The sequence below is a fragment of the Ascaphus truei genome, chromosome 8 (genome assembly GCF_040206685.1).
Source record: "Ascaphus truei isolate aAscTru1 chromosome 8, aAscTru1.hap1, whole genome shotgun sequence".
Taxonomy (NCBI): domain Eukaryota; kingdom Metazoa; phylum Chordata; class Amphibia; order Anura; family Ascaphidae; genus Ascaphus; species Ascaphus truei.
Genome location: NC_134490.1, coordinates 822,075 through 885,568, shown reverse-complemented (window position 1 = coordinate 885,568; position 63,494 = coordinate 822,075). Strand labels below are relative to the sequence as shown.

Here is a 63,494-nt window from a genome sequence, read left to right as displayed (position 1 = left end):
CATATGGTGTCAGAAATTTGGGATGAGAGGAAGACATCTCTTACGGGGAACCCGAACCGAGTCACACCCACAAAACACCCCAAGAATGGTGGGGGTGCCTGAACTCGGCACGAACCGAAAAGACCGCTCTCTATGATGACGAATATGGTCGACAAGAGAAAGAGCGGGAGCAGCAGATCACCCAATATTTCTGTCAGCTAAAGCAACTGCAAGAAAAGCCTGGCGTATATAATGAAGCTGCTAAAGCATCAAATAAAGAAGGAGACCCCAGTATTACGGATGGGACGGAGTCATCCAAAACAAAAAAGCGGAAAAAGAAAAGCGGTTCTTCACTTACCGTGGAAGGAACAGACACGTCCGCAGAAAAAAGGGCGACCGAATTGCCCTGCAGCCTAGAGAAATGGAGAATTCGTCCCGCGGTTAACCGAATATCCAGGGGCCCAAGGCAGAAGTCGTGTACCCCAAAGAAGTGTCTGTCCGGTGCCAACAGTGAGGAACCCTCAACCAACCATCCCAGGGAAGTGGAGCCGGAACCAGTGAGTGACGATCCCTTGACCAGCCCTGAAGATGCCCTGAAAAATGCCAGGCATGACTGTGATATGCTCCGTGAACAATTGAAACAAAAGGAAGATGGTTACACAGAGCTACAGAAAAATAAACTGAGGCTACAAAAAGATGTGCTCACAATTTACTCTTTAGCCAGGACAGAATTGGACGATCTCAAGACTGAGCTAGATACTGCAAATGCTACTATTTCCGCCATGGATGAAAAGCAGAGCCAATCTGATAAAATGGTGGCTACGCTAAAGCGGAAGTATGAGGAGGCACTGAAGCAGATGACAGTCTTCCAGCAAGCGGTTCACACCCTTCGCATAGAACTGAATGCCTCACAACAGGAGGTCAACAATGTCCGGATAGAGATGGACGTATCTCAGAAAGAGGTTCAGACACTCCGCAGAGAACTGGATGCCTCACATCATGAGACCAACAGCTGCCGCACAGACCTGGAAGTTTCCAGAAAGGAACTACACAGTCTCACTGAGGAGCTGGACATATCTAAAGAAATTATTGTCAATCTTGATACAGATCTCAAAGTCTCTCAGAAGGAGCTTCAGACCCTCAACCTAGAGAAGGAAGTCTCACGCCAGGAGATTGTCATTCCTAAAGCAGATATGCGTAAATGGAAGGAGGACTGCAAAGAAGCCCTGAAGAATACAGAGACTGAAAAAGGAGAAAATTCAAGATTAAAAAGAGAAAACTTAAAACTGAAAGAAGAAAATTTTCAGTTGACAGACGAAGTCAAGGAAAAGTTTGTCGCAGAGCACCGACTGCAGAACCAACTGCAAGGTCTGCGTACACACCTCCAGTATGCTGAGGAGAAACAGCAAACGCTGCAGGAAGAAAATCTGCAGGCTGCTAAAGAGGTACAAGCACTGCAGGAACGTCTGAATACCCAGTACGTCCCCACAGAGCAGTATGAGGAGCTAAAGGCCATGCTGCATGACACCAGAGCATCATTGGAGGCGGAGCTTCGATACCAGGTGACTCTGTATGAGAGGCAGCGTGAGAAGGCTCAGAAACTGGAGCAAGAGCTGTAGAGACAGAGAGACTGTTCCATTCCCTTGAGTCAGTACAGCAAGGAGAAAACAGACGCAGCGGCAACCTTAGCAACAAAAATTACAGAGCTCCAGAATATGAAGGAGACTCTGATACAGACTCAGAGAAAGCAAAGTGCGCAGATAAATTCCCTGAGAAGAGACTTGCAAGACGCATTCAAACAGGTTGAGACTCTGCAGACCAGTAACTTACAGATTCCTCCAATACGGAAAAAGGTATTGGCTCTGCCCAAGCACCAGTATGCCACAGTAACTAATGCCCGTGAGGACAAGGGTACAGTGAGAGTTGGGGACTCCACGCAACTTCAAAACAAGATTACGAAGTTTGAGCCACCTAAGAAAGCACTAGCCAAACCTACAGCTGCCCAACAGGCAACAAACAGAGGTAGGAGTGCAGAATAAAAGCCAGAAGAATCCTTAGCTGAGGAAGCTGAAAAGATAGGACGTTCTCTGGAAAGGGAGGTGGAGGTGCAACTCAGTCCCAAAGAATCTGAACTGGCGACTCCGTTGTGTGGAGGAGGTGCAGAAAGACCGCTTCAAAAGCGGAAAACTCAAAGGGCTAGTCCTAACTGCTCTACAACTGTTGCCATACAGTTTGTCTGCAAAAAGAGGAGTGCCCGACGCAACAGAAATCTCATGACCGCGCACTCTGTAAAAAGACTGTACTTGGAAAAAGTCCTCCTCGAGCGACTGCTGATCCCAAGCACCTTCGGGAGGAGACAAAAATAAACTGGAGAAAGGGCTCCAATCCCAGCGGGACAGAGGGTTCTCTTCCTCCATCCACTCTCATTCAAGTCACAGAAAGATCTCGAATGAGAGTGGAAGGATGGGCTTTGGCCGTGGTAAGCCCGAGCTTCCCACAAACAGGGGAGGTATGTAACAGGGGACTTATCCCTGTTAACAAATGTGCCTCTAATCCAGCAGTGTGGTGGTTAACTGCTGGTAGGCAATTAACTAACACCACCTGCCTGATTTAGATGGCTTAGAAAAGCCTGTCTTGTGGGACAGGAAGTGAGACTCCTTTGCTCACACCTGAGCTGAACTTTGGAGACAGAGCAGAGGTTCTTGAGTCTCCCAGGAGAGACTGACCAAGAGAACACAGATCTCTGGAGCTGACAAATAAGACTTCTAAACCTGGATGCTGATAATCCGGAGAAAAGGCAGCAACCCTGCAAACAGATAAGACTTTATTTTCCATTGACTGTTGTCGATATATATATATATATCTATATGACTTGGGCTGATGAATAGCCTGGGTAGCCACCCAGTTAAAAGGGGCTGGAATAGAAGGATACATATATGTCAAAGTGGAGCAGGTTTTATTGGGCTCACTATTTCTCTGATGTGGATTGATTTGCTGTGTTTTAAGCGACAGGCACAATAAAGCCTTGTTAGGATTTCACCTTACAACAGTGTCCATTGTGTACCTCTGCACATGTCCTCCTACAACAACGTATTTTGGATTCATGGAGACAAAGAAGGTGGACATCATACCAACCTATATCTATTAATGAAAGGACGGACCTCCTTTTATTTCTCACTCACAGAACACTTGGCCGCCCGGGCGAGCTGAGGAACCAGAGATTTCAAGCAGTTGAGCAAAACCGAAAGGTTTTTTCCTGCCTTGTTTCCCCCCCGTATCGTATCATGCGCGCTGTTGAATATGGAAGTATAATATCGTCTCATTATTTTCTATACTGTATGTAACGATAACCAGACTTTTGTTTTTCCTTAACTAGAAAGAAATGTCATGCTTTGTGTTACAGTGCATTATGGGTAGCAGTGAAACGGTGTGTACTGTACACGAAGGAAGTATTTTTCTTCTTTGAACTTTCCTTCACCTTATTCATTTTGCTGAATCGGTTATTTCTTGGTTAGGTAGAACTCTCGCTCTCTTGCCTGTTAACCCCATTTGAGGCGTCAAGCGCGCGAGGGTTGCAGCGGTGGGATTTTTTGGGGAGGATGGGTGGGAGATGAGTGCGCTATGCACCATATCTTCGCTTTTCCTGCTTAGCTTGCTAAAATATATAGCAAAATGTATAACCGTAACCACGTGGGAACTAGATAAAGAAGCAGAATGCCCAATGAAGTCACAAGGACTGATATTGTGAAATATGCATGCCGCCCCTTTTTCGGGTATAAAATAGATTGTTTAGAGCTTATACTTCAGCGCCTTTCTGTTCAATCAGGCAGCAATGTTTTGATTTGTATGTAAATGCTCCCTGCCACAGCTCTTGCAATAAGTCTCTAGACTAATTGCTTTACTTAAAGAGAATAAGGCTGCGCTTATAGTAATGGCGTCGCATCAAAACAAATGCATTGCTCCCGTCGCATGTGCTTATAGTAAGCGGGATGCGATGCCTTGGTCGCGACCGCTGGAAGTCATCTCAATTTGATATTTCCAGCAGCTGTAGCCTGACGTCGCCGGCACTATAAGCGTAGCCTAAGTGTGGAACTCTGTTTTTCCACAACATCAGCAATGACACGGCAAACACTCTGGGACAATTAACTATGGAAATTACTGCTCCTTACTTACTCTTGCTCCAGCTGGATTAATAAAAAGTCTCAGACAGAGTGATTCTCCTACACTGAGGGTGGACGTCGTTTCTTCCACAGTAGAGAGTAATTTACATTTTCAGACACATTTTGCTACAACAGATTTGTGTGTTAAGTGCATAATTTTTTATTAAACAGGGACCAAAGACTCTGCAAATTATATTTTTGATAACTCTTTGGTGGTGACAGCGAAGATAAAGATATATTGTAACGGATTTAGGGGAGATATTCATTTGAGGGACCTTACGCTAATAAAGATTGGATCAGCTGAAAATGTGGGGAAATTCATAAAAATATTAATCTACACAGAAAATCAGTGAGATGCTGGAACTTGGGCTGGTGTCCAGAGGGTTGAGTTACAGTACTCAGTATCAGGAAGCCGCAGGCGCAGTAAGGTAAGGAGACGCGGTGTCAGTGAGATGCTGGAACTTGGGCTGGTGTCCGGGGGGTTGAGTTACAGTACTCAGTATCAGGAAGCCGCAGGCGCAGTAAGGTAAGGAGACGCGGTGTCAGTGAGATGCTGGAACTTGGGCTGGTGTCCGGAGGGTTGAGTTACAGTACTCAGTATCAGGAAGCAGCAGGCGCAGTAAGGTAAGGAGACGCGGTGTCAGTGAGATGCTGGAACTTGGGCTGGTGTCCGGAGGGTTGAGTTACAGTACTCAGTATCAGGAAGCAGCAGGCGCAGTAAGGTAAGGAGACGCGGTGTCAGTGAGATGCTGGAACTTGGGCTGGTGTCCGGAGGGTTGAGTTACAGTACTCAGTATCAGGAAGCAGCAGGCGCAGTAAGGTAAGGAGACGCGGTGTCAGTGAGATGCTGGAACTTGGGCTGGTGTCCGGAGGGTTGAGTTACAGTACTCAGTATCAGGAAGCAGCAGGCGCAGTAAGGTAAGGAGACGCGGTGTCAGTGAGATGCTGGAACTTGGGCTGGTGTCCGGAGGGTTGAGTTACAGTACTCAGTATCAGGAAGCAGCAGGCGCAGTAAGGTAAGGAGTCGCGGTGTCAGTGAGATGCTGGAACTTGGGCTGGTGTCCGGAGGGTTGAGTTACAGTACTCAGTATCAGGAAGCAGCAGGCGCAGTAAGGTAAGGAGACGCGGTGTCAGTGAGATGCTGGAACTTGGGCTGGTGTCCGGAGGGTTGAGTTACAGTACTCAGTATCAGGAAGCAGCAGCGCAGTAAGGTAAGGAGACGCGGTGTCAGTGAGATGCTGGAACTTGGGCTGGTGTCCGGAGGGTTGAGTTACAGTACTCAGTATCAGGAAGCAGCAGGCGCAGTAAGGTAAGGAGACGCGGTGTCAGTGAGATGCTGGAACTTGGGCTGGTGTCCGGAGGGTTGAGTTACAGTACTCAGTATCAGGAAGCAGCAGGCGCAGTAAGGTAAGGAGACGCGGTGTCAGTGACATGCTGGAACTTGGGCTGGTGTCCGGAGGGTTGAGTTACAGTACTCAGTATCAGGAAGCCGCAGGCGCAGTAAGGTAAGGAGACGCGGTGTCAGTGTGATGCTGGAACTTGGGCTGGTGTCCGGAGGGTTGAGTTACAGTACTCAGTATCAGGAAGCAGCAGGCGCAGTAAGGTAAGGAGACGCGGTGTCAGTGAGATGCTGGAACTTGGGCTGGTGTCCGGAGGGTTGAGTTACAGTACTCAGTATCAGGAAGCCGCAGGCGCAGTAAGGTAAGGAGACGCGGTGTCAGTGAGATGCTGGAACTTGGGCTGGTGTCCGGAGGGTTGAGTTACAGTACTCAGTATCAGGAAGCAGCAGGCGCAGTAAGGTAAGGAGACGCGGTGTCAGTGAGATGCTGGAACTTGGGCTGGTGTCCGGAGGGTTGAGTTACAGTACTCAGTATCAGGAAGCAGCAGGCGCAGTAAGGTAAGGAGACGCGGTGTCAGTGAGATGCTGGAACTTGGGCTGGTGTCCGGAGGGTTGAGTTACAGTACTCAGTATCAGGAAGCAGCAGGCGCAGTAAGGTAAGGAGACGCGGTGTCAGTGAGATGCTGGAACTTGGGCTGGTGTCCGGAGGGTTGAGTTACAGTACTCAGTATCAGGAAGCAGCAGGCGCAGTAAGGTAAGGAGACGCGGTGTCAGTGAGATGCTGGAACTTGGGCTGGTGTCCGGAGGGTTGAGTTACAGTACTCAGTATCAGGAAGCAGCAGGCGCAGTAAGGTAAGGAGACGCGGTGTCAGTGAGATGCTGGAACTTGGGCTGGTGTCCGGGGGTTGAGTTACAGTACTCAGTATCAGGAAGCCGCAGGCGCAGTAAGGTAAGGAGACGCGGTGTCAGTGAGATGCTGGAACTTGGGCTGGTGTCCGGAGGGTTGAGTTACAGTACTCAGTATCAGGAAGCCGCAGGCGCAGTAAGGTAAGGAGACGCGGTGTCAGTGAGATGCTGGAACTTGGGCTGGTGTCCGGAGGGTTGAGTTACAGTACTCAGTATCAGGAAGCCGCAGGCGCAGTAAGGTAAGGAGACGCGGTGTCAGTGAGATGCTGGAACTTGGGCTGGTGTCCGGAGGGTTGAGTTACAGTACTCAGTATCAGGAAGCCGCAGGCGCAGTAAGGTAAGGAGACGCGGTGTCAGTGTGAGCTGAGGGAGGAGCAGATCTGGGCTATGCAGGTGTTAGCTTTGGGGTCACATAGACAGCGTTAGGGTCTTCATAAAGTGGCGGGGGATCAGATTGGACAGGTGGGGTCCAGTGATCGTTCTGCATCACAAACACCTGCAGGGGAGATAATGACACAACGTGACACAATGCAACATCATGGAGCTCAGTGTGACACAATGTAACACTATGTGACACCGTGTAACACAATGCAACACCATGGAGCTCTGTATGACACAATGTAACACTATGTGACACCATGTAACAGTGTAACACAATGTAACCCCATGGAGCGCTGTATGACACAATGTAACACAATATAACAGTGTAACAGCAGGTGGGTGTGTATTTTGGGTAGTACCTTCTGGATAAAATGAATACCATAAACCGCCCATGTTCCTACACACCCGGGCGCCTCCTTATACCGAAATATACGGACATTATTAGTGGTTTATTTTTCTGTTTGCTAATTAGTATGTGTTGTATTATTACGTGAATTAGACATGTCCCTGCACTCCCAGGTAATGGGGTCATTTTAGGGCGATATTGTGACAAATGTTCCAGCCCGAAAGAGCTGCACCCAGCGAGCGGACCCGTAACCCTTTCTGATTACTTATATCATGCTGCAAAAAAATACTATATTTAATCTAATTTGGGGATTTTGTTCCATATTTTGGCCACAGGATGATAAGCTGCCCAGTGGCCACCAAGCCACGGTAACCCCAGCCCAGGAAAGTCCTAACTTCTAATGTAATGTTACTGAGATTCTCCTGCTTCTCTCTGTCATGTTCATGCAGGAGAAGCTGGGACTTGTGAATGCCCTTTATATCTGACCCTTCGCTGACCTGCCTGACCCGGGGTCACCTTGGCATGGTGGGCACTTATCATACTTTGGCCAAAATATATAAAAGATACCACAAGAGCGAGGGAGAAGATCCCTACTGATGCTCACACCTCCACAAATACTCCCAATAATTACATTTTATTGATATATACTGAAAACATAAACTACTTAAAACCTCTAAATGTAGCGCTTAGATGTTTAAAACGTAATGCGTGTCAGATGGTATATAAAGTATACATGTCCTCTTCCATTATATCATTCTTATAATATTATCTATAATGGGTGTTGTACATGGGGACACGTAGACGATAGTAAGGGTGTACTAACCCCAAACGAAAAAACCCTAAAATATTTAAGGGCTCCATCTGATCTCAGAGTGTTGCAGCAATGTATACTCCTAGAGATATTTATACTCTTAGGGTATCTTGTTGGAGTGGTGGCACATACGTGTGTGTCTCCAATTTTCTGAGATAAATGCACATTCGGAAATTCAAGCAGATTAAGTTATTTCTCTGGCTTGGGACCATGCAAAGGCTTTTAGATGACCGGATGGATTTAGAGTTTTCTTATGGTAACTCCTAAGTACCGGCCGAGGCACTCTGCCCTCCCTATGGTTTGCTTTGCTAGTGACGACAGCAATTGTAGCCTCTTTTGACTGCTTGTGGTAATATTAAATGCACTTTACACACAAATGGCTCACGGTGGTAAGCTGTAATAACCTATATTTTCTCGAGACTCTTGTGACATGCTTTGATGCACCCGATAGTATCAATTAGCTGAATATATCTCGATGAAAAGGCTTACTTGTATCTCACGTTAGTGGGAAGCACACGTCATTAGTGCACATGAATATTACCACAAGCAGTCAAAAGAGGCTACAATTGCGGACACTACAAAACAATGATAGTGTCCTACCTAGCAAAGCAAACCATAGGGAGGGCAGAGTGCCTCGGCCAGTACTTAGGAGTTACCATAAGAAAACTCTAAACCCATCCGGTCATCTAAAAGGCTTTGCATGGTCCCAAGCCAGAGAAATAACTGCATCTGCTTGAATTTCCGAATGTGCATTTATCTCAGAAAATTGGAGACACACACGTATGTGCCACCACTCCAACAAGATACCCTAAGAGTATAAATATCTCTAGGAGTATACATTACTGCAACACTCTGAGATCAGATGGAGCCCTTCAATATTTTAGGTTTTTTTTAGTTTGGGGTTACTACACCCTTACTATCTTCTACGTGTCCCCATGTACAACACCCATTATAGATAATATTATAAGAATGATATAATGGAAGAGGACATGTATACTTTATATACCATCTGACACGCATTACGTTTTAAACATCTAAGCGCTACATTTAGAGGTTTTAACTAGTTTATGTTTTCAGTATATATCAATAAAATGTCATTATTGGGAGTATTTGTGGAGGTGTGAGCATCAGTAGGGATCTTCTCCCCCGCTCTTGTGGTATCTGATACAATTATCCTAGATAGCACCACTCCAGTAAGTTAGAAGCTGAGCCAGGCATCCTCCCTCCCCCTTCCCTTTATATATCAGCAAATTATGTAAAACCACAACTTAAATAAAATATTTTTTACAAAGTGGCGCCGGCGTTCATGCAGCATGATGTCATAAGAAAGGGTTAATAATGATGAACCGTGGTTTTAGTCATTGTGAGGTAACCTTCCTCCTGCAGTGCCCACCCACCTCTTACCTGGGGAAGGGTGACAGATTTGTGACTCAGAGAGCGGCGTCCGAAGGTACAGAGAGAAACGGACACGCAGAACTGCAGGACGGAGGCAATTATCAGGAAGATGATCGCGGTCACATGGACACTCTGGGAACATAACACAACCACAACGTCACAACTACAGCACAACACAGTATCCATCTATCTGTAACGAAGTGTATTGTGTGTATTCACTTGTAGGGGTTTATACAAATTTATCTGTGTGTAAGCGGATACTGCGTGCGTTAGTGTGTGCGAATATGCGGACACTGTGCGTTAGTGTGTGTGTATGCGGACATTGTGTGCGTTAGTGTGTGTATCGCTAAGTCCTGTGGTGTAATCAGCGGCCAACATTGAATCCATGGAGTCTCTAACTAAGGACGTTCCCATCCGGTGACTCTAACGGGCTTATTCAATGAGTGTCGTGGGACGTGTCGCCAGAAGGTAGGGGGGAGTATCGCCAATCGGTAGGGGGGACGTGTCACGATTAGATAGGGGTGAGTGTCGCCTATAGGTAGGGGGGACGTGTCGCGCATTAGGTGGGGGGGACGTGTCACGATTAGATAGGGGTGAGTGTCGCCTATAGGTAGGGGGGACGTGTCGCGCATTAGGTGGGGGGGAGGTGTCGCCAGTAGGGGGGAGTGTCGCGCATTAGGTAGGGGGGACGTGTCGCCAGTAGGGGGGAGTGTCGCGCATTAGGTAGGGGGGACGTGTCGCGCATTAGGTGGGGGGACGTGTCACCAGTAGGTAGGGGGGTGTGACGCGCATTAGGTAGGGGGGACGTGTCGCGCATTAGGTAGGAGGGACGTGTCAGCAGTAGGTAGGGGGGTGTGACGCGCATTAGGTTGGGGGGACGTGTCGCGCATTAGGTAGGGGGGACGTGTCACACATTAGGTAGGGGGGACATGTCGCGCATTAGGTAAGGGGGACGTGTCGCGCATTAGGTAGGGGGGAGTGTCGCGCATTAGGTAGGGGGGACGTGTCGCGCATTAGGTAGGGGGGAGTGTCGCCCATTTGGTAGGGGGGAGTGTCGCGCATTAGGTAGGGGGGAGTGTCGCGCATTAGGTAGGGGGGAGTGTCGCGCATTAGGTAGGGGGGACGTGTCACGAATTATGTGGGGGGGGACATGTCGCGCATTAGGTAAGGGGGACGTATCGCTAGTACAGTAGATAGGGGGGACATGTCGCACATTAGGTAGGGGGGACGTGTCGCGCATTAGGTAGGAGGGGACGTGTCACACATTAGGTAGGGGGGACGTGTCACACATTAGGTAGGGGGGGACGTGTCACACATTAGGTAGGGGGGACGTGTCACACATTAGGTAGGGGGGGACGTGTCGCGAATTAGATAGGGGGGACGTGTCACACATTAGGTAGGAGGGGACGTGTCACACATTAGGTAGGGGGGGACGTGTCGCGAATTAGATAGGGGGGACGTGTCACACATTAGGTAGGGGGGACGTGTCACACATTAGGTAAGGAGGGACGTGTCACACATTAGGTAGGGGGGACGTGTCACACATTAGGTAGGGGGGGACGTGTCACACATTAGGTAGGGGGGACGTGTCACACATTAGGTAGGGGGGACATGTCGCACATTAGGTAGGGAGGACGTGTCACACATTAGGTAGGAGGGACATGTCACACATTAGGTGGGGGGACGTGCCACACATTAGGTAGGGGGGGACATGTCACACTTTAGGTAGGGGGGATGTGTCACACATTAGGTAGGGGGGACATGTCACACATTAGGTAGGGGGGACGTGTCACACATTAGGTAGGGGGGACATGTCGCACATTAGGTAGGGGGGACGTGTCACACATTAGGTAGGGGGGGACATGTCACACATTAGGTAGGGGGGACGTGTCACACATTAGGTAGGGGGGACGTGTCACACATTAGGTAGGGGGGACGTGTCACACATTAGGTAGGGGGGACGTGTCACACATTAGGTAGGGGGGGGACGTGTCACACATTAGGTAGGGGGGACGTGTCACACATTAGGTAGGGGGGACGTGTCACACATTAGGTAGGGGGGACGTGTCACACATTAGGTAGGAGGGACGTGTCACACATTAGGTAGGAGGGACGTGTCACACATTAGGTAGGGGGGACGTGTCACACATTAGGTAGGAGGGACGTGTCACACATTAGGTAGGGGGGGACGTGTCACACATTAGGTAGGGGGGGACGTGTCACACATTAGGTAGGAGGGACGTGTCACACATTAGGTGGGGGGACGTGTCACACATTAGGTGGGGGGACGTGTCACACATTAGGTAGGGGGGACGTGTCACACATTAGGTAGGGGGGGACGTGTCACACATTAGGTGGGGGGATGTGTCACACATTAAGTAGGGGGGGACATGTCACACATTAGGTAGGGGGGACGTGTCACACATTAGGTAGGGGGGACGTGTCACACATTAGGTAGGGGGGGACGTGTCACACATTAGGTAGGGGGGGACGTGTCACACATTAGGTAGGAGGGACGTGTCACACATTAGGTAGGGGGGGACGTGTCACACATTAGGTGGGGGGATGTGTCACACATTAAGTAGGGGGGGACATGTCACACATTAGGTAGGGGGGACGTGTCACACATTAGGTAGGGGGGACGTGTCACACATTAGGTAGGGGGGGACGTGTCACACATTAGGTAGGAGGGACGTGTCACACATTAGGTAGGAGGGACGTGTCACACATTAGGTAGGGGGGACGTGTCACACATTAGGTAGGGGGGACGTGTCACACATTAGGTAGGGGGGGACATGTCACACATTAGGTAGGAGGGACGTGTCACACATTAGGTAGGAGGGACGTGTCACACATTAGGTTGGAGGGACGTGTCACACATTAGGTAGGAGGGACGTGTCACACATTAGGTAGGGGGGGACATGTCACGCATTAGGTAGGAGGGACGTGTCACACATTAGGTAGGGGGGGACGTGTCACACATTAGGTAGGAGGGACGTGTCACACATTAGGTAGGGGGGGACGTGTCACACATTAGGTAGGAGGGACGTGTCACACATTAGGTAGGGGGGACGTGTCACACATTAGGTAGGGGGGACGTGTCACACATTAGGTAGGAGGGACGTGTCACACATTAGGTAGGGGGGGACGTGTCACACATTAGGTAGGGGGGGACGTGTCACACATTAGGTAGGGGGGATGTGTCACACATTAGGTTGGGGGGACGTGTCACACATTAGGTAGGGGGGGGACGTGTCACACATTACGTAGGAGGGACGTGTCACACATTAGGTAGGGGGGACGTGTCGCACATTAGGTAGGGGTGGGACGTGTCACACATTAGGTGGGGGGACGTGTCACACATTAGGTAGGAGGGACGTGTCACACATTAGGTAGGGGGGGGACGTGTCACACATTAGGTAGGAGGGACGTGTCACACATTAGGTAGGGGGGGGACGTGTCACACATTAGGTAGGGGGGGACGTGTCACACATTAGGTAGGAGGGACGTGTCACACATTAGGTAGGAGGGACGTGTCACACATTAGGTAGGGGGGGGACGTGTCACACATTAGGTAGGGGGGGACGTGTCACACATTAGGTAGGGGGGACGTGTCACACATTAGGTAGGGGGGGGACGTGTCACACATTACGTAGGAGGGACGTGTCACACATTAGGTAGGGGGGACGTGTCACACATTAGGTAGGGGGGGACGTGTCACACATTAGGTAGGGGGGGACGTGTCACACATTAGGTAGGGGGAGACGTGTCACACATTAGGTAGGGGGGGACGTGTCACACATTAGGTAAGGGGGACAGTCTCTAGAAGTGATACTTACCTGTAACATGTAGCACGAATATGAGCTGTTATAGTAATAGTTATAGTTATAGTTAGAGTTAGAGTTGTAGTTAGAGTTAGAGTTAGGGTTATAGTTAGAGTTATAGTTAGAGTTAGAGTTAGGGTTATAGTTAGAGTTAGAGGGATTGGAATTGGAGTAGTAAGGGGAATAGCAGGAAGAATTATACGAAGCTGGAATATCGATGCAGAAGAGAATAATCGCAACTGCAGATACGATGGAGCTGATAATATTCATGGCCAGGCTGCCTCCAACCTGCACAGAGAGGACAGAAGCGGGGAAAGATCAGCGGAGAAACGCTCTGCAGGACGTCTATAAGGAAGGGGTTAATAGAGCAATGCTTTGTAGGACTTCTATAAAGTAAGATTTAGCAGAGCGATGCTCTGCATCACTATATAGTAGAGGTTAGAGCGATGCTCTGCAGTAAGGATAAATAGAGTTTTTCTCTCCAGAACTATATAGTACAAGGTAATAGAGCGATGCTCTGCGGGATTATAGAGAAGGGTTTAATAGTGATGCTCTGCAGAACAATATAGTAGGTTAGTAGAGCGATGCTCTGTAGGACTATATAGTACGGGGTTAATAGAGTGATGATCTGCAGAACTATATGATAGGGGTTAATAGAGTGATGCTCTGCAGAACTGTATACCAGGGGTTAATAGAGCGATGCTCTGCGGGTCCCTATGACACACAGAGCCCTGCAGGTTGAAGATTGTAACACAGAACTTTCAGGATCAGAGCTTTGCCAGAGAACTCACCAGGCAGCGGGACTGCTTATTCTCAGCAGCGACCGACAGCGATCCTGAGATAATGTACTGCAGGGAGCAGAACACACGCATTACATACGTGTTACTCACACACTACACACGTGACATACACACATGCATATTACAAACGCTATACACACTTTGTGTACACACACACACACATTGTGTACACACACACAGGTATTATAAAAAATAACACATTCATTACACACAGAATACACGTTATCTTAAAAATACCTTAGAGACGGAGCATCCAGGAAAACATCTTGTTTTCCAACTTACAGCATGCGGGTGGGAGGACAAACTTCCCACGCTGTATATTCCCGACGCGTTTCGCAATGTCGCTTTATCAGAGTAGATGCGACTAACACTGCCCCTTACTGGGCTGAATATACAAAGCGTGCAACCAAAATACCCCAAATTACTGATTATATATATATATATATAAGACACACAAAAGATGCCGCAGTCAAATCACCCCTATATGACTAAGTACTCAGTTAACCAAAGGTCAGGGTAAAAAATGACCCTCTGGTGGTGCTACCGACTGAAAGGAAATATATAACATAAAAAAGAAAAAAGTAGGGTCAAAAAGGTGCACTCAAACACTGTATAATGAAAAATAGAAAAAAATGGACTTTATTAGCAAAAAGTATTCTTTTTGCTAATAAAGTTAATTTTTTTCTATTTTTCATTATACAGTGTTTGAGTGCACCTTTTTGACCCTACTTTTTTCTTTTTTATGTTATATATATATATATATATATATATATATATATATATATATATATATATATATATATATACATATATATATATATATACATATATCATATGTTACAAGCGAAGGCAAGAGCACTCAGCAGGTATCAGAAGATGATTTTTAGTATAAAAGATACTTTGTCGCGGTTTGTCGACTTTCATCTACAGCCTATTGTGCTGGGGATGTCTTCCTACATTGGAGACACTACGGATTTTATCAACAGGTTGTCAGAACTTACCATTGATGTAACGGATACTCTCCTGGTAACGCTAGATGTGTCTAGTCTATATACAAGTATTCCCCATCTAGAAGGTATGGAGGCCATCAGGAGTCATCTCAGCTGCCGAGGTCAGCACGTGGGCCCTCCATCAGAATTCATCATGACCCTTGTTGATTTAATACTACATAAGAATTACTTCAAGTTTGAAAGATCTTACTATCTACACTTGATGGGAACGGCCATGGGGTCTAACAAACCCCCTGGCGCAGCTCGATCGAGGGTACTGAAAAACCCGACGGCTGCTTCCAAGGGTGGGGGCTGGAGCAGGGAGCAGCGCGGCTTCTCCTGCCTGCGGCCGGTTGCCGGGGACGCGATCGGGCCGTTGCTAAGGCCGCGATCGCATCTCTAAGGTCCCGGCGGCCGCAGAGCAGGGCGCCGCCATTGCGGAGAGACTCGCGCATGCGCAGTGATCGCGCGAGGGCAGGAAGAGCCCCAGAGACAGGGCAGAGTCGCGCGAGAGTAGAGAAGGAGCAGGAAACAGTGAGGCGGCCATTAGTAGTTTGCGCAGGCGCAGGGAAGGCGCGCACGCGGCCCCAATGTATTTGCAGCCTCCACGGGACTACAACTCCCATGAGGCTTAGGGGCAAGCACATCAGGTGCCTCCGTGTGGCCAATAAGGGCCAAGGATCTCCAGAGGGAGCAATAAGATACATTTCGCGCGCTGAGAACGGCAGTTGGAGCTGGGGAGCTGTGAGGGAAGGAAGGGTGCAGAGAGCATGTGCAGCTCCTGCATCGAGTAAGGTCCCCACATCCCAAGTAAGGCCCCAACTCCCCACCAGGTTAGTGGGTAAGTGTTGAGGGACGGCCCAGACAGGGACGCTGCCCTTAGTGCGTGTGTGAGTGCTGTCTTGTCAGGATCACGGCTGGCAGGGCTGTGAGGCCTGACAAGAAGGCATAGTGCTAGTGTGCAGCAAGTTGCTGTACGCGCGCTGAAGTTTGCAGTGCGTAGCTGCTAGTGTTAGTGTTAGTGTTAGGGTTCAGTGAGTGTCAGGACTGGGATGAGTTAGGGGAGTGGGGCAGGTTATTACCCCGCAGGCCCTAGGAGTTTTCCCCAAGCCACCCCAGGTTGCGGTTCATCAGGGACAGGCCCTAGGCTAGGGTTCCTGTCGCTTTAGGGTTAGTTAGGGATAGACAGGGATAGCGGCGGTTGCTGTTCCCGTGATGCGGTTGGTGTTGCCGTGATTCGGTTGTGTTCCCGTGAAGCGGTGGGACCCTCGTTGGGGTTCCTGGAGAAGTACCTGGATAGGATCAGACGGATGCATCGCACGTCTGACCCTTTTAGAAGAGTGTTGCAGGCCCGAGCATCGGAGTGCTCGGAAGGTATTCAATATATATGTGCACCAACAGGCCTAACACATTACTTAGTGACTGCGCAGTCACCCACGTTCTCTATTAGAGTGCAGGACATTGGGTGGGGAACTTGGGACACTGGGTGGGATCACCTAGTGTTGGGAAGCGTCCTGCGCGACGCAGTAAGTGTCTCCTCTAGAGAGGGACACAGGTTATGATGTTGATATTGCTGTGATCTGTTTCTTGCATGTTGAGTAAAGTCCCTAGTTAATATATATATCTGTGTGAGTATCGATTATTGTGATTGTCCTGCGAGGAACCACTCCCCCTATGGTGGGAGCCATCGCAGGTGGAGGCGCTGCATCGTTGGAAGTAAGTACCCCTAGTATAAATGCCCCAGGTTCCCGTGGCGGAAGCTCAGCCCTCCTGTGAGCCAACAGGTATAGCACCACACTGATAAGTAGTCAGATACACCTACCCACCTCAATCTCACTTAGGGGGGGGGAAAGAGGGCTACATAAACATAATAATACACTGTGCACCAGGATACATACCAAGGGAACGGACAAGAATACGCTCCTTGATGTCAATAGTCATCCTAATCCCCCCCCCCCCCATTAAAGAGGGGGCTCCCCTTTTCCCAGACGCTGCGAGTGAGGCGTATCACTAGTGATCCGGCGGCTGTTGGCGTTGCGCTTCCAGGAAAGGGGCTACAATCGGGCAGAGATGGAAGAGGCGCTGGTGAAAGCACGGTTGCCAGAACGGGAGGGTTTACTAAAACCAACTATGAAGGCCACGGACACTAATCGCTTCAGCGTTACGTCCACGTATAGTTCTGCCTCTGGTCATATCCAGCGTAGTGTCAGGAGAAACTGGCACATTCTGGCCAACGATAAGCGCATTGGGAGCACTTTGCACCCCCACCCCTTTTTGTTACAGGAGGGGTCGAGGCATAGGTGATTCTCTTAACAAATCCGATCCAGTAGAGAAATATGCCACGGCCCCCCCGTGGCTCACTAAAGCTCCTGGGGTTCACACATGTAAACGCTGTGGCAATTGCCAGTAGCTCATGCCGGGTAATTCCTGCAGCCCCCCCCCCCCCCGCCCCCCACCCCCCACAGCGGTAAACCGATCAAGATAGTGGATCTTCTCAGTTGTGAATCCAAATTTGTCGTATACATCATGACATGCCCATGCGGACTACTGTATGCTGGGAAAACATCTAGGATGCTGAAGGAGAGGATAGCGATGCACCCATCTGCCACCCGGAAGGCCCTCTCTTTTATGCCTTTAAGAATAAACCTGCTAACAGGTCTGTAACAGAGGAGTTATCCCTGTTCAGGTAATGTGCCTCTAATCCAGCAGTGTGGTGGTTAACTGCTGGTAGTCAATTAACAAACACCACCTGCCTGATTAGATTGCTTAGAAAAGCCTGTCTTTTGAGACAGGAAGAGAGACTCCTTAGCTCACACCTGAGCTGAACTTGGAGACAGAGCAGAGATTCCTTAGTCCACAACTGGGCTGAACCAAGGAAGGACAGATGTCTTGAGCGACAAGCTGACCACAAGACAAAGGGGACAAGATTCTAACCTGGAGCCTGACATTTTCTGTGCACACAAGGGTGCGGTTCCAAGAGAGCAGAGAAGCTTCCCCTACAGCAGCCCAGCTAACAGATAAGACTTTCATTTATAAGACTTTTTATATCTGTTCATTACATAATATATGTTTGGGGCTGGGAGACATGCTTATCTAAAGGGAGTGTGGACTGCATAGTATTTCCCTAGAAATACTCCCAAGTGAATAGAAGATTTGTTTGAAGCTCCTTGTTTGGATGGTTTCCTGATGTTAAGGAAACAGGCGCAATAAAAGCCGTATTTAATTTCACCATAACCAGTCTCCCTTGCATACCTCTGTGAGCGTCCGCCTACAAGGTCCTTATACTTCCTGCCTTTAATGTGAGAGCAAAGATCCTGCAAAAGATTTCCTGCGGTTACCTGGTGATGGTGCTACCTGTATGGACTTTATGGCATATTAAACCTCCTTTTGAGTAAGACCGTGTGCCTGCTTCTTCTTCTTTGCTACCTGTATGGCTCACAGGAGGTTCTGAGCATCCGCCAATGTTGTTTGGGGATAATCAGGACAGGTGTTTTAGGCATCTTGTCGGCTTCTTGCTCGGTGTTGCAGCTCCTCCATTCCCACAGGGCCTATAGGGATAGGTGCAGTCCTCCGTGGAAAACACTCACTCCGTCCCTGAAGAAACTGCAGCCTCAGGCAGGAGTAAAAAAACAGGACTGGTTCTTTATTGCAGCAAGTACAGCAGTACACAGCATACATATCAGCATACTCTTTCCTTTGGTCCTTGGACTCAACCCGCCAGGGCTTGAGGCCCCAAAGGCCTGTCCTACACTCCCATACTCCCTGGTGGAATATGGGGTACTCACCACAAACAGGACGGGACCGCGAGACTGAGGTGGGGATGTTAGAATACACCGACATACAACCGCGTAACCGCGACCGGAGTGCAGAGTGGTAGTCGTGTAGCCGGGTCAGGGTAGGAGAGGGTAGAATGGTCGTGATGCTCGCCGTGGTCTGGGGTTGGAGAAGTCGGATGTTCGTTGTGCGTAGCTGGGGTCCAGGAGTACAGAAGGGGGGAGTCCAAATACAAGCCGAGGTCAAGGGTCAGATAAGGCAGAGGTCCAGGTACAAGCAAAGGTCAGCAACAACGATAAGGCAGCAGGCAGGAATCACAAGACAAGGTAACGCAGGATGCGTGAGGCAAGCAGAGGTCACACAAACACAGGTTATGCTCAGCCAGCTTGGAACAGGAACGGCTGAGCATATAAAGGAGCAGCAGCCAATGGCAGGGCTGCCCCAGGCTGTGAGCACTGAGTGATTACACCCACTCAGTGTATTGAAAGGCAGGGGCGGAGTGTGCCGCAGGTGTGGGGTAATAGGATAGTGATAACCCCGTGTGTGCCCCATGTCACGCGACGCCAGAGCGTAGGTGCGCGGAGGAGCTTCTCCATGGAATCACGGAGCGTGTCGTGGGGCGGGGCCTAAGCCCGATCCTGGTAGGGGTAGCGCGGCGCTTGCGTGTTGCTTGCAAGTGGGGTATGTCAGCCGCGGTGTCACGGGACGTGCCACGAGGATGGAGCCTAAGCCCGATCCGTGTGGTGTCTTCACGCCTGGCCGCACAGTGCCTGTGCGCAACCTCGGTGTGAGGCACGTCACCCGTCTCGTCATGGGACGCATCACGGGGCGGGACCGAAGGCCAGTCCTTACAGTAGCTAATCCCACCCCCCTGAGGGAGGGGAAGGAAGGTGAACCAGAGCCCCGGCTCCACACTTCCAACATAAACTAAACTTAGGCTCTGCAACTCTTTTGTACCCAGGGGAGGGTCCTAGGTCTGAGCCCCTGATAGGGCAGTACCCAGGCCTTAGTCCCACCCCCTGTCACTCAAGGGAGTTGTTTACTGCAGGAGCGAGGGCATATTTAACCCTAACACTGCCTGCACTGGTACCAGGACTGGTTAGGCAGAGGATTAGAAGCCCAGGGGATACCTGGCTACATAAGCAACAACCGTAATGCCTCCTCAAGGAGAGGAAAGAGGAGGGGAGGAGACATAGAGAGACAGCAAGGAGAAGAGTACACAGATGGGTGACGAGGAGGGAATAGAAAGCAGTGTGCACATGGGAGGGCAAAGAGAGGAGAGGAGAGACTGCAAGGTGAGCAGGGGGGAGGAAAGAGACACAGCAAGGAGAGGACGAGACATATGCATTGACTAGAAGAGGAGGGAGTGTAGTGGGCATAGAGAGGAGCAGACATAGTAAGGCAGGGAGTGCAAAGAGAGGGGAGGAGAGAGTACAAAGAGGAGCAGGGCATGATGGTGGAGAGAGTAAGGTGTGGAAGAAGGGACAAGAGACAGCACGGTATATGGGGAGAGTGAAAACAGAGAGTAATGATTCATTAATAACCTTAAAGATCTGCTAACGTTACACTGGATACAGCGAGTATGTATGTCATTACTTCCAATCATACACAAACTATAAAAGTGCAAAATACAAATGATATATTGTGATACCATCACTATCTCTAGGTGCTGGAATAGTGCAGCTACAGTAGTATAGATTTCCAGCATACAAGCAGTTAATCTCCCCTGGAGAAGCTAGCCACAGGTGCTGCTAATCAGCCTGGTCTCCTCAGTGAGCAGGAGTGTAAAAGTCAGGAAGTGGCCTGCACACAGAGAGAGATTGCTTTCCCCAGAGAGGGAGAGAGAGACTTCTCCCCAGCAAGGTGAAGCTGGAAAGCCCAGTCCCCTAGGCTCGCTGGACGGTGGTCGCGGAGCCTATTGGGACTGCCTGGGTTGTAAATCCCAGAAAGAAGGTACAGTAGGACAGGAGACTGTGCTGAAGCAGGTTTGTCCTGTCCAGGTTTATATATAAGGTGTTTCAAGGTTATGCGTACATCAAGGTAGATTAATCAAGCATAGAGCCACAGAGTGGCAGTTACCAGCGTCTGCAACAAGGAACCACCAGAGCTTCACTCTCCTTTCCACCTACAGGTAGGTGAAATGCCAGATAATTGATGACTCTGCCACAGTCTCAATGTCCTGTAAATAGCGTCAATACGCTTAGTGGATCCTGGGGAGTGGTTGTCCTTTGCTCGCAAGTAGTACACAGGTTCCTCTGCAGACCTCACTGTGTTTCCCGATCAGTCAGGCAGCGTGACGGCGTGGTCCCGCGGGCCCTTCTGTTACGTCAGAGCGCCCGCTCTGCTTTGAGTAACAGCGTCTGCCAGTAATGATTCAGACCTCACTTGGCAACCACAGAGGCAGGCAACAGCGCGGCACATGCGCAGAAGAGGAAATCAACTCGGTGTTCAGCAAACCATTTGACAACAATAAAATACACCTTGGAACATGAATAATAAAAATATATAGGTTGAATGGTATCTCTCCTACGCGGCGTTTCGTAGCTCAACAGGCCACTTCTTCAGGGAATAAAACACATGATATCTGTATCAGAGTTTATACCATTCAAAACCATATGTCCAATGCTTATATATTCTCTTGAAATAGGGTCATTTACTTATATAAGTTTTTTACTGTGTATTTCTGTCATGTTGGATGTAGCATTGAGCTTCTCTGTCGTTTGGTGTATACATATGCCACGCTCAATAGCACTCCATTTTGACACATATACATATATATATTTTGTGGGGGCTCAGGGGTTCCCAAAAAGAGCTTGCTGGGGTTTTGTGTTCTGTTAACCTATTCTCAGCTGTTCCAGCTGGTGGAGGTTAGTGGCTCCTCCTTCCCAGGTTTTAAGCCCCTCCCCATTTCCTTAGTTTGCAAGTGCCTCATTCTGCTGGATATAGACCCACTGTGGTCTTTCTCCCTCCTAATAGAGGTAAATGAGAATTTTAATCCTAATAGAGGTATATTAGTGTAGCCCCATGTAAACAGCACAGGCTATACCTATCTTCCTTCTGCTGTGGTAAGTCCTGTTAAGATCAGGCACCAGTAATAATCATGGGTTTTCCCCCTTCATAGCCCTGCCCAGAGTGGTAGATGCAGGCCTGGACTCTGCTGCAGGCGTGAGCAAGAGGGGAGGTTCCGCTGACACCAGGAGGGGAGGGGCTAGCTCTATATCTAGCAGCCAACTCCGGTGAGTAGAGTTAGAGTTAATAGTGATTTCGAGAGTCTGGAGTTGCCAGTTAGTTATGCCGGGAGTATGCAGTTCAGTTAATATGCCGTGAGTCAAAGAATCCTGCGGATCGGTCCGAGGATTTGGAGGAGACCGCGGTCTCCCCTGCGCAGAGTGCAGAAGAGAGAAAAGTGGAAAGATTCAGCTTCCTATAGTAGAGCTGATAGAAATATAGACTTGGTGGACCAATGCCCTCACCCCACTGCCAGGGGTGATGGGGAGAATCCAAGACCCACCGCGAGGCTAACCTCGGGGGTGGGCCACGGGGTATTGAAGCCCTAGCCCAGACCATCCTGCCAGAGGAGCGACTTGGAGGGAAGGAGAGGAGGAATTATCTGGGTGGAAGGCGAGTGGTGTAATAACCCGTCCTGGCTATTGTTGTTGCGGCTGCTGGAAGCCCCTATCGTTGGGAGATTGCTGCTCTGTCAATAAAAGAGACTATTCGTTATTATCAAAGACTGTGTGTGACTTGGAAAGTACTACCCTGGGACCCAAGGGGTTCTTCTATACCGGTCCTGTCCCATATTCCAGGGAGTATAGAAGATGGAGGCGCTGCACCACTAAGAGATCATGGAGGCTACCACCCCAGAAGCCCGGTCCTGGCTCCCCCACAACATCGCGGAAGCTCAGGCCCTCCTGTTTCTCACAGGTACGCACCACACCGCATGTAATCTGCCCTCATGCACCCTAGACACCACCGTAGAGTCTGGGGGAAGGGGGGAAGCAGGGTTACATTAGTATTTTACCTGGTAGTGTTAGGACTTGCGAACGGGTGTCTGCCTTGTCGTGGCTCGCAAGCTTACAACGCTTTGGCCAAAGGGTTAAACTAAATGACCCTATTTCAAGAGAATATATAAGTATTTTACTGTGTGTTTCTGTCATGTTGGATGTAGCATCGGGCTTCTCTGTCGTCTGTTGTATACATTGTAGCAATGCCTGGATACGGTACACGTTTTGGAGGACGATTTCCTGGAGACCTCGTATCTTTACGTTCACTTACTACGGAACGGGAAGACGTTAGGGGCAAGATCTTCTGTCTGAGGTAATAATATATTTCTACCTAACTATGCACGTGTACCACGGCACGTGGCCCAACGCACAAATACGCGCATTATCTCTCTTTAACATCGGCAAATATGCATTTATATAAATACACAGAGCAGTGACTGGGGATCCGCGCGAGGTCACACACAGAGTCAGCAGCAGAGCAGTGACAGGGGCTCCGCGTGAGGTCACACACAGAGACAGCAGCAGAGCAGTGACGGGCTGTGCGCGAGGTCACACACAGAGTCAGCAGCAGAGCAGTGACAGGGGCTCCGCGTGAGGTCACACACAGAGACAGCAGCAGAGCAGTGACAGGGGCTCCGCGCGAGGTCACACACAGAGTCAGCAGCAGAGCAGTGACAGGGGCTCCGCGCGAGGTCACACACAGAGTCAGCAGCAGAGCAGTGACAGGGGCTGTGCGCGAGGTCACACACAGAGTCAGCAGCAGAGCAGTGACAGGGGCTCCGCGTGAGGTCACACACAGAGACAGCAGCAGAGCAGTGACAGGGGCTCCGCACGAGGTCACACACAGAGTCAGCATCAGAGCAGTGACAGGGACTGTGCGCGAGGTCACACACAGTCAGCAGCAGAGCAGTGACAGGGGCTCCGTACGAGGTCACACAGAGTCAGCAGCAGAGCAGTGACACGGGCTGTGCGCGAGGTCACACACAGAGTCAGCAGCAGAGCAGTGACAGGGGCTCCGCGTGAGGTCACACACAGAGACAGCAGCAGAGCAGTGACAGGGGCTCCGCACGAGGTCACACACAGAGTCAGCAGCAGAGCAGTGACAGGGGCTCCGCGTGAGGTCACACACAGAGACAGCAGCAGAGCAGTGACAGGGGCTCCGCGCGAGGTCACACACAGAGTCAGCAGCAGAGCAGTGACAGGGGCTCAGTGCGAGGTCACACACAGAGACAGCAGCAGAGCAGTGACAGGGGCACCGTGTGAGGTCACACACAGTCAGCAGCAGAGCAGTGACAGGGGCTCAGTGCGAGGTCACACACAGAGACAGCAGCAGAGCAGTGACAGGGGCTCTGCACGAGGTCACACACAGAGTCAGCAGCAAAGCAGTGACAGAGGCTGTGCGCGAGGTCACACACAAAGTCAGCAGCAGAGCAGTGACAGGGGCTCCGCGCGAGGTCACACAGAGTCAGCAGCAGAGCAGTGACAGGGGCTCCGCGCGAGGTCACACACAGAGTCAGCAGCAGAGCAGTGACAGGGGCTCCGCGTGAGGTCACACACAGAGACAGCAGCAGAGCAGTGACAGGGGCTCCGCACGAGGTCACACACAGAGTCAGCAGCAGAGCAGTGACAGGGGCTCCGCGTGAGGTCACACACAGAGACAGCAGCAGAGCAGTGACAGGGGCTCCGCGCGAGGTCACACACAGAGTCAGCAGCAGAGCAGTGACAGGGGCTCAGTGCGAGGTCACACACAGAGACAGCAGCAGAGCAGTGACAGGGGCACCGTGTGAGGTCACACACAGTCAGCAGCAGAGCAGTGACAGGGGCTCAGTGCGAGGTCACACACAGAGACAGCAGCAGAGCAGTGACAGGGGCTCTGCACGAGGTCACACACAGAGTCAGCAGCAAAGCAGTGACAGAGGCTGTGCGCGAGGTCACACACAAAGTCAGCAGCAGAGCAGTGACAGGGGCTCCGCGCGAGGTCACACAGAGTCAGCAGCAGAGCAGTGACAGGGGCTCCGCGCGAGGTCACACAGAGAGACAGCAGCAGAGCAGTGACAGGGGCTCCGCACAAGGTCACACACAGAGTCAGCAGCAGAGCAGTGACAGGGGCTCCGCGCGAGGTCACACACAGAGAGTCAGCAGCAGAGCAGTGACAGGGGCTCTGCACAAGGTCACACACAGAGACAGCAGCAGAGCAGTGACAGGGGCTCCACGCGAGGTCACACACAGAGAGTCAGCAGCAGAGCAGTGACAGGGGCTCAGTGCGAGGTCCACACAGAGAGCCAGCAGCAGAGCAGTGACAGGGGCTCCGCACAAGGTCACACACAGAGACAGCAGCAGAGCAGTGACAGGGGCTCCGCGCGAGGTCACACACAGAGAGTCAGCAGCAGAGAAGTGACAGTGGCTCTGCGCGAGGTCACACACAGAGTCAGCAGCAGAGCAGTGACGGGCTCTGCGCGAGGTCACACACAGAGTCAGCAGCAGAGCAGTGACAGGGGCTCCGCACAAGGTCACACACAGAGTCAGCAGCAGAGCAGTGACAGGGGCTCCGCACAAGGTCACACACAGAGTCAGCAGCAGAGCAGTGACAGGGGCTCCGTACGAGGTCACACACAGAGAGTCAGCAGCAGAGCAGTGACATGGGCTCAGCGCGAGGTCACACACAGAGTCAGCAGCAGAGCAGTGACAGGGGCTCTGCGCGAGGTCACACACAGAGTCAGCAGCAGAGCAGTGACAGGGGCTGTGCGTGAGGTCACACAGAGTCAGCAGCAGAGCAGTGACAGGGGCTCCGCGTGAGGTCACACACAGAGTCAGCAGCAGAGCAGTGACAGGGGCTCTGCATGAGGTCACACAGAGAGTCAGCAGCAGAGCAGTGACGGGCTGTGCGCGAGGTCACACACACAGACAGCAGCAGAGCAGTGACAGGGGCTCCAAGCGGGGTCACACAGACTCAGCAGCAGAGCAGTGACAGGGGCTCAGTGCGAGGTCACACACAGAGTCAGCAGCAGAGCAGTGACAGGGGTTCCAAGCGCGGTCACACAGAGTCAGCAGCAGAGCAGTGACAGGGGCTCCGCACGAGGTCACACACAGAGTCAGCAGCAGAGCAGTGACAGGGGCTGTGCGTGAGGTCACACAGAGTCAGCAGCAGAGCAGTGACAGGGGCTCCGCGTGAGGTCACACACAGAGTCAGCAGCAGAGCAGTGACAGGGGCTCTGCATGAGGTCACACAGAGAGTCAGCAGCAGAGCAGTGACGGGCTGTGCGCGAGGTCACACACACAGACAGCATCAGAGCAGTGACAGGGGCTCCAAGCGGGGTCACACAGACTCAGCAGCAGAGCAGTGACAGGGGCTCAGTGCGAGGTCACACACAGAGTCAGCAGCAGAGCAGTGACAGGGGTTCCAAGCGCGGTCACACAGAGTCAGCAGCAGAGCAGTGACAGGGGTTCCGCGTGAGGTCACACACAGAGACAGCAGCAGAGCAGTGACAGGAGCTCTGCGCGAGGTCACACACAGAGACAGCAGCAGAGCAGTGACAGGAGCTCTGCGCGAGGTCACACACAGGGTCAGCAGCAGAGCAGTGACGGGCTCAGCGCGAGGTCACACACAGGGTCAGCAGCAGAGCAGTGACAGGGGCTCCGCGCGAGGTCACACAGAGTCAGTAGCAGAGCAGTGACAGGGGCTCCGCGCAAGGTCACACAGAGTCAGCAGCAGAGCAGTGACAGGGGCTCGCGCGCGAGGTCACACACAGTCAGCAGCAGAGCAGTGACAGGGGCTCCGCGCGAGGTCACACAGAGACAGCAGCAGAGCTGTGACAGGGGCTCCGCACGAGGTCACATGTCATGTGAGGGGTAGCGCCAGGCTCTGTACTCACAAACACAGCCCCCCAGAAGGGGATCCCGCTGAACCCTCCGATTAATCCATTGGAGAAGATTAAAATAACTCCCAGGCCAATTTGTAAGAGCGCCAGAGAAATCTGAACAGTCTGGGAATAAAACAGAGAGGGATTAATGTCAGTCCCCAGCTTTATTCAATGGATCCTGCTCCCTGTCACACCTCCCCACTCTTCTGTCCCTCCCCTGCCCCTTTCCCCCCATTATACTCAATGCCCCAAATATCTCCAGTTCCCAGGCTTCTCACATGAAGAACTCACCCCTAGAGCTTTCGGTTGCCCCTTCAGTAACGCCTGGTAAAAGGCCGGTGGTTGCCCAGTCTGGGGGGCAGCGGGGGCAGCGGGGGCAGCGGGGGCAGCGGGGAGCACGTTACACTGAGAAACCAAAAAGAAGGGTCCGCTGACTGCATTCACTGGTAAGGCCATTCTGGTAACTTACTGGGAGACACAGAGAGAGAGAGAGAGAGAGAGAGAGAGAGAGAGAGAGAGAGAGAGAGAGAGAATTAGTTACTGAAGGAAAAACCGTTTCCTTGCCTAGGCTTCAGAACTGAGAGGAACCTTTCCTCTGCCAAGAAAGCTGAAGGCCTTGTGACTGAATACACACATCTGCACCGTATTGCAGCAGACTCCCCCGGGAAGCTTTCACGCACTGCCACTTGTTATCTCCGATTTTTGTTGAACTTACAGGCCCGGTAAACGAAAGAAATGAAACGTAACGCAAGCCAGGTTTCAAATCCGTTGTCTCAATTTATTACTCATAGGGTAATGACTTGTATACCAGAAAAAGAAGATATTGATTAGAGGCGTAACGTAGGCGTAACCTAGGTGTGTCTTGGGCGTAACTTTGATTAGAGGCGTGATTTAGGGGCAGGACATATTAGTGGCATGATTTTGGGACGTGTTTCTCCCAATACAGGCAATGTCACAATTCATAGCTTATTCATTGTCTGTTATCAAAAGAGACCTTGAATCTCTAGCAACTAAGTTATACGATTTTGCCTCTTTCGTAGAACCAGTCTATTATATTTTAACTAAAAGAGCAGGAAACTGACAATACAAAAAAGTATCTTAGCAATATCCTGAGCAAGAAGAAAGGAAATGTAATTTGGCAGAAACTGAGTGCATTAGGAATCATATTTCAGCAAAAGGCTGACTACAGAATCTTAACTAGCTATGATCAGACAAAATGGATGCTTAACACAAGTGCAGATTCTGGCCTGACCTACTGGTCCTAACAGTTACGAATGAAAAAGAGAGAAAGAAAGAGAGAGTGAAACAGAGAAACAAAAAGAGAGAGAAAGAAATCAAGATACAATAGAGAGAAAACCAGTAACAGAATTTACTGGGGGAGAGAACGTGTCAAACAGAATATTTGTGTCACAATAGCGACGTCATTGTTGGATTACGTGACAGTAAAGACATGACATTGATCTGTGCCGAGATCCCAGGATATTACTCTGCCCGTTACTCTCTGTATAATGTCACATCTTTCTTACTCCTTCCCCGATTCTTTTCCGGGCATCAAAATCATCCAAACAATGTACAGATTTAAATCTTTTACCTTCAACATATTTAGTGATCCTCACATTACAGACGGGGCTCAAACTATCTCCATATAGTACCTCTATTATTATTCTTATATCTCTCATTCTTATCTCTCTCATTATTACAGTATCTCTCTTATTATTCTTATCTCCCTCATTCTTATCTCCCTCATTATTACAGTGTCTCTCTCATTATTACAGGATCTCTTATTATTATTATCTCCCTCATTATTACAGTGTCTCTCTTATTATTATTATCTCCCTCATTATTACAGTATCTCTCTTATTATTCTTATCTCTCTCATTCTTATCTCTCTCATTCTGCATATCTCTCTCATTTTCACAGTATCTCTCTTATTATTATTATTATTATTATTATTATTATTATCTCTCATTATTACAGTGTCTCTCTCATTATTACAGTATCTCTCATTATTACAGTCTCTCTCTCATTATTACAGTATCTCTCTCATTATTACAGTGTATCTCATTATTACAGTATCTCTCATTATTACAGTATCTCTCTCATTATTACAGTATCTCTCTCATTATTACAGTATCTCTCATTATTACAGTATCTCTCTCATTATTACAGTGTCTCTCTCATTATTACAGTGTCTCTCTCATTATTACAGTATCTCTCTCATTATTACAGTATCTCTCTCATTATTACAGTCTCTCTCATTATTACAGTGTCTCTCTCATTATTGCAGTATCTCTCTCATTATTACAGTATCTCTCTCATTATTACAGTATCTCTCTCATTATTACAGTCTCTCTCATTATTACAGTGTCTCTCTCATTATTGCAGTATCTCTCTCATTATTACAGTATCTCTCTCATTATTACAGTATCTCTCTCATTATTACAGTATCTCTCTCATTATTACAGTGTCTCTCTCATTATTACAGTATCTCTCTCATTATTACAGCTTGTCTCTCATTATTAAAGTATCTCTCATTATTACAGTGTCTCTCTCATTATTACAGTATCTCTCATTATTACAGTATCTCTCTCATTATTACAGTATCTCTCTCATTATTACAGTATCTCTCTCATTATTACAGTATCTCTCTCATTATTACAGCGTCTCTCATTATTACAGTGTCTCTCTCATTATTATTATTTTTATTATTATTATTATTATTATTATTATTATTATTATTATTATCACCCTCATTCTTATCTCTCTCATTATTACAGTATCTCTCTCATTATTACAGTATCTCTCTCATTTTTACACTATCTCTCTCATTATTACAGTGTCTCTCTCATTATTACAGTATCTCTCATTATTACAATATCTCTCTCATTATTACAGTATCTCTCTCATTATTACAGTGTCTCTCTCATTATTACAGTGTCTCTCTCATTATTACAGCGTCTCTCATTATTAGTGTCTCTCATTATTACAGTGTCTCTCTCATTATTACAGCGTGTCTCTCATTATAACAGTGTCTCTAATTATTACAGTGTCTCTCATTATTACAGTTTCTCTCATTATTACAGTGTCTCTCTCATTATGACATTGTCTCTCTCATTATTACAGCGTCTCTCTCATTATTACAGCGTCTCTCTCATTATTACAGTGTCTCTCTCATTATTACAGTGTCTCTCTCATTATTACAGTCTCTCTCATTATTACAGTGTCTCTCTCATTATTGCAGTATCTCTCTCATTATTACAGTATCTCTCTCATTATTACAGTATCTCTCTCATTATTACAGTATCTCTCTCATTATTACAGTGTCTCTCTCATTATTACAGTATCTCTCTCATTATTACAGCTTGTCTCTCATTATTAAAGTATCTCTCATTATTACAGTGTCTCTCTCATTATTACAGTATCTCTCTCATTATTACAGTATCTCTCTCATTATTACAGTGTCTCTCTCATTATTCTTATCTCTCTCATTCTTATCTCTCTCTTTATAACAGTGTCTCACTTATTATTCTTATCTCTCTCATTCTTATCTCTCTCATTATTACAGTATCTCTCTCATTATTACAGTATCTCTCTCATTATTACAGTATCTCTCTCATTATTACAGCGTCTCTCATTATTACAGTGTCTCTCTCATTATTATTATTTTTATTATTATTATCACCCTCATTCTTATCTCTCTCATTTTTACACTATCTCTCTCATTATTACAGTGTCTCTCTCATTATTACAGTATCTCTCATTATTACAATATCTCTCTCATTATTACAGTATCTCTCTCATTATTACAGTGTCTCTCTCATTATTACAGTGTCTCTCTCATTATTACAGCGTCTCTCATTATTAGTGTCTCTCATTATTACAGTGTCTCTCTCATTATTACAGCGTGTCTCTCATTATTACAGTGTCTCTAATTATTACAGTGTCTCTCATTATTACAGTTTCTCTCATTATTACAGTGTCTCTCTCATTATGACATTGTCTCTCTCATTATTACAGCGTCTCTCTCATTATTACAGCGTCTCTCTCATTATTACAGTGTCTCTCTCATTATTACAGTGTCTCTCTCATTATTACAGCATCATTATTACAGCATCTCTCTCATTATTACAGTCTCTCTCATTATTACAGCGTGTCTCTCATTATTACAGCGTCTCTCTCATTATTACAGTATCTCTCTCATTATTACAGTGTCTCTCTCATTATTACAGTATCTCTCTCATTATTACAGCTTGTCTCTCATTATTAAAGTATCTCTCATTATTACAGTGTCTCTCTCATTATTACAGTATCTCTCATTATTACAGTATCTCTCTCATTATTACAGTATCTCTCTCATTATTACAGTATCTCTCTCATTATTACAGTATCTCTCTCATTATTACAGCGTCTCTCATTATTACAGTGTCTCTCTCATTATTATTATTTTTATTATTATTATTATTATTATTATTATTATTATTATTATTATTATTATTATTATCACCCTCATTCTTATCTCTCTCATTATTACAGTATCTCTCTCATTATTACAGTATCTCTCATTATTACAGCATCTCTCTCATTTTTACACTATCTCTCTCATTATTACAGTGTCTCTCTCATTATTACAGTATCTCTCATTATTACAATATCTCTCTCATTATTACAGTATCTCTCTCATTATTACAGTGTCTCTCTCATTATTACAGTGTCTCTCTCATTATTACAGCGTCTCTCATTATTAGTGTCTCTCATTATTACAGTGTCTCTCTCATTATTACAGCGTGTCTCTCATTATAACAGTGTCTCTAATTATTACAGTGTCTCTCATTATTACAGTTTCTCTCATTATTACAGTGTCTCTCTCATTATGACATTGTCTCTCTCATTATTACAGCGTCTCTCTCATTATTACAGCGTCTCTCTCATTATTACAGTGTCTCTCTCATTATTACAGTGTCTCTCTCATTATTACAGTCTCTCTCATTATTACAGTGTCTCTCTCATTATTGCAGTATCTCTCTCATTATTACAGTATCTCTCTCATTATTACAGTATCTCTCTCATTATTACAGTATCTCTCTCATTATTACAGTGTCTCTCTCATTATTACAGTATCTCTCTCATTATTACAGCTTGTCTCTCATTATTAAAGTATCTCTCATTATTACAGTGTCTCTCTCATTATTACAGTATCTCTCTCATTATTACAGTATCTCTCTCATTATTACAGCGTCTCTCATTATTACAGTGTCTCTCTCATTATTATTATTTTTATTATTATTATTATTATTATTATCACCCTCATTCTTATCTCTCTCATTTTTACACTATCTCTCTCATTATTACAGTGTCTCTCTCATTATTACAGTATCTCTCATTATTACAATATCTCTCTCATTATTACAGTATCTCTCTCATTATTACAGTGTCTCTCTCATTATTACAGTGTCTCTCTCATTATTACAGCGTCTCTCATTATTAGTGTCTCTCATTATTACAGTGTCTCTCTCATTATTACAGCGTGTCTCTCATTATTACAGTGTCTCTAATTATTACAGTGTCTCTCATTATTACAGTTTCTCTCATTATTACAGTGTCTCTCTCATTATGACATTGTCTCTCTCATTATTACAGCGTCTCTCTCATTATTACAGCGTCTCTCTCATTATTACAGCGTCTCTCTCATTATTACAGTGTCTCTCTCATTATTACAGTGTCTCTCTCATTATTACAGTCTCTCTCATTATTACAGTGTCTCTCTCATTATTGCAGTATCTCTCTCATTATTACAGTATCTCTCTCATTATTACAGTATCTCTCTCATTATTACAGTATCTCTCTCATTATTACAGTGTCTCTCTCATTATTACAGTATCTCTCTCATTATTACAGCTTGTCTCTCATTATTAAAGTATCTCTCATTATTACAGTGTCTCTCTCATTATTACAGTATCTCTCTCATTATTACAGTATCTCTCTCATTATTACAGCGTCTCTCATTATTACAGTGTCTCTCTCATTATTATTATTTTTATTATTATTATTATTATTATTATTATTATCACCCTCATTCTTATCTCTCTCATTTTTACACTATCTCTCTCATTATTACAGTGTCTCTCTCATTATTACAGTATCTCTCATTATTACAATATCTCTCTCATTATTACAGTATCTCTCTCATTATTACAGTGTCTCTCTCATTATTACAGTGTCTCTCTCATTATTACAGCGTCTCTCATTATTAGTGTCTCTCATTATTACAGTGTCTCTCTCATTATTACAGCGTGTCTCTCATTATTACAGTGTCTCTAATTATTACAGTGTCTCTCATTATTACAGTTTCTCTCATTATTACAGTGTCTCTCTCATTATGACATTGTCTCTCTCATTATTACAGCGTCTCTCTCATTATTACAGCGTCTCTCTCATTATTACAGTGTCTCTCTCATTATTACAGTGTCTCTCTCATTATTACAGCATCATTATTACAGCATCTCTCTCATTATTACAGTCTCTCTCATTATTACAGCGTGTCTCTCATTATTACAGCGTCTCTCTCATTATTACAGTGTCTCTCTCATTATTACAGCTTCTCTCATTATTACAGTATCTCTCATTATTACAGTATCTCTCTCATTATTACAACGTGTCTCTCATTATTACAGTATCTCTCATTATTACAGCGTCTCTCTCATTATTACAGCGTCTCTCTCATTATTACAGCGTCTCTCTCATTATTACAGCGTCTCTCTCCTTATTACAGTGTCTCTCTCATTATTACAGTGTCTCTCTCATTATTACAGTATCTCTCATTATTATAGTATCTCTCTCATTATTACAGCATCTCTCTCATTATTACAGTATCTCTAATTATTATAGTATCTCTCTCATTATTACAGCGTCTCTCTCCTTATTACAGCGTCTCTCTCATTATTACAGTGTCTCTCATTAATACAGAATCTCTCATTATTACAGTGTCTCTCATTATTACAATGTCTCTCATTATTACAGTCTCTCTCATTATTACAATGTCTCTCTCATTATTACAGTGTCTCTCTCATTATTACATTGTCTCTCTCATTATTACAGTGTCTCTCTCATTATTACAGTATCTCTCTCATTATTACAGCATCTCTCTCATTATTACAGCGTGTCTCTCTCATTATTACAGTGTCTCTCTCCTTATTACAGCGTCTCTCTCATTATTACAGTGTCTCTCATTATTACAGTATCTCTCTCATTATTACAGTATCTCTCATTATCACAGCGTCTCTCTCATTATTACAGTATCTCTCTCATTATTACAGTCTCTCTCATTATTACAGTGTCTCTCTCATTATTGCAGTATATCTCTCATTATTACAGTATCTCTCTCATTATTACAGTATCTCTCTCATTATTACAGTATCTCTCTCATTATTACAGCGTGTCTCTCATTATTAAAGTATCTCTCATTATTACAGTGTCTCTCTCATTATTACAGTATCTCTCTCATTATTACAGTATCTCTCTCATTATTACAGTGTCTCTCTCATTATTCTTATCTCTCTCATTCTTATCTCTCTCATTATAACAGTGTCTCACTTATTATTCTTATCTCTCTCATTCTTATCTCTCTCATTATTACAGTATCTCTCTCATTATTACAGTATCTCTCTCATTATTACAGTATCTCTCTCATTATTACAGCGTCTCTCATTATTACAGTGTCTCTCTCATTATTATTATTATTATTATTATTATTATTATTATTATTATTATTATTATCACCCTCATTCTTATCTCTCTCATTATTACAGTATCTCTCTCATTATTACAGTATCTCTCATTATTACAGCATCTCTCTCATTTTTACACTATCTCTCTCATTATTACAGTGTCTCTCTCATTATTACAGTATCTCTCATTATTACAATATCTCTCTCATTATTACAGTATCTCTCTCATTATTACAGTGTCTCTCTCATTATTACAGTGTCTCTCTCATTATTACAGCGTCTCTCATTATTAGTGTCTCTCATTATTACAGTGTCTCTCTCATTATTACAGCGTGTCTCTCATTATTACAGTGTCTCTAATTATTACAGTGTCTCTCATTATTACAGTATCTCTCATTATTACAGTGTCTCTCTCATTATGACATTGTCTCTCTCATTATTACAGCGTCTCTCTCATTATTACAGCGTCTCTCTCATTATTACAGTGTCTCTCTCATTATTACAGTGTCTCTCTCATTATTACAGCATCATTATTACAGCATCTCTCTCATTATTACAGTCTCTCTCATTATTACAGCGTGTCTCTCATTATTACAGCGTCTCTCTCATTATTACAGCGTCTCTCTCATTATTACAGCTTCTCTCATTATTACAGTATCTCTCATTATTACAGTATCTCTCTCATTATTACAACGTGTCTCTCATTATTACAGTATCTCTCATTATTACAGTGTCTCTCTCATTATTACATTGTTTCTCATTATTACAATGTCTCTCATTATTACAGTGTCTCTCATTATTACAGCGTCTCTCTCATTATTACAGCGTCTCTCTCATTATTACAGCGTCTCTCTCATTATTACAGCGTCTCTCTCCTTATTACAGTGTCTCTCTCATTATTACAGTGTCTCTCTCATTATTACAGTATCTCTCATTATTATAGTATCTCTCTCATTATTACAGCATCTCTCTCATTATTACAGCGTCTCTCTCATTATTACAGCGTCTCTCTCATTATTACAGCGTCTCTCTCATTATTACAGCGTCTCTCTCCTTATTACAGCGTCTCTCTCATTATTACAGTGTCTCTCATTAATACAGAATCTCTCATTATTACAGTGTCTCTCATTATTACAATGTCTCTCATTATTACAGTCTCTCTCATTATTACAGTGTCTCTCTCATTATTACAGCGTCTCTCTCATTATTACAGTGTCTCTCTCATTATTACAGTGTCTCTCTCATTATTACAGTGTCTCTCTCATTATTACAGTATCTCTCTCATTATTACAGCATCTCTCTCATTATTACAGCGTGTCTCTCTCATTATTACAGTGTCTCTCTCCTTATTACAGCGTCTCTCTCATTATTACAGTGTCTCTCATTATTACAGTATCTCTCTCATTATTACAGTATCTCTCATTATCACAGCGTCTCTCTCATTATTACAGTATCTCTCTCATTATTACAGTGTCTCTCATTATTACAGTATCTCTCATTATTACAGCGTCTCTCTCATTATTACAGCGTCTCTCTCATTTTTACAGCGTCTCTCTCATTATTACAGCGTCTCTCTCATTATTACAGTATCTCTTATTATTACAGTGTCTCTCTCATTTTTACAGTGTCTCTCTCATTATTACAGTATCTCTCATTATTACAGCGTCTCTCTCATTATTACAGTCTCTCTCATTATTACAGTATCTCTCATTATTACAGCGTCTCTCTCTCATTATTACAGCGTCTCTCTCATTATTACAGTGTCTCTCTCATTATTACAGTCTCTCTCTCCTTATTACAGCGTCTCTCTCATTATTTCAGTCTCTCTCATTATTACAGTATCTCTCTCATTATTACAGTATCTCTCATTATCACAGCGTCTCTCTCATTATTACAGTATCTCTCTCATTATTACAGTGTCTCTCATTATTACAGTATCTCTCATTATTACAGCGTCTCTCTCATTATTACAGAGTCTCTGTCATTATTACAGCGTCTCTCTCATTATTACAGCGTCTCTCTCATTATTACAGCGTCTCTCTCATTATTACAGCGTGTCTCTCATTATTACAGTGTCTCTCTCATTATTACAGCGTCTCTCTCATTATTACAGCGTCTCTCTCATTATTAAAGCGTCTCTCTCATTATTACAGTGTCTCTCATTATTACAGTGTCTCTCATTATTACAGTATCTCTCATTATTATAGTATCTCTCTCATTATTACAGCATCTCTCTCATTATTACAGCGTCTCTCTCATTATTACAGCGTCTCTCTCATTATTACAGCGTCTCTCTCATTATTACAGCGTCTCTCTCCTTATTACAGCGTCTCTCTCATTATTACAGTGTCTCTCATTAATACAGAATCTCTCATTATTACAGTGTCTCTCATTATTACAATGTCTCTCATTATTACAGTCTCTCTCATTATTACAGCGTCTCTCTCATTATTACAGCATCTCTCTCATTATTACAGTGTCTCTCTCATTATTACAGTGTCTCTCTCATTATTACAGTGTCTCTCTCATTATTACAGTATCTCTCTCATTATTACAGCATCTCTTTCATTATTACAGCGTGTCTCTCTCATTATTACAGTGTCTCTCTCCTTATTACAGCGTCTCTCTCATTATTACAGTGTCTCTCATTATTACAGTATCTCTCTCATTATTACAGTATCTCTCATTATCACAGCGTCTCTCTCATTATTACAGTATCTCTCTCATTATTACAGTGTCTCTCATTATTACAGTATCTCTCATTATTACAGCATCTCTCTCATTATTACAGCGTCTCTCTCATTATTACAGCGTCTCTCTCATTATTACAGCGTCTCTCTCATTATTACAGTATCTCTTATTATTACAGTGTCTCTCTCATTTTTACAGTGTCTCTCTCATTATTACAGTATCTCTCATTATTACAGCGTCTCTCTCATTATTACAGCGTCTCTCTCATTATTACAGTACAGTCTCATTATTACAGTATCTCTCTCATTATTACAGTGTCTCTCTCATTATTACAGCGTCTCTCTCATTATTACAGTCTCTCTCATTATTACAGTCTCTCTCATTATTACAGCGTCTCTCTCATTATTACAGCGTCTCTCTCATTATTACAGTGTCTCTCTCATTATTACAGTCTCTCTCTCCTTATTACAGCGTCTCTCTCATTATTTCAGTCTCTCTCATTATTACAGCATCGCTCTCATTATTACAGCGTCTCTCTCATTATTACAGCGTCTCTCTCATTATTACAGCGTCTCTCTCATTATTACAGCGTCTCTCTCCTTATTACAGCGTCTCTCTCATTATTACAGTGTCTCTCATTAATACAGAATCTCTCATTATTACAGTGTCTCTCATTATTACAATGTCTCTCATTATTACAGTGTCTCTCTCATTATTACAGCGTCTCTCTCATTATTACAGTGTCTCTCTGATTATTACAGTGTCTCTCTCATTATTACAGTATCTCTCTCATTATTACAGCATCTCTCTCATTATTACAGCGTGTCTCTCTCATTATTACAGTGTCTCTCTCCTTATTACAGCGTCTCTCTCATTATTACAGTGTCTCTCATTATTACAGTATCTCTCTCATTATTACAGTATCTCTCATTATCACAGCGTTTCTCTCATTATTACAGTATCTCTCTCATTATTACAGTGTCTCTCATTATTACAGTATCTCTCATTATTACAGCGTCTCTCTCATTATTACAGCGTCTCTCTCATTATTACAGCGTCTCTCTCATTATTACAGCGTCTCTCTCATTATTACAGTATCTCTTATTATTACAGTGTCTCTCTCATTTTTACAGTGTCTCTCTCATTATTACAGTATCTCTCATTATTACAGCGTCTCTCTCATTATTACAGCGTCTCTCTCATTATTACAGTCTCATTATTACAGTATCTCTCTCATTATTACAGTGTCTCTCTCATTATTACAGCGTCTCTCATTATTTCAGCGTCTCTCTCATTATTACAGCGTCTCTCTCATTATTAGTGTCTCTCTCATTATTACAGCATCTCTCTCATTATTACAGCGTGTCTCTCTCATTATTACAGTGTCTCTCTCCTTATTACAGCGTCTCTCTCATTATTACAGTGTCTCTCATTATTACAGTATCTCTCTCATTATTACAGTATCTCTCATTATCACAGCGTCTCTCTCATTATTACAGTATCTCTCTCATTATTACAGTGTCTCTCATTATTACAGTATCTCTCATTATTACAGCATCTCTCTCATTATTACAGCGTCTCTCTCATTATTACAGCGTCTCTCTCATTATTACAGCGTCTCTCTCATTATTACAGTATCTCTTATTATTACAGTGTCTCTCTCATTTTTACAGTGTCTCTCTCATTATTACAGTATCTCTCATTATTACAGCGTCTCTCTCATTATTACAGCGTCTCTCTCATTATTACAGTACAGTCTCATTATTACAGTATCTCTCTCATTATTACAGTGTCTCTCTCATTATTACAGCGTCTCTCTCATTATTACAGTCTCTCTCATTATTACAGTCTCTCTCATTATTACAGCGTCTCTCTCATTATTACAGCGTCTCTCTCATTATTACAGTGTCTCTCTCATTATTACAGTCTCTCTCTCCTTATTACAGCGTCTCTCTCATTATTTCAGTCTCTCTCATTATTACAGCATCGCTCTCATTATTACAGCGTCTCTCTCATTATTACAGCGTCTCTCTCATTATTACAGCGTCTCTCTCATTATTACAGCGTCTCTCTCCTTATTACAGCGTCTCTCTCATTATTACAGTGTCTCTCATTAATACAGAATCTCTCATTATTACAGTGTCTCTCATTATTACAATGTCTCTCATTATTACAGTGTCTCTCTCATTATTACAGCGTCTCTCTCATTATTACAGTGTCTCTCTGATTATTACAGTGTCTCTCTCATTATTACAGTATCTCTCTCATTATTACAGCATCTCTCTCATTATTACAGCGTGTCTCTCTCATTATTACAGTGTCTCTCTCCTTATTACAGCGTCTCTCTCATTATTACAGTGTCTCTCATTATTACAGTATCTCTCTCATTATTACAGTATCTCTCATTATCACAGCGTTTCTCTCATTATTACAGTATCTCTCTCATTATTACAGTGTCTCTCATTATTACAGTATCTCTCATTATTACAGCGTCTCTCTCATTATTACAGCGTCTCTCTCATTATTACAGCGTCTCTCTCATTATTACAGCGTCTCTCTCATTATTACAGTATCTCTTATTATTACAGTGTCTCTCTCATTTTTACAGTGTCTCTCTCATTATTACAGTATCTCTCATTATTACAGCGTCTCTCTCATTATTACAGCGTCTCTCTCATTATTACAGTCTCATTATTACAGTATCTCTCTCATTATTACAGTGTCTCTCTCATTATTACAGCGTCTCTCATTATTTCAGCGTCTCTCTCATTATTACAGCGTCTCTCTCATTATTAGTGTCTCTCTCATTATTACAGCATCTCTCTCATTATTACAGCGTGTCTCTCTCATTATTACAGTGTCTCTCTCCTTATTACAGCGTCTCTCTCATTATTACAGTGTCTCTCATTATTACAGTATCTCTCTCATTATTACAGTATCACTCTTTATCACAGCGTTTCTCTCATTATTACAGTATCTCTCTCATTATTACAGTGTCTCTCATTATTACAGTATCTCTCATTATTACAGCGTCTCTCTCATTATTACAGCGTCTCTCTCATTATTACAGCGTCTCTCTCATTATTACAGCGTCTCTCTCATTATTACAGTATCTCTTATTATTACAGTGTCTCTCTCATTTTTACAGTGTCTCTCTCATTATTACAGTATCTCTCATTATTACAGCGTCTCTCTCATTATTACAGCGTCTCTCTCATTATTACAGTCTCATTATTACAGTATCTCTCTCATTATTACAGTGTCTCTCTCATTATTACAGCGTCTCTCATTATTTCAGCGTCTCTCTCATTATTACAGCGTCTCTCTCATTATTAGTGTCTCTCTCATTATTACAGTCTCTCTCATTATTACAGTCTCTCATTATTACAGTGTAACTGTCTTGTGTTTGTCACCTACAAATTGTTGTAGTGTCCCCTCCAGAAGAAAAACATAAAACAGCGCACACCTCATAGTGTGGTACAGGTGATTATATTAGCTCATTGCAGGTAAGGTAAGAATTGCACGGCCCCAGGGCAACTAGAGTCCCAGCAGGAGAGGAGGTGACAGGGCCAAAGCTTTATCCAACAAGAAAGCTACTGTATAAATATATATATATATATATATATATATATATATATATATATATATATATATATATATGTATGTATGTATGTATGTATGTATGTATGTATGTATATATATATATATATATATATATATATATATATATATATATATATATATATACATGTAGAGGTATCAGTACCGTGTTAGCCGAGCTTCAATAATCAAAAAATAAATAGATGATACCGTTCTGTGGCTAACGAAATGCTTTTATTTGTGCGAGCTTTCGAGATACACTGATCTCTTCTTCCGGCGATGTTACAATGAATGAAGCAAGGATAACTTAAAAACAGTGTCTCTTGGAATGTTATCTGTGCTTGTCCTTCCCCCGTGTGGATGAGCCCTACGCAAGATCGCCAGGAAACTACAACCCATCCTCCAGGAAGATACAAGACTGCAACAGGTCTTCCCTGAAGCACCCTTATTATCATACAGACAACCCCATAATCTCAAGAATATTATGGTGAGGAGTAAAGTATTCAGCAGTACAACTGAATGCGGGACAAAACCATGCCAGGACCCAAGATGCAAAACCTGCGCAATGCTCTACACAGCGGACACAATACAAATACCACACAAGAATCGGGAATACAAAATCAGAGGAGGGTTCACCTGTTCCTCCAGCAATGTCGTGTACCTCATCATGTGCATGAAATGCCCAGGGGGCTGCTACTACATAGGTGAGACAGGACAGGGGCTAAACAAGAGAATGAACCTGCATCGCCACAGCATCACACGCGGAACAAGAGACAGTCCTGTTGGCGAACATTTCTCTGACTCTGGCCATAAGATGAACGATCTGAGGGTTGCCATACTCAAAGGTAATCTTAAAACCCCGAAGGAGAGACGGTTGCATGAATACAAATTTATGCAACTGTTCGGGACACTTAGCAGTGGCCTAAACAGAGATCGAAATTTTATGAGTCATTACTGACACTAGCAAACTCTCTTCCCATCAGCGCTAAAGGCCATGTCTGTACATACTGTGCTATATGTATGCACACACAGCTGTCTCTCACACATACTAATACTCCTTATTTTTCCATCCATATACACCAATAGGGACCACATAGTATCCACACACACTTTTAGTTGTGCTACAAACTCTCACATTTCCACACCCACCCACACCATTTATATCCCTCTCACTCCACACACACCTTGTGTAGAGCACTGTTTATACTGTGGGCTCTCCATTCATTTTTATTCACACTGACACACATACACACTCTTTCTTCACTTGCTTTCAGTTACCCTTTGACACCTCTAGCCATAAAACACATCCACACGGGGGAAGGACAAGCACAGATAACATTCCAAGAGACACTGTTTTTAAGTTATCCTTGCTTCATTCATTGTAACATCGCCGGAAGAAGAGATCAGTGTATCTCGAAAGCTCGCACAAATAAAAGCATTTCGTTAGCCACAGAACGGTATCATCTATTTATTTTTTGATTATATATATATATATATATATATATATATAAAAATAATGGTTCTGGTTAACTGGGCTTTAATGAGGAACTAGATGTTTGGTCCTTATACTAAGTGATCTCATATACAGTCATGTGAAAAAGAAAGTACACCCTCTGAATTCCATGGTTTTACATATCAGGACATAATAACAATCATCTGTTCCTTAGCCGGTCTTAGACTTAGGTAAATACAACCTCAGATGAACAGCAACAGATGACATATTTCATTGTGTGTGTGTGTGTGTGTGTGTGTGTGTGTGTGTGTGTGTGTGTGTGTGTGTGTGTGTGTGTGTGTGTGTGTGTGTGTGTGTGTGTGTGTGTGTGTGTGTGTGTGTGTGTGTGTGTGTGTACACATGACAGATTACACCGTGGATTGTGTCTGATTTTCTATATATATATTTTTTAGTTCTAAAATATATATCAATCTAAGATTTTGTCTTTTCTTATCTTGTACTGTATATATCGACTTTTTTTATTTTCAGTTATGGGTTGCATGTATGACACCCAAATATGAGATGTTCTTCACCTTCTTGAATCATTTAAGTTCATTCAAAATAGTGGAATGCAGATTCCATGTTTTCTGTGTACCCCGGATTTTACCAGCAGTGTCCCCTCCAACCTATGTGTAATATCACTAATAATGCCATTAAAGAGCCTGCACTCTGTGACACTCCCCTGATCCCACACCCCACACTGTCCCCTGATCCCACACCCCACTCTGCCCCCTGATCCCACATCCCACTCTGTCCCCTGATCCCACACCCACTCTGCCCCCTGATCCCACACTGTCCCCTGATCCCACACCCCTCTGTCCCCTGATCCCACACCCCACTCTGTCCCCTGATCCCACAACCCACTCTGCCCCCTGATCCCACATTCCACTCTGCCCCCTAATCCCACACCCCACTCTGTCCCCTGATCCCACATCCCACTCTGCCCCCTGATCCCACACCCCACTCTGTCCCCTGATCCCACACCCCACTCCGCCCCCTGATCGCACATCCCACTCTGTCCCCTGATCCCACACCCCACTCTGTCCCCTGATCCCACACCCCACTCTGTCCCCTGATCCCACACCCCACTCTGCCCCATGATCCCACAACCCACTCTGCCCCCTGATCCCACACCCCACTCTGCCTCCTAATCCCACACCCCACTCCGCCCCCTGATCGCACATCCCACTCTGTCCCCTGATCCCACACCCCACTCTGTCCCCTGATCCCACACCCCACTCTGTCCCCTGATCCCACACCCCACTCTGCCCCATGATCCCACAACCCACTCTGCCCCCTGATCCCACACCCCACTCTGCCTCCTAATCCCACACCCCACTCTGCCCCCTGATCCCACACCCCACTCTGCCTCCTAATCCCACACCCCACTCTGCCCCCTAATCCCACACCCCACTCTGTCCCCTGATCCCACATCCCACTCTGCCCCCTGATCCCACACCCCACTCTGTCCCCTGATCCCACACCCCACTCCGCCCCCTGATCGCACATCCCACTCTGTCCCCTGATCCCACACCCCACTCTGTCCCCTGATCCCACACCCCACTCTGTCCCCTGATCCCACACCCCACTCTGCCCCATGATCCCACAACCCACTCTGCCCCCTGATCCCACACCCCACTCTGCCTCCTAATCCCACACCCCACTCTGTCCCCTGATCCCACACCCCACTCTGCCCCCTGATCCCACACCCCACTCTGCCTCCTAATCCCACACCCCACTCTGCCCCCTAATCCCACACCCCACTCTGCCCCCTAATCCCACACCCCACTCTGTCCCCTGATCCCACACCCCACTCTGCCCACAACCAGTATCCTATCCATTCACCCAAACAGGCCTCACCTCCTCAGCCCCCCAACGAGTCTTCTCCGGGGGACGTTCTTCTAACCGTTACTGGAATGTGCAGCTCGTTACGTTACTTCCTTGGCTACACGGATAAAACTATTTGTCTGACTTGCGTGATATGAGCAAATAAAACTGTTAGGGTCAAAAGAGATCTGGGTGACCGGATCTCCTCTGTTAGGCACCGCTCCGGTGTAAGGGTTAGGCAACACCAGCAGAGGTCAGGGCAGGCTGCGGACAGGAGTGCAGCCACACCAGCAGAGGTCAGGGCAGGCTGCGGACAGGGGTGCAGGCACACCAGCAGGGGTCAGGGCAGGCTGCGGACAGGAGTGCAGGTGCACCAGCGGAGGTCAGGGCAGGCTGCGGACAGGAGTGCAGCCACACCAGCAGAGGTCAGGGCAGGCTGTGGACAGGAGTGCAGCCACACCAGCAGAGGTCAGGGCAGGCTGCGGACAGGGGTGCAGCCACACCAGCAGAGGTCAGGGCAGGCTGCGGACAGGGGTGCAGCCACACCAGCAGAGGTCAGGGCAGGCTGCAGACAGGAGTACAGCCACACCAGCAGAGGTCAGGGCAGGCTGCGGACAGGGACACACAGGCAGCGAGGCTGGAGCAGGACAGGTGAGCGAGATGATCTGGTAACAAGGGAGCAGAAAAAGCCGCTTTTAAAGAAAGCTCAGGGGTGTGTCCGAGAGTCTGACAGCGAACAGGTGCAGCAGCAGCAGACAGGTGAGTTAACCCTGTAGAGCTCAGAGGTACAGAGAAGCAGGTACGCGGTTTAGCAAACAGCCAGCGATGCTGTGTCTGAGTGCGGACGCTCACAGTTCACATCTCTGGGGTAGCGTGACGTCAGCATGTTGACGATCACGCTGTGCTGTTTGGAGGTAAGGTCTGCTCCGGTTACTCTCCTGGGCTGTTGCTGTTCACATGCATACGTACGCTGTATGCTTTCAGGTTGAATTCTTCCCCTATTGTATGACCTGCTTTGATCCTGCTGGTGGCCATAAGCACTTCCTTGCTGCCAAAGGCTCTGCATGTTGTTCTCTTCTTTGCACAGCCCTGTCACAGCTTATATGTGACTGTACACCTGATTACAGCACTATAGTTGTTGCTTGTGCTATTTAAGTGTAACAGTTGTTCCCTCTTGGTGTGACCCACCCAATCTCATATTGGCCCGTGTGGTCTAACCAACCCCATTACATGGTCGTGTTTGGTGGTGCACCTGTAGGCAACAGGACACCTGAGTCTCCTGCATGATGGTATTCGGGGATTGTCAATCAGGGCAGGAAGCTGAGGTAGTGGTCTGGAATGGACTAGAGTACTCTGGATCTTCCATGCAGTACTTTGGGCGTCTACCTACTGTTGGCTGGCCTAGCGCAGACCCTCTCCAGGATTCCTGAGCTACGTTACCAGTTTATCCCTTTAGGCGTCCTACCACTAGCCCTACCCCAAGGTGACTAGGACAGCTATAGCCCGGCTCCATCCCCACTAACTCTTTGCAGGATCCCAGGTCGTTTGTGCGGTCTGCAGCTCCAGCAGCTCCCCTGACTACCCCTGGCTCCATCCCACGCAGCACAAAGTGGCAGCAAACACTCTCCCTGTTTCCCAGTGTGCCTAGCAAAAGCCTGTCCTGTTGACAGCTATCTCAGCAGCGCCTCCAACTGTAACAGTTGTTCCCTCTTGGTGTGACCCACCCAATCTCATATTGGCCCGTGTGGTCTAACCAACCCCATTACATGGTCGTGTTTGGTGGTGCACCTGTAGGCAACAGGACTCCTGAGTCTCCCGCATGATGGTATTCGGGGATTGTCAATCAGGGCAGGAAGCTGAGGTAGTGCATGCGAGTCCTACCTATATCACGTGCAGCGCCTCCACCTCATCAGGGTCTATGCATCCGCAGGGAGATGGTCCTGATGAAGAACTCCTTCTTGGTGGTGCCGTCCACTGGAGAGTAACTTCACACTCACACAGTGGGGGTATCATTGAACAAGACATGTTTATTGCAGCTTGGTGGGCATGCTGCCCTTCACAGCCAGCTGTCTCAGCCGCACATATGTCTCTGCTGTCCCTTTGCCAGGTACGCCCTCCCAATGGAGTGGGATCCCCTCTCCCCGTAGGGAGATCACCCCTGCGCCACGTCCCTGGACACAGTGTGGCTCTTCTCTAGATTAATGTAGAAATGGACCACTAGTTACTGCACTAGTGCGTCCTTCCTTCCCAACAACTCAGCTCTCCAGCAACCAACTAACTTTTGGGCAGTGCTGTGCCTTATATACTTTAGGAGCTGTCACAGCTCTGATGTCACTAACTGTGGACTCAGAGCTGGGAGCCACTCCCACTCATGCATAGGGCACCTCACCAGGGTGTGAGGGCAAACCTCCATAATTACTGCTGGCATCCCTGTAACTTACCAGGTTTACTGCCAGCAGGAGAGACACCTGCAGACCATTTTACATGCATGGCTACAATCTCCCCCTGTTGAATCCCCACTGTCCCGGCTGGGACCTAAATTTGGTGTACCTTGTTCCAGGAAGCACTGTAAAATGAAACACATAATTAATCAAACAACATTCTTGTGTCATAATTATTAACTGTGTAGTGCTCACTGACCAGCAGAGGGCGCTCAAGGTAGCAACAGACCTCACTATTCTGTCTTCCTAATAATAGTGGCGAGGATCTGGTTTCTTCACCTCCCTTCCTGCCACGTCGGTCACGGTGATGCTATATTCCCAGGGCAAGCCACTCTCGGGTCTATATACTGCCTTGTGCATATATATGCTGTGCCCGATGCTCCATACTCGCACTAGCTGAGAGATCCTCTCTTCTGCTCTGCGCCCAGTAATTTTACCCCTTTTATTTAGCAGGTACAACTCTATGTCTTCCCTGAGCCATCTATCCCTGTGATCCTCTATCTCCTGCATGAGGGATTCGGGGACATAGGGGTACTCTAGCCCATGGGAGTTTTTGAACTTAGCTACAATGGCCCTTTCTGCTCGACAGGCCCTTATGAGCCTAGTATTTCCCACTCTCCCTGGCAACACCCATGACGGGTTCATCCGGGTCCACCGGATCCTCATGCCCACTGGGCCCCAACGGCTCTATTAGCCCTCGACTAATATTGTACCATCTGGCTTGTATGGCTTGCAACCGCTCCTCCTCAGTAAATTCTCCCTTGGCCCACCAATAATCCACCACCCCATTTCTATCCAAAATGAACCGGGTCCTATCTATCCAGGCCTTGTATCCCTCAAATAAGGGGGCCCACCACCGGGTCTCCCTGATTTCTTCCTGAGTGGACTCCACTGACTCCCCCTCTTCCAGCTCCCCCCAGGAGGACACTCCGGAGGTCCCGGTAGACCGTGACTGTGATCCCACCCTCTTGGGCCTACTTTCTAGGGTGACACTCACAACGCTTAGGCCATCACTAGACGCGGACACTTGCCGCGAATACCTCCCACCCACCGAACCATCATCAGATGTCCCACAGTCCAAGCCCCCCTCAGTCCGTTCCTCCGACGTGACCCGGCAACTCCCTGACATCCCTAAGCTTGAAGTGGAACCAAAAGAAAAGGTGGCTGGGGCTTGGGCTTTAACTAGGGCCTTGGGTCTGACTAGGGCCGGGGTTTGGGCATAGGGCCGGACAGTGGGTATCCACGGGGCTTCGACCCGCTCTTGACCGCTACCTGGTCCGGTGCCACCGCATGGGCTCTCCGCTGCTTCGGTCTCACTGCTCTGCAGCTTCCGCGTCGATCGCCCGCTTCTCTTCAACTTCGGTGATCGGCTGACACTGCTCGAATGAAGAGGCGCTGTCATCTCTCCATCAGGTCCGCTCTGTCCACCGGAAACGACATCCTGGCACGCACGTGTCTCGTCGCCATCTTGGGTTGGATTCCCAAGCGGAACCTCTTCCTCCACGACTACATCCGGCAACGCCTTTTTCCGCTGTGGTACCGCTCGGGCCTTGCTCCGTCCCTCCTCCACCGTTGCCACCCTCGGAACCTGGTAATAGCAGGGGCTCTGCTTACCGCTCCGTGGTGTTGGGGTGGATCTGCCGCCATCGGAACCACTCGGGGACCGCCGGTGAGCCCCTTTTCTATCACCGCGTCGGTGGTCAGATTTCTCATCTGGCTCGGCTTTAAAAGTCAGGCCCGATCCCCTTTCTCCGGGATCATCAGACTCCCTCCTGAGCGCGCCGGGGAGTTCCACCGCCAGCATGGCAATATCTCCCGCAGTCTCCACTGCCTGGACCGGTATGAAGGTCGGCATTGGCCACAGGTACTGTAGGCCAAATTGTGCACATCGGCCGTAGAGCTCACAGCACCGCCCGGCAGTCAACACTGCAGGCACAGACATGCCACCGTTTCTATACCCGCCACTCGGAGTATCAGGAAGCCTCCTGGGGCCGAGTAGGGATGGGTAGATATCGGTGACCCTTCTTCCGATTTACAAGCCATAGTCACTAGAGGAGGCAGTCTCACTAGTGGTCTATTCAGCTTGCTGGCTCCTCGCAACTGAAGTGCAGGGGCTGGTTTGCCAACCCCTTCTCCAGCTAACTCCATCCGCATCTGCCTCAACCGGAAACCACTCCCCCTGGTGGAAACTGGAGGGAGGATCCTCGATTTAGTCTCATGACCCAGCACAGGGGCTGAGTTAGTCATAGTCCATGTGGGCGCGGCTCCAGCTTTCGCGCCATACTCCCCATGGTGGAGTCTTCCCGTTGGCGCCACTCCTGGCCAACTCTCTGCAAGTTGCGTATTTGCAATATTTTCTGCAACTGGCCCACGCGGTCTCCCAGGGAAGGGGGAACCGCCATTTTGTTTAGCAATGACACTCTGATTCACTGTTGAGGTAGCTTTTGACTGTTTGTACGTCGAATGACAAGCAAGTCCATTACGTTCCTCCCATCTTACAATAAGATCCTCTTCACTGTCCTCAGGGTTACTACCCCAAGGTCCACAGCAGGACCAACACGGTGCAATCACAGCTTTCGCACCATTCCATAACAGGGTCACAAAAGTCTCTTCTGTAGCTTGCTCTTCACTCGCACACATGTCATGTGCGCTCTCTCCCTCGGCCTCCGTTCGCCATCTTGGACCTTCCGCACCGCGCGGATCTTCCATTCTTGCGATCGCCATTGGGCTACTGTATATTATTTTATTGTACATGGAGCTCCTCTCTGCGGGGCAGCTGCCACACCTATACAATAAAATGTCTTCTGCACCACCTTGTGTACCTAATGTAGATCTGACTCGTGTTTGCACTACCTCAGGCTAGGCTCACACACTCGGTGTCTGCTGTATCTCCTTCCTCCCAGTCTGTGCTCCCTATGGTGAGTGGTCTGGAATGGACTAGAGTACTCTGGATCTTCCATGCAGTACTTTGGGCGTCTACCTACTGTTGGCTAGTCTAGCGCAGACCCTCTCCAGGATTCCTAAGCTACGTTACCAGTTTATCCCTTTAGGCGTTCTACCACTAGCCCTACCTCAAGGTGACTAGGACAGCTATAGCCCGGCTCAGAGCTGGACTCAGAGCTGGGAGCCACTCCCACTCATACATAGGGCACCACACCAGGGTGTGAGGGCAAACCTCCATAATTACTGCTGGCATCCCTGTAACTTACCAGGTTTACTGCCAGCAGGGGAGACACCTGCAGACCATTTTACATGCATGGCTACATAAGCATTATAACACACTACTTACCTTGCTGGCCTTCATCCAACCCATGGGGATTTTATCTATGCATTTTTATGGTTTTTCGTCGGGTTTTAATTAATTATTGGTTCAATAAAACGTTATTATTTTCGTGTACTTTAGTGTGACCTTAGTGGCTGACCCCATTGAGGGGTTAGGCTATTTTGGCTTTCATTGAGCTGACACTATTATTGCTAGTGTCACCTATTTAGAGTGCAATTACTGGGGGCCTTTTGTGATCCTCTGTGATCATTGATCTGTGTGTTCTACACATCTCTCAGGTCCTGATTCACTGACCAGCCCTGATTTACTGACCAGTCCTGATTTACTGACCAGTCAGCGGCGTAACTACATTTTCTGGGGCCCCTAAACAAAAAACGAAATTCATTTAGCTTCCAGGCGAGTGGCTTTGTGAGCACCCCCTCTCTTACACACCTTACTCTCACACCCTCACAGCCCCCCTCTCTTCCTCACACAACCCCTCCCCCACCTTTACTGTCCCCCTCTCTTCCCCCCCCCCCCCCCCGTGTCGCACCCACTTTCTTAATCCCTCTCAATCGCACACACACATGGTGGTGGGGGGGGGGGGGGGATAAGGCTGCTCAGACCCTGTCTGCAGGGGGCAGGGTTGCCTGTGCTCAGTGAGGCCCCACCCCACAGCAAGGCCCCGCCCCCACAGCAAGGCCCCACCCCCACAGCAAGGCCCCGCCCCCACAGCAATGCCCCACCCCCACAGCAAGACCCCACCCCCCCAGCAAGGCTCCACAGCAAGGCTCCACCCCCACAGCAAGGCCCCGCCCCCACAGCAAGGCCCCACACCCACAGCAAGACCCCACCCTCACAGCAAGGCTCCACCCCCACAGCTAGGCCCCACCCCCAACAAGGCTCCACAGCAAGGCTCCACCCCCACAGCTAGGCCCCACCTCCACAGCAAAGCCCCACCCCCGCAGCAAGCAGAATGCAGAGAGCATCAGCCGGCACGGAACCTGTACCCATTAGCGGCACGGTGGTTACGTCACTGCGACCAGTCCTAATTTCCTGGCGTGCCTGACGTTCCCGTACGTAGCCTGGATCCCGGCTTTTATTCTTCCTGCCCCGATCCAGGTCCTGAATTTCCTGTGTGTCGCCTGTCTGGACCTGGCCTGTCCGGCTGTTCCCCGCTGCCGGTTAACACGTTTGTGCCTCCTGACCTGGTCCGAGTCCCTGTATCGCCGGCCGTGCTCTTTGTGCTCTTTCCAGATAGTTCCAGTATGTCCATTTCCTACAGACGTCTGTCTGTATCCAGACTGTGCATGTTCTGACCCATTCCTGCCTGCAGCCTGCCCTGACCTCAGCGTGTTCTGACCCATTCCTGCCTGCAGCCTGCCCTGACCTCAGCGTGTTCTGACCCATTCCTGCCTGCAGCCTGCCCTGACCTCAGCGTGTTCTGACCCATTCCTGCCTGCAGCCTGCCCTGACCTCAGCATGTTCTGACCCATTCCTGCCTGCACCCTGCCCTGACCTCAGCGTGTTCTGACCCATTCCTGCCTGCACCCTGCCCTGACCTCAGCGTGTTCTGACCCATTCCTGCCTGCAGCTTGCCCTGACCTCAGCGTGTTCTGACCCATTCCTGCCTGCAGCCTGCCCTGACCTCAGCGTGTTCTGACCCATTCCTGCCTGCAGCCTGCTCTGACCTCAGCGTGTTCTGACCCATTCCTGCCTGCAGCCTGCCCTGACCTCAGCGTGTTCTGACCCATTCCTGCCTGCACCCTGCCCTGACCTCAGCGTGTTCTGACCCATTCCTGCCTGCAGCCTGCCCTGACCTCAGCGTGTTCCTGACCCATTCCTGTCTGCAGCCTGCCCTGACCTCAGCATGTTCTGACCCATTCCTGCCTGCAGCCTGCCCTGACCTCAGCGTGTTCTGACCCATTCCTGCCTGCAGCCTGCCCTGACCTCAGCGTGTTCTGACCCATTCCTGCCTGCAGCCTGCCCTGACCTGAGCGTGTTCTGATCCATTCCTGCCTGCAGCCTGCCCTGACCTCAGCGTGTTCTGACCCATTCCTGCCTGCAGCCTGCCCTGACCTCAGCGTGCTCTGACCCATTCCTGCCTGCACCCTGCCCTGACCTCAGCGTGTTCTGACCCATTCCTGCCTGCAGCCTGCCCTGACCTCAGCGTGTTCTGACCCATTCCTGCCTGCAGCCTGCCCTGACCTCAGCGTGTTCTGACCCATTCCTGCCTGCAGCCTGCCCTGACCTGAGCGTGTTCTGATCCATTCCTGCCTGCAGCCTGCCCTGACCTCAGCGTGTTCTGACCCATTCCTGCCTGCAGCCTGCCCTGACCTCAGCGTGTTCTGACCCATTCCTGCCTGCAGCCTGCCCTGACCTCAGCGTGTTCTGACCCATTCCTGCCTGCAGCCTGCCCTGACCTCAGCGTGTTCTGACCCATTCCTGCCTGCAGCCTGCCCTGACCTCAGCGTGTTCTGACCCATTCCTGCCTGCTGCCTGCCCTGACCTCAGCGTGTTCTGACCCATTCCTGCCTGCAGCCTGCCCTGACCTCAGCGTGTTCTGACCCATTCCTGCCTGCTGCCTGCCCTGACCTCAGCGTGTTCTGACCCATTCCTGCCTGCAGCCTGCCCTGACCTCAGCGTGTTCTGACCCATTCCTGCCTGCTGCCTGCCCTGACCTCAGCGTGTTCTGACCCATTCCTGCCTGCAGCCTGCCCTGACCTCAGCGTGTTCTGACCCATTCCTGCCTGCAGCCTGCCCTGACCTCAGCGTGTTCTGACCCATTCCTGCCTGCTGCCTGCCCTGACCTCAGCGTGTTCTGACCCATTCCTGCCTGCAGCCTGCCCTGACCTCAGCGTGTTCTGACCCATTCCTGCCTGCTGCCTGCCCTGACCTCAGCGTGTTCTGACCCATTCCTGCCTGCAGCCTGCCCTGACCTCAGCGTGTTCTGACCCATTCCTGCCTGCTGCCTGCCCTGACCTCAGCGTGTTCTGACCCATTCCTGCCTGCAGCCTGCCCTGACCTCAGCGTGTTCTGACCCATTCCTGCCTGCTGCCTGTCCTGACCTCAGCGTGTTCTGACCCATTCCTGCCTGCAGCCTGCCCTGACCTCAGCGTGTTCTGACCCATTCCTGCCTGCAGCCTGCCCTGACCTCAGCGTGTTCTGACCCATTCCTGCCTGCAGCCTGCCCTGACCTCAGCGTGTTCTGACCCATTCCTGCCTGCAGCCTGCCCTGACCTCAGCGTGTTCTGACCCATTCCTGCCTGCTGCCTGCCCTGACCTCAGCGTGTTCTGACCCATTCCTGCCTGCTGCCTGCCCTGACCTCAGCGTGTTCTGACCCATTCCTGCCTGCTGCCTGCCCTGACCTCAGCGTGTTCTGACCCATTCCTGCCTGCAGCCTGCCCTGACCTCAGCGTGTTCTGACCCATTCCTGCCTGCAGCCTGCCCTGACCTCAGCGTGTTCTGACCCATTCCTGCCTGCAGCCTGCCCTGACCTCAGCGTGTTCTGACCCATTCCTGCCTGCAGCCTGCCCTGACCTCAGCGTGTTCTGACCCATTCCTGCCTGCAGCCTGCCCTGACCTCAGCGTGTTCTGACCCATTCCTGCCTGCAGCCTGCCCTGACCTCAGCGTGTTCTGACCCATTCCTGCCTGCTGCCTGCCCTGACCTCAGCGTGTTCTGACCCATTCCTGCCTGCAGCCTGCCCTGACCTCAGCGTGTTCTGACCCATTCCTGCCTGCAGCCTGCCCTGACCTCAGCGTGTTCTGACCCATTCCTGCCTGCAGCCTGCCCTGACCTCAGCGTGTTCTGACCCATTCCTGCCTGCAGCCTGCCCTGACCTCAGCGTGTTCTGACCCATTCCTGCCTGCAGCCTGCCCTGACCTCAGCGTGTTCTGACCCATTCCTGCCTGCAGCCTGCCCTGACCTCAGCGTGTTCTGACCCATTCCTGCCTGCAGCCTGCCCTGACCTCAGCGTGTTCTGACCCATTCCTGCCTGCAGCCTGCCCTGACCTCAGCGTGTTCTGACCCATTCCTGCCTGCAGCCTGCCCTGACCTCAGCGTGTTCTGACCCATTCCTGCCTGCAGCCTGCCCTGACCTCAGCGTGTTCTGACTCATTCCTGCCTGCTGCCTGCCCTGACCTCAGCGTGTTCTGACCCATTCCTGCCTGCACCCTGCCCTGACCTCAGCGTGTTCTGACCCATTCCTGCCTGCACCCTGCCCTGACCTCAGCGTGTTCTGACCCATTCCTGCCTGCTGCCTGCCCTGACCTCAGCGTGTTCCTGACCCATTCCTGCCTGCAGCCTGCCCTGACCTCAGCGTGTTCTGACCCATTCCTGCCTGCAGCCTGCCCTGACCTCAGCGTGTTCTGACCCATTCCTGCCTGCTGCCTGCCCTGACCTCAGCGTGTTCTGACCCATTCCTGCCTGCTGCCTGCCCTGACCTCAGCGTGTTCTGACCCATTCCTGCCTGCAGCCTGCCCTGACCTCAGCGTGTTCTGACCCATTCCTGCCTGCAGCCTGCCCTGACCTCAGCGTGTTCTGACCCATTCCTGCCTGCAGCCTGCCCTGACCTCAGCGTGTTCTGACCCATTCCTGCCTGCAGCCTGCCCTGACCTCAGCGTGTTCTGACCCATTCCTGCCTGCAGCCTGCCCTGACCTCAGCGTGTTCTGACCCATTCCTGCCTGCAGCCTGCCCTGACCTCAGCGTGTTCTGACCCATTCCTGCCTGCTGCCTGCCCTGACCTCAGCGTGTTCTGACCCATTCCTGCCTGCAGCCTGCCCTGACCTCAGCGTGTTCTGACCCATTCCTGCCTGCAGCCTGCCCTGACCTCAGCGTGTTCTGACCCATTCCTGCCTGCAGCCTGCCCTGACCTCAGCGTGTTCTGACCCATTCCTGCCTGCAGCCTGCCCTGACCTCAGCGTGTTCTGACCCATTCCTGCCTGCAGCCTGCCCTGACCTCAGCGTGTTCTGACCCATTCCTGCCTGCAGCCTGCCCTGACCTCAGCGTGTTCTGACCCATTCCTGCCTGCAGCCTGCCCTGACCTCAGCGTGTTCTGACCCATTCCTGCCTGCAGCCTGCCCTGACCTCAGCGTGTTCTGACCCATTCCTGCCTGCAGCCTGCCCTGACCTCAGCGTGTTCTGACCCATTCCTGCCTGCAGCCTGCCCTGACCTCAGCGTGTTCTGACTCATTCCTGCCTGCTGCCTGCCCTGACCTCAGCGTGTTCTGACCCATTCCTGCCTGCACCCTGCCCTGACCTCAGCGTGTTCTGACCCATTCCTGCCTGCAGCCTGCCCTGACCTCAGCGTGTTCTGACCCATTCCTGCCTGCTGCCTGCCCTGACCTCAGCGTGTTCCTGACCCATTCCTGCCTGCAGCCTGCCCTGACCTCAGCGTGTTCTGACCCATTCCTGCCTGCAGCCTGCCCTGACCTCAGCGTGTTCCTGACCCATTCCTGCCTGCACCCTGCCCTGACCTCAGCGTGTTCCTGACCCATTCCTGCCTGCAGCCTGCCCTGACCTCAGCATGTTCCTGACCCATTCCTGCCTGCAGCCTGCCCTGACCTCAGCGTGTTCTGACCCATTCCTGCCTGCACCCTGCCCTGACCTCAGCGTGTTCCTCACCCATTCCTGCCTGCAGCCTGCCCTGACCTCAGCATGTTCCTGACCCATTCCTGCCTGCAGCCTGCCCTGACCTCAGCGTGTTCTGACCCATTCCTGCCTGCAGCCTTCCCTGACCTCAGCGTGTTCTGACCCATTCTTGCCTGCAGCCTGCCCTGACCTCAGCGTGTTCTGACCCATTCCTGCCTGCAGCCTGCCCTGACCTCAGCGTGTTCTGACCCATTCCTGCCTGCAGCCTGCCCTGACCTCAGCGTGTTCTGACCCATTCCTGCCTGCAGCCTGCCCTGACCTCAGCGTGCTCTGACCCATTCCTGCCTGCAGCCTGCCCTGACCTCAGCGTGCTCTGACCCATTCCTGCCTGCAGCCTGCCCTGACCTCAGCGTGTTCTGACCCATTCCTGCCTGCAGCCTGCCCTGACCTCAGCGTGTTCTGACCCATTCCTGCCTGCACCCTGCCCTGACCTCAGCGTGTTCTGACCCATTCCTGCCTGCAGCCTGCCCTGACCTCAGCGTGTTCTGACCCATTCCTGCCTGCAGCCTGCCCTGACCTCAGCATGTTCTGACCCATTCCTGCCTGCACCCTGCCCTGACCTCAGCGTGTTCTGACCCATTTCTGCCTGCAGCGGCCCTGACCTCAGCGTGTTCTGACCCATTCCTGCCTGCTGCCTGCCCTAACCAGTAAATGTACTGACCCATTCCTGCCTGCACCCTGCCCTGAGCACTGAATGTTCTGACCCATTCCTGCCTGCAGCCTGCCCTGACCTCAGCGTGTTCTGACCCATTCCTGCCTGCAGCCTGCCCTGACCTCAGCGTGTTCCTGACCCATTCCTGCCTGCAGCCTGCCCTGACCTCAGCGTGTTCTGACCCATTCCTGCCTGCAGCCTGCCCTGACCTCAGCGTGTTCTGACCCATTCCTGACTGCAGCCTGCCCTGACCTCAGCGTGTTCTGACCCATTCCTGCCTGCACCCTGCCCTGACCTCAGCGTGTTCTGACCCATTCCTGCCTGCAGCCTGCCCTGACCTCAGCGTGTTCTGACCCATTCCTGCCTGCACCCTGCACTGACCTCAGCGTGTTCTGACCCATTCCTGCCTGCAGCCTGCCCTGACCTCAGCGTGTTCTGACCCATTCCTGCCTGCAGCCTGCCCTGACCTCAGCGTGTTCTGACCCATTCCTGCCTGCAGCCTGCCCTGACCTCAGCGTGTTCTGACCCATTCCTGCCTGCAGCCTGCCCTGACCTCAGCGTGTTCTGACCCATTCCTGCCTGCAGCCTGCCCTGACCTCAGCGTGTTCTGACCCATTCCTGCCTGCAGCCTGCCCTGACCTCAGCGTGTTCTGACCCATTCCTGCCTGCAGCCTGCCCTGACCTCAGCGTGTTCTGACCCATTCCTGCCTGCAGCCTGCCCTGACCTCAGCGTGTTCTGACTCATTCCTGCCTGCTGCCTGCCCTGACCTCAGCGTGTTCTGACCCATTCCTGCCTGCACCCTGCCCTGACCTCAGCGTGTTCTGACCCATTCCTGCCTGCAGCCTGCCCTGACCTCAGCGTGTTCTGACCCATTCCTGCCTGCTGCCTGCCCTGACCTCAGCGTGTTCCTGACCCATTCCTGCCTGCAGCCTGCCCTGACCTCAGCGTGTTCTGACCCATTCCTGCCTGCAGCCTGCCCTGACCTCAGCGTGTTCCTGACCCATTCCTGCCTGCACCCTGCCCTGACCTCAGCGTGTTCCTGACCCATTCCTGCCTGCAGCCTGCCCTGACCTCAGCATGTTCCTGACCCATTCCTGCCTGCAGCCTGCCCTGACCTCAGCGTGTTCTGACCCATTCCTGCCTGCACCCTGCCCTGACCTCAGCGTGTTCCTGACCCATTCCTGCCTGCAGCCTGCCCTGACCTCAGCATGTTCCTGACCCATTCCTGCCTGCAGCCTGCCCTGACCTCAGCGTGTTCTGACCCATTCCTGCCTGCAGCCTTCCCTGACCTCAGCGTGTTCTGACCCATTCTTGCCTGCAGCCTGCCCTGACCTCAGCGTGTTCTGACCCATTCCTGCCTGCAGCCTGCCCTGACCTCAGCGTGTTCTGACCCATTCCTGCCTGCAGCCTGACCTCAGCGTGTTCTGACCCATTCCTGCCTGCAGCCTGCCCTGACCTCAGCGTGCTCTGACCCATTCCTGCCTGCAGCCTGCCCTGACCTCAGCGTGTTCTGACCCATTCCTGCCTGCAGCCTGCCCTGACCTCAGCGTGTTCTGACCCATTCCTGCCTGCACCCTGCCCTGACCTCAGCGTGTTCTGACCCATTCCTGCCTGCAGCCTGCCCTGACCTCAGCGTGTTCTGACCCATTCCTGCCTGCAGCCTGCCCTGACCTCAGCATGTTCTGACCCATTCCTGCCTGCACCCTGCCCTGACCTCAGCGTGTTCTGACCCATTTCTGCCTGCAGCGGCCCTGACCTCAGCGTGTTCTGACCCATTCCTGCCTGCTGCCTGCCCTAACCAGTAAATGTACTGACCCATTCCTGCCTGCACCCTGCCCTGAGCACTGAATGTTCTGACCCATTCCTGCCTGCAGCCTGCCCTGACCTCAGCGTGTTCTGACCCATTCCTGCCTGCAGCCTGCCCTGACCTCAGCGTGTTCCTGACCCATTCCTGCCTGCAGCCTGCCCTGACCTCAGCGTGTTCTGACCCATTCCTGCCTGCAGCCTGCCCTGACCTCAGCGTGTTCTGACCCATTCCTGACTGCAGCCTGCCCTGACCTCAGCGTGTTCTGACCCATTCCTGCCTGCACCCTGCCCTGACCTCAGCGTGTTCTGACCCATTCCTGCCTGCAGCCTGCCCTGACCTCAGCGTGTTCTGACCCATTCCTGCCTGCACCCTGCACTGACCTCAGCGTGTTCTGACCCATTCCTGCCTGCAGCCTGCCCTGACCTCAGCGTGTTCTGACCCATTCCTGCCTGCAGCCTGCCCTGACCTCAGCGTGTTCTGACCCATTCCTGCCTGCAGCCTGCCCTGACCTCAGCGTGTTCTGACCCATTCCTGCCTGCAGCCTGCCCTGACCTCAGCGTGTTCTGACCCATTCCTGCCTGCAGCCTGCCCTGACCTCAGCGTGTTCTGACCCATTCCTGCCTGCAGCCTGCTCTGACCTCAGCGTGTTCTGACCCATTCCTGCCTGCAGCCTGCCCTGACCTCAGCGTGTTCTGACCCATTCCTGCCTGCAGCCTGCCCTGACCTCAGCGTGTTCTGACCCATTCCTGCCTGCAGCCTGCCCTGACCTCAGCGTGTTCTGACCCATTCCTGCCTGCAGCCTGCCCTGACCTCAGCGTGTTCTGACCCATTCCTGCCTGCAGCCTGCCCTGACCTCAGCGTGTTCTGACCCATTCCTGCCTGCAGCCTGCCCTGACCTCAGCGTGTTCTGACCCATTCCTGCCTGCAGCCTGCCCTGACCTCAGCGTGTTCTGACCCATTCCTGCCTGCAGCCTGCCCTGACCTCAGCGTGTTCTGACCCATTCCTGCCTGCAGCCTGCCCTGACCTCAGCGTGTTCTGACCCATTCCTGCCTGCAGCCTGCCCTGACCTCAGCGTGTTCTGACCCATTCCTGCCTGCAGCCTGCCCTGACCTCAGCGTGTTCTGACCCATTCCTGCCTGCAGCCTGCCCTGACCTCAGCGTGTTCTGACCCATTCCTGCCTGCAGCCTGCCCTGACCTCAGCGTGTTCTGACCCATTCCTGCCTGCAGCCTGCCCTGACCTCAGCGTGTTCTGACCCATTCCTGCCTGCAGCCTGCTCTGACCTCAGCGTGTTCTGACCCATTCCTGCCTGCAGCCTGCCCTGACCTCAGCGTGTTCTGACCCATTCCTGCCTGCAGCCTGCCCTGACCTCAGCGTGTTCCTGACCCATTCCTGCCTGCAGCCTACCCTGACCTCAGCGTGTTCTGACCCATTCCTGCCTGCAGCCTGCCCTGACCTCAGCGTCTTCTGACCCATTCCTGCCTGCAGCCTGCCCTGACCTCAGCGTGTTCTGACCCATTCCTGCCTGCAGCCTGCCCTGACATCAGCGTGTTCTGACCCATTCCTGCCTGCAGCCTGCCCTGACCTCAGCGTGTTCTGACCCATTCCTGCCTGCAGCCTGCCCTGACCTCAGCGTGTTCTGACCCATTCCTGCCTGCAGCCTGCCCTGACCTCAGCGTGTTCTGACCCATTCCTGCCTGCTGCCTGCTCTGACCTCAGCGTGTTCTGACCCATTCCTGCCTGCAGCCTGCCCTGACCTCAGCGTGTTCTGACCCATTCCTGCCTGCAGCCTGCCCTGACCTCAGCGTGTTCTGACCCATTCCTGCCTGCAGCCTGCCCTGACCTCAGCGTGTTCTGACCCATTCCTGCCTGCAGCCTGCCCTGACCTCAGCGTGTTCTGACCCATTCCTGCCTGCAGCCTGCCCTGACCTCAGCGTGTTCTGACCCATTCCTGCCTGCAGCCTGCCCTGACCTCAGCGTGTTCTGACCCATTCCTGCCTGCAGCCTGCCCTGACCTCAGCGTGTTCTGACCCATTCCTGCCTGCAGCCTGCCCTGACCTCAGCGTGTTCTGACCCATTCCTGCCTGCAGCCTGCCCTGACCTCAGCGTGTTCTGACCCATTCCTGCCTGCAGCCTGCCCTGACCTCAGCGTGTTCTGACCCATTCCTGCCTGCAGCCTGCCCTGACCTCAGCGTGTTCTGACCCATTCCTGCCTGCAGCCTGCCCTGACCTCAGCGTGTTCTGACCCATTCCTGCCTGCAGCCTGCCCTGACCTCAGCGTGTTCTGACCCATTCCTGCCTGCAGCCTGCCCTGACCTCAGCGTGTTCTGACCCATTCCTGCCTGCAGCCTGCTCTGACCTCAGCGTGTTCTGACCCATTCCTGCCTGCAGCCTGCCCTGACCTCAGCGTGTTCTGACCCATTCCTGCCTGCAGCCTGCCCTGACCTCAGCGTGTTCCTGACCCATTCCTGCCTGCAGCCTACCCTGACCTCAGCGTGTTCTGACCCATTCCTGCCTGCAGCCTGCCCTGACCTCAGCGTGTTCTGACCCATTCCTGCCTGCAGCCTGCCCTGACCTCAGCGTGTTCTGACCCATTCCTGCCTGCAGCCTGCCCTGACCTCAGCGTGTTCTGACCCATTCCTGCCTGCAGCCTGCCCTGACCTCAGCGTGTTCTGACCCATTCCTGCCTGCAGCCTGCCCTGACCTCAGCGTGTTCTGACCCATTCCTGCCTGCACCCTGCCCTGACCTCAGCGTGTTCTGACCCATTCCTGCCTGCAGCCTGCCCTGACCTCAGCGTGTTCTGACCCATTGCTGCCTGCAGCCTGCCCTGACCTCAGCGTGTTCTGACCCATTCCTGCCTGCACCCTGCCCTGACCTCAGCGTGTTCTGACCCATTCCTGCCTGCAGCCTGCCCTGACCTCAGCGTGTTCTGACCCATTCCTGCCTGCAGCCTGCCCTGACCTCAGCGTGTTCTGACCCATTCCTGCCTGCACCCTGCCCTGACCTCAGCGTGTTCTGACCCATTCCTGCCTGCAGCCTGCCCTGACCTCAGCGTGTTCTGACCCATTCCTGCCTGCACCCTGCCCTGACCTCAGCGTGTTCTGACCCATTCCTGCCTGCTGCCTGCCCTAACCAGTAAATGTACTGACCCATTCCTGCCTGCACCCTGCCCTGAGCACTGAATGTTCTGACCCATTCCTGCCTGCACCCTGCCCTGACCTCAGTGTGTTTCTGACCCATTCCTGCCTCACCCTTCAGTACTTTGTTCTGCCTTTTTACCTGCCATTCCTCTATATCACCTTCCCTGGCCCAGTCCTGTGTATCACAGACAGTCTCTCCTGCTACGTTTAAGGATCGGCCCAGGCCTGTTGGCTCCTGCCATTGGAATCCTGGTTTCCTGAATCTGAAGACAATGTGTTCTGGTACCAACTCCAGTCCTGACCAATCCAGATTTGGCCATCTCCAGCTTCAGCCCCATCCTTTCCAGATGTGACAAAAAGAATGTGATAGGTGCTCCTAAATAGTGATGTTAACTGATAAAGTGCTTAATAACAATAATTCCCACAAGAAGAAGCGTTAAGTGCACTAATCAATAAATCAATGTAAGATTATAAGTGCAAAATAAAAGTGCAATATTGAAACAAGTGCAAAATTGCAGCTCAAAACCTTAAGATGAATGGTCCAATTCTCCTCTGTAGAGAAGTCTGACGAAAAAAATGGGGAGCGCATATATGAGCACATAAAAAATTAAACATAAAAACACTGCATAGTGCAGTTTGCTTCAATGGGGCCTGTCACGATCGTGCTCACCCCAAACCTGGACCGGACCGCGGGGCTGAGGTGGGGATGGATGTACACCGACCTTAGACCACGATGCCTGGTCCGGGTTGTGCAGTCCGTAGAGGAGGGTAGCCGGGTCAGGTTTGGAGAAGGCAGCATAAGCTTATTCCAGGCTGGGGTCAGGGCAGGCGGCACAGGAGCGATGGACGAGGTCACAGGCTGAGGTCCTCATTGGTAAGGCATCAGGGCAAGGGAAGGTCTCAGGGACAGGACTCCTACAGTGCAGCGGATCCATAGCAGGTGCTCCAGCACAGGAGGTCCACATGAACAGGAAGGGCTTCGGCAAGGGCGCTTCAGCGTAGATGCTGTAGCGTAACCAAGGCGAAAACTTTAAAGAAGAAGGAAGCTTCAGCACAGGGGCTTCAGCACGGCAGCGGTCTCTAGACGGAGGAGACCCCAGGACGCAGGAGGCTTCAGCACAGGAAGGGCCTCTGGATGGAGGAGGCTCCAGGACACCGGAAGCTTCAGCACAGGGCTTCAGCGCAGGAAGGCCAAGACGGCCAAGCAGAGGCGTTGTGGCAAACACAGTCACACCAAGAAGGATTATGCTCAGCAGCTTCCTGGGGGAAGGGCTGACCCTAAATAGCATGGGCTCTCAAAAGGGACAGAGCTGTATAGCAGGCAGCATGAAGCAGACTGCAGAGGGAGTCTGTAGGCGGACGCTCACAGAGGTATGCAAGGGAGACTGGTTATGGTGAAATTAAATAAAGCTTTTATTGCGCCTGTTTCCTTAACATCAGGAAACCATCCAAACAAGGGGTAAACAAAGCTTCTGTTCACTTGGGAGTATTTCTAGTGAAATACTATGCATCCACAACTCCCTTTAGATAAGCATGTCTCCCAGCCCCAAACATATAGCATGAAATGAACAGATATAAAAAGTGTTATAAATGAAAGTCTTATCTGTTTGTAGTGGTTTGGAGGGAAAATCTCTGTCCATTGTTGTTCCCTTTTTCTCAGGGTTTGTCAGCATTCAGGTTTAGAAGTTTCCCCTGTGTCTTGAAAGCAGCTCTGCTGTTTCTTCTGGCAGGCTCAAGCCTGTTTGTCTCCAAGTTCAGCTCAGGTGTGAGCTAAAGATTCTCTCTTCCTGTCTCAAAAGACAGGCTTTTCTAAGCCATCTAATCAGGCAGGTGGTGTTTGTTAATTGACTACCAGCAGTTAACCACCACACTGATGGATTAGAGGTACATTACCTGAACAGGGATAACTCTGTGGGATGAGGACTCACAGTCTCCTAGTGTAAAAACAGCATTTCCCACATCAGTTGTGGCTAAAAATCAGGATATCTTGCTTCCTGGTTTTAATGTTGGTATTCAGGGTCTGGGTATTCCACGGTTGAGATGCGGGTTATCGCGTTTCGCTTTGGAATGGCTTCGTCAGGAGTCGGGGTGACTTCGAGATGACTCCTGATGAAGCCGTTCCAAAGCGAAATGCGTTGCAGCACCAGTAAGCGATCATCCGCATTTCAACCGTGGAAGCCGGACTGTATCCCATCCCCATCCGCATCAGCTGATCACGCCGGAAGTGACAAAACGCGATACCGGAAGTGCAGTGGATGAGGAGACGCCGGCACCAGGCGGACTGGTGAGAGTATCGGACACTACCCAGCTATACTTTGATACGCCTGTAATGTAAGTGTGCATTGTGCTCACACCTATATAACACATTAAGCCTATACAGTTTGCAGTATGGTTGTGTTTCTGTTTTATTGAGAGTGCCATACCATCACCACACTGAGGAACACCCAGACCGTGAACACCAGCATTAAAACCAGGAAGCAAGATATCCTGATCTCTAGCCAGAACTGATGTGGGAAATGCAGGTTTTACACTGAGAATGTGAGTCCCCACTCCACAGAATTTTCCAAAATCTTCGGACCCTATTGAAGCAAACGGCACTCAAGGCATGTAGTGTTTTTATGTTTTTTTATTTAT

General features: G+C 49.3%; 1 protein-coding gene across 2 annotated transcripts; it reads right to left on the bottom strand.

The window, feature by feature from the left end:
* Positions 1 to 4,215: 4,215 nt before the first annotated feature.
* On the bottom strand, positions 4,216 to 44,740 carry LOC142501026 (membrane-spanning 4-domains subfamily A member 4A-like). 2 transcript variants are annotated; one of them, XM_075610269.1, is made up of 8 exons: positions 43,936 to 44,740; positions 26,860 to 27,036; positions 26,581 to 26,691; positions 13,933 to 13,989; positions 13,259 to 13,429; positions 13,157 to 13,222; positions 9,327 to 9,449; positions 4,216 to 6,880 (listed from the first exon to the last, which is right to left on the bottom strand). In XM_075610269.1, exons 2-8 carry the CDS (start codon positions 27,022 to 27,024, stop codon positions 6,770 to 6,772), a joined length of 804 nt encoding a protein of 267 aa, XP_075466384.1. In that variant the 5' UTR covers positions 27,025 to 27,036; positions 43,936 to 44,740; the 3' UTR covers positions 4,216 to 6,769. The 2 variants fall into 2 exon arrangements, with proteins under 2 accessions (XP_075466384.1, XP_075466383.1); XM_075610268.1 differs by having other exon boundaries at positions 4,217 to 6,880; positions 13,157 to 13,429.
* Positions 44,741 to 63,494: the final 18,754 nt, after the last annotated feature.

What these genes read in the sequence shown, in the direction of transcription:
- LOC142501026 (XM_075610268.1), bottom strand. Translation starts at nt 27,024, where the DNA reads ATGGCCTTACCAGTGAATGCAGTCAGCGGACCCTTCTTTTTGGTTTCT. An exon ending in ATAAGCAGTCCCGCTGCCTG is followed by an intron (nt 13,430 to 13,932) that starts GTGAGTTCTCTG and finishes CTCTCTGTGCAG; the next exon opens with GTTGGAGGCAGCCTGGCCAT. An exon ending in AATCTGTCACCCTTCCCCAG is followed by an intron (nt 6,881 to 9,326) that starts GTAAGAGGTGGG and finishes TCTCCCCTGCAG; the next exon opens with GTGTTTGTGATGCAGAACGA.